The sequence below is a fragment of the Salvelinus fontinalis genome, chromosome 1 (genome assembly GCF_029448725.1).
Source record: "Salvelinus fontinalis isolate EN_2023a chromosome 1, ASM2944872v1, whole genome shotgun sequence".
NCBI lineage: Eukaryota > Metazoa > Chordata > Actinopteri > Salmoniformes > Salmonidae > Salvelinus > Salvelinus fontinalis.
This window is the reverse complement of record NC_074665.1, coordinates 33,436,575-33,505,945: the sequence shown is the minus strand read 5'-3', so window position 1 is coordinate 33,505,945 and position 69,371 is coordinate 33,436,575. Positions and strand designations below refer to the sequence as shown.

Sequence of the window (69,371 nt, the reverse complement as noted above, 5' to 3'; positions counted from 1 at the left end):
AATTGATTGATTGATTTTCTGTAGCCTTGTAATGCTGGGTCATTGTCTACATATTAAAAACCAATTTGATTTAAGTCCAAATGGGTGTAAACATGGGCGCTTGGCAAAAATGTAATTCCATATTTCAGTCATAGACCATTGACCTAAACAGTTATACATATTCAGTCATTGCTGTTCTATTACTAAAATAATACATATTATTGGTTGATGTTGATGCATTCTTTTAGCAATAGAACAGCAATGACTGAATATGTGTAACTGTTTCAGGTCAATGGTCTATGACTGAAATGTGGAATAAAATTTTTGGCAAGCGCCCATGTTTACACTCCTTTGTACTTAAATCAAATTGGTTAAAGTGTACTGTTAGCTAGCTAGCTAACGTTAGCTGGTTGGCTCGCTAGCTAAGCATGATCTTATTATTCGTATCTCAGAGCCATTTGCTTGGCTAGTTACAGCCTAATGTTAGCTAGCTAACATTGAACCTGGTTATTTAGCTACCTGCAGATTCATGCAGGGTAGTAACGTCATGAGTTGGGATTACGGTTCATTTTTTATCTGGTTAACTAGCTACATGTCTCAACAAAAGACTCCACTAAGTAACCATTTTGCGTGTGTTCGTAAATTCAATCTGGCCATCTACTCCGATTTCAGAGCACTCTCGTCTGACTGTGCAAGAGCGCAGAATAACTGATGAATTTACAAACGCTCAACATCTGTTGAATATGGCCGGTGTCAGTAAACGTTGGCAAAAAAGCGGAATTAAATTGTTGCCAGCAGCGTAGTTAGTCACCAACTCTCTGGATAACATGAAAACAGCCTAACAAGCTTTGCTAAAGCGAGAAAAAAGTCAGAGTTTGGGTGGGGCTAAAGCTTAAGAGGTTGTGATTGATGCTGAATGGGTGTAGACAAAGAAGAACTCTCCAGTAGGTACCAAAATATTCAAAGGCCATTTTTTCAAAAGTGAGATTATCAACTTTCAAAGCAGAATTACGTATCAATTGTTCCTCAAATGCAGTGTATGATATACCATTTTGTAGCTCTCGGTCTCTGCTTTTATCCAATGTAAAAAAAATATATATAATTTTATGTTGCTACATAAGACTGAATCAATTCTGTCGGTCACATATGGTTGGATTTTTTGCTAATAAATTAGTTTTTAACATTGCTTATGTACATTTGCATTATTCTTTGAAGCGCTATGCTTCAGTTGCATAATCCAGGTTAGGTTGAACACCCACTAGAAGCTTTAATTAGCAGTATGTTTAGTGGAAGACTCCACAGCTGAATTAGTGATGGGAATGAACAGGAGAAACTTAATGAGGTGACTCAACACATTTCTCCAGCAGGTAGACCTTTGTTTGCGTAGGTAGGCTCCTTACTTTTCTTTCGTGAGTTCTAACTACTCATGAATTCTTCATCTGTATGTACTGTATGTTTCCTAGTCTCTGACAGCTTCACCGAGCGTGACATTGGTATATGATGATTTTCAGTAATATTCAGCCTTGGGGAATCTGAACATTAACCATCATGCTCATACAGCGTCATGATGGCGCCTTAGAGGCTGGTTTGGGGAAATAATGTGTGTGAAAAGCTCCATATTAGAAGCATTATAAAAGTGGAGATTTTTCACCCCCCACCTCCTTCATGAAAAATGTACAGAGGCATATTTATGACTTCATTGAACTAACTGAGTGTGACAAGTACAGAGCAGGAGCGACTGAGGGCAGGGAAGCAGTAGCACAATAAAGCCCTTGGCCACTCTCAGAGGACATGACTGCCCCTGGTGCTCATGGGAGTTTTCATCTAAGCATTCTGTTAGAATTTGTTCTCTCCAGTGGTTGGAGGTACAACATGAGACAGAATCTACTCCATCCACTTTGCCCTGAGTCAACTCTTATGCATGGCCAGTGATCAATTCACTGCCTCTTTACAATATGATGCATACATCCCAAGTGCCATGACCTACAGCACGAGGCTATAAATATATGGCCATACATTTTCATGAGTTTAGATAGACATATGGACATACTGTTCTCCAAGTAACCAGTACAAAAAAACACCATGTATGGACAGTGTTTGATTCTCCTTATTTCTAGCTTATATGTAAGTGCACATTCCTCATGTATAAGGATCCCTATAGATCCTTATACAGATTTCTCTCAGGCCATCACAAGACCCAAGAGCTTCTTCTGGAATTCTCCACTATTTCCTTTTTCCTTGTGGTGATCAGCTTTTCTGGCTAACTTACCACTACAGTATGTATTTATGTGTTACATTGAGACTTTGGAATTCCATTAATGATTAAAACAATATCCAATGAGTTATTGCTGGATCAGTTTTATTTCTAGGTATGCTATGTACTCTTGAACCTAAGACCCCACAGATCCATGCCCTCCTAACAGTAGCTGTCTCTCTTTCTCCCATCAAGATTGCCTGATCCGTAGGTGTCATTCTGGGTCACCATCAGTCTTCAGCCGGTTGTCTGATTGCTTAAAATAATCCCTGCCCAGGAGGAGAATCAACCCCACACACATTGCCTAAGCCAACAACACTGAAATCATGACTTTGCTTTTAATGACCCCCTGCATCACAACAGCTCCAAATTCCAAAGCTGCATTTTCTTACAGAGGAAGTGAGCCAGTTCAGATCTGTCGCTGCAGCGCGGTAGTGTTAGGCCCGGCACGACGAGATAGATGTGAGATTCAAATCATTTCCGAGACCGCAGAGGAGGAGGAGAAAGAGGCAGACAAGCTGACTAATAGTAGAGAATTCTGTAACAAGGACTGCTTCAACGGAAATTTCTCACTCCAGAAATACCCACGTCCCTGCCAAAAATACTTTCATCCTGGGGCAAGGGGAGAGTTTTAATTCATTAATATCTTTTCCTGCTACATAACTGGAATTTTAAAAAACACATTAATTGAAATAAATGATGGGATATCATGTAGAATATATTTTGAATGGGAGTGTAATAAATAGGGAAATGGGTGGAATTCATTATTTGACCTCGGGAGTAATGGACATTGAACTTTTCAATATTATTCTATGCCAGGGCAAATATACTGTACTTGACACATACTACCTGACACATTCTACAAAAGGTATATTGACTTGGTAAATGGTTGCATTATTAATAAGGTAGGCCTATTCAGTTTTGTGAAAAGCCAGTGTCATTCGAGACACCCTTGAGTGGAGCACACTGTGAGAGACAGTGTGATTTTCCCAGCACATAGTTATCAGAATAACGAATTAGGTTATTTTTAACCCAGCACTTTTTAACATGTACAGCTCTTGAGATGTTTATGTTCGCTAAAGACAGCCTGACTAAAGATCATCCATCAACAGACGTCACCGTCATCACTCTGACAGCCTAGATTAGAATGAATTATCGCTCAAGATCAGAGCATAAATAGGCCTTCATTTAGCCACAGTGAACAATTGAGATTGTAATGACCATATAATTGTAAGATAGTATTTAATACGGAAGAGTTTCAATTTATTTGCACAAACATTTACTTTTCAAATTGCAATTTTAGCAACCCAAGCATCTTCTAATGTATGGGCACTGAAGCAGATTGCATGTGATGTATTTTGCTCCACTGCACATAACAAAACAGCCCTTTGCAGTCAGAACAGCAATATCACCAGATCAAGCAATTTACAAATGAACAATCCTTGTGTATCCAATGTACATACTGTATTTGACTTTCTTCAAATGGAAAGTCAGCTATTCCTTATGGTCATGACTGTCAGCACTATCTTAGTTTGAATTTTCAATGTGCAACTTTAATTTCCACACTGGATAGTTTACATGCAACAACTTAAAACGTATTATATTATTATCCCTTTACTGGTTTTGTCCAAGAAAAACTATTTGGTAGTCTCACATATCCACTAGGCCTAAATTGTAGGTCTACAATTACTATTAGGATAATGAATTGTCATATAGTGGATCTGTGCCTCCATCTAGTGACCATTTACAGGTATTGCTGAAAATAATACACATTAAATAAAACCAAAGATGAGGCCCGCTCTGCAGTGCATACTTTTAAGTGGGTAAATGTATTTCTTATTATTTTGAATTTCCTCCAAATTACAGGGGAGCTCCATTCTGCAAATTCTCCTTGTAATATCCTCCCCTGTGTTAGATAATTTTTGCTCCACCCCCACTCAAACCACCACCACAAATGCACATAAAGTGTTTTATAGCTAAACGATATTACAATCTAAATACATGTAATCTTATTCTTGTTTTCTCTCTCTGATTAAATCATTGATTTGCTTAAATCCTTGAAAGGGTGATCCTCTTTCCAAATCAGTAATTTGACCCAGCAGCCAACATAGCAGTCTCCAGGCAACAAGATACTCAGAAAGTCATGCCTGCCTTGACTTCGTCATAGTTATCCAACAAAGGCTCTGTGACTCAAGCAATCGTGGGTTTAATTATTATTTTTTTTGGTCTGTCACTCGGTGTCCGATTAAACGATGGCTGGAGTGTGCGTTCCATCTGAGCCATCCTCTACGAATTTGCACCGGGTCAGACTTCTGCAATCAAATGTAAACCGAGTTAGGCAAATGAACTTGCCCCGCGAGAGAGGTCCGGAGGGAAGATATTACTTTAACAGTTTACTAGAACAACAGAGGAGTGCATTCTCGAAATTCAACCTACTGGCCCATCCACCTGCGGACAACGCGCCCTTGGCGCCTTTACGAGATGAGGTCTTGTTGATTGATCCGTGCTCTGGGCATCTAAGTGCGGGGGCTGAGGTGGATTTGGCAACTAAAGGAAGACCTCAATTTATAGATATCCCTTATATTCCATCTGGATTATGGGTCGCCCCCGGTTCCAGAGAAAGGCCCCAGACTCCTTCAATCAGGCCATCAGCAGGGACATGCGACCTGTCAGAAAACAAGGCATGGAACTCAAGGTCAATGTCAGACGCAGCTCTTCGGGCCAGTCTTGGAGGTAAACATTTAAACTAACCTAGGCCTAATTATAAAGTCAAATGTGAAGTACATTTATAAGGCTAACAGCATAATACACATAAACCGACCCAATTCTTTAGGCGAATTTATTTATTTTTGTTATAAAGACTATGTATATAAATCCAACATTTCATTGTAGCCTACTATGCCAAATAGGCCTGCAGATTCCCGCACTTTACTAGCTTGGTATGTCGTCAACAGGTTGGACAAGTCATTCGAAGGTGAAACCAGGGCCTCCCAAAATGCCATGTACCGTGAAATCCTTCAGTTTTTTCCCTGAAAGAGAGAACCTGGTATAACCCTATACGTTTACGTAATGTTATATTTTCAACGGTGAAGTGAAATCTTGTTGAATGTGTATGTGTTTGATTTCGAAGGATATCAGCCCCTCTGGCTCCAGTCAGTGGATAGAGAAGGCAGCACAACGTTACATCTACACTTCAGTGGCTCAGAGGTCAGGCGCCAACCAGGACCTTCGTATTTTCTCTCAAACACATTGCGCAGCATAATATAGTCACTGTGTTCAATTCTGATATGTATCATATGGTTTCTTTGACCTTGTGCATGATCAAGACATTGCAACAATAGCATCCAGTTATATTCTAATTTGTGTACGCTTTTTTAATAAATCACAAATAGTGCAGGCCTAAGTGTGTCACCCTGCTTTGTAATATATTAACTTGTAGGGGCTATGAGGACGTCGGTTGGGACGTAAAATTACCGCGGCGCATGAAGCCCCCAGCAACCACCCTTGAGAAAATGGCGGACCCTGTGAATCAACATTTCACCCAGAAGTGTTACCACAGCAAACCAGAGCTGTGGCAGGTGAGTGCATGTGTCTGGAAAATACACACAACACTGAAGTTCATTTAAATACTGTCCATCCCAGTTGAAATGAGAGGATTTGGTTTTAATGGGATACCCTAAACGAACAAATAATGCATAAATAGTGCTGCCTCTAACTCTTCTCTAAGGCGATTGGAGCCCATTGGAACAGGCACCAGCTTCGTGCTAGGAATGAAGTGCGGAAACCTATAACATTGTGAGTGTTTTGGTCTGGCCTTATTTCATGATGTAATAACAAGAACTAATTTTGCTAGATTGTCTTGTTGGAAAAATAAGCCTGTTTCTTTGTTCTAAGATTGTTTCGTTTTATTTCACAGCACCAGTCCCTGCCCAAACACCTGTCAAATTCCATTGTATGGGTAAGAAGTTCTAGCCTCTGTTTGTGCTCTTGCCAACATTTTGTATTTTTCGATTTTTGTTATCTTTATTCCACATCAATTTGTTTGTTTGTAGGTTCCATGTGTAGGCTAGAGCAGTGCCTCTAAGGAAGAGTGAAAATGTGTCTCTGAGTGTGACTGGACTTGCTTTTTTGTGTGTCCTCTTTATGTTATTGGAGTGGTGTGGTGGGGTCCATGAACATGGACAACATAGATAAGACAGGATATGACTTCTACCCCTTGACTATGCAGCGGACCACTTTGCCCCCATACACTCCCACGGCACAGTATGTATCTTCATGATGTACCTCCGCTGATCATTATACCACACTGCCCAATATAAGGGAAAGGGGGATACCTAGTCAGTTGTACTGAATGCATTCAACTGAATGCATTCAACTGAAATGTGTCTTCTGCATTTAACCCAACCCCTCTGAATCAGAGAGGTGCGGCGGGCTGCCATAATCGACATCTAATTCTTTGGCATCCAGGGGTTAACTGCCTTGCTCAGGAGCAGAACAACAGATTTTTACATTGTCAGCTCGGCGATTCAATCCAGCAACCTTTCGAGCCCATAAATGCTGATGCTCCAGATACTCAACTAGTCTGAAGAAGGCCGGCTTTATTGCTTCTTTAATCAGAGTAACAGTTTGCAGCTGTGCTAACATAATTGCAAAAGGGTTTTCTAATGATCAATTAGCCTTTTAAAATGATACACTTGGATTAGCTAGCACAACGTGCCGTTGGAACGCAGGAGTGATGGTTGCTGATAATGGGCCTCTGTACGCCTATGTAGATATTCCATAAAAAATCTGCCGTTTAGTCATTTACAACATAAACAATGTCTACACTGTATTTCTGATCTATTTTATTTTATTTGAATGGACAAAACAATATGCTTTTCTTTCAAAAACAAGGACATTTCTAAGTGACCCCAAACTTTTGAACGGTAGTGTACATCAATATTTTCCATTGTACAGTGGACTATATGCAATTTATGAATAATGTACAAATGTACAATATTTTTGTCCCAGCCGCCCCACCATCCCTGGCTATACCGGCAAGGCTCACTATGATGGTGCTCGGTCCTCTGGGTTCAGTCTGCCTCTTCTACCCAGCTCTGCACCATGGTGAGTCCCTAGTACCCTACATGTAGTCATAAACAATGATTCATTACCATATTACATATATGTCAACCTCATTCAGCTGTGTGGGACATACAGTATGTGAAACAAGTGTATTTTTTCCCATTCACATTAGACAAGGATTACCACTATAATCCATTAGAGGGCATCCTAAACTCTCTAACAACATCTGCCTCAGGCTATGTCGATGACTGTGAACCCCAAGGCATCCATGGGCTTGCCAGTGATTAGACTGACAATTCCTTGATAACAAAATTAATGTTTCTAGTAGTGTACACCCGGCTTGTGTGGGCCCTATGGTACCTTTATTTCACAAAGGAATGTTCTGTTTTATCCTTGAGCGATGCTATATATACAAAAGTATGTGGACACCCCTTCAACTTAGTCAATTTGTCTCTTTCAGCCACACCTGTTGCTGACAGGTATATAAAATCGAGCACACAACCATGCAATCTCCATAGACAAACATTGGCAGTAGAATGGCCTTACTGAAGAGCTCAGTGACTTTCAATGTAGCACCATCATAGGATGCCCCCTTTCCATCAAGTCAGTTAATCAAGTTTGTGCCCTGCTAGAGAGCTGCCCCGGTCAACTGTAAGTGCTGTTATTGTGAAGTGGAAATCTCTAGGAGCAACAATGGCTCAGCTGTGAAGTGTTAGGCCACACAAGCTCACAGAATGGGACCGCTGTGTGCTGAAGCGCGCAGCACGTAAAAATCGTCTGTCCTCAGTTGCAACACTTACTAGAGAATTCCAAACTGCCTCTGGAAGCAACATCAGCACAAGAACTATTCGTCGGGAGCTTCATGAAATGGGTTTCCATGGCCGAGTAGCCACACACAAGCCTAAGATCATCATGCATTGGCTGGAGTGGTGTAAAGCTCTCCGCCATTGGACTCTGGAGCAGTGGAAACCCTTTCTCTGGAGTGATGAAATCACACTTCACCATTTGGCAGTCCAACTGACGAATCTGGGTTTGGCAGATGCCAGGAGAAAGCTACCTGCCTGGATGCATAGTGCCAACTGTAAAGTTTGGTGAAGGAGGAATAATGGTCTGGGGTTGTTTTTCATGGTTCGGTCTTGGCCCCTTAGTTCAAGTGAAGGAAAATCTACAGTATACAATAACATTCTAGGCGATTCTGTGCTTTCAACTTTGTGGCAACAGTTTGGGGAAGGCCCTTTCCTGTTTCAGCATGACAATGCCCCGGTGAACAAAGCGAGGTCCATAAAAGAATGGTTTGTCGAGATTGGTGTGGAAGAACTTGACTGGCCTGCACAGTGCCCTAACCTCAACCCCATCGAAAACCTTTGGGATGAATTGGAATTCCGGCTGCGAGCCAGGCCTAATCGCCCGACCTCACTAATGCTCTTGTGGCTAAATGGAAGCAAGTCCCTGCAGCAATGTTCCAACATCTAGTGGAAATATTTCCCAGAAGAGGGAATACTAACCGCTCTGCTATACATTGTAGCTGAAGATTAGATATTCACCTATTACTAAAATGAAAAGAAAGAACTGATTGTAGTTTCAAATTAAAAGTATTTATGTGGTTACATATAACTTAACCAAGAAATCTTAATTCCATGGTATCTGTGCGACACCCATTTAAAATGTGGGGAATACCTTTAGTTATTAAATGAACCAAGGCCGGGTTCAAATCCAATCAGCAGTAGATCCACGTTACAGCGCACTTTACATTTATAGGTCATTTTCGATTGAGCAGAGGTATGCATCTTTTATTGTGAATGCGGTCTCTGTGAACGTGGGAACATTGTCTTTAAAAGGTGCTATTGCCGTCAATGCGCAATAAGATTGAATCCCGGTCATAAATGTTTCTGTTAAAAAGGACACTAAAATGAGGGCAAATTGCAATCTTATAAGTACTGTATCCAGGCCCGGCTTCAGGATATGTCTGAGGAGGTATTTTAAATCCTTGGGCGGCACAACTAGTATCTCTTTAGAGCCCTAATATAACAAGGCAGATTGGTCCTACTGTAACGAGTGCGCTGAGAGTCGGGAAGCAAGTTCAGGGAGTGAGTGTTTAATAAGTAAATGAAACAATAAACACGTAACACAAGCTACGCACCAACATTAAGTCAATAACACCTGAGGAAAGAACCAAGGGGAGTGACAGGTATAGGGAAGATAATCAAGGAGATGATGGAGTCCAGGTGAGTGTCATGAGGCGCAGGTGCGCGAGACCATGGTGACAGGTGTGCGGGATAATCAGCAGCCTGATGACCTAGAGGCCGGAGAGGGAGTATACATGACACCTACTGCTGTTTAAATGTACAAAACTGTATCTGAAATGTAACCGTACACATCAACAACTGTTGTTTTTTTTAGAACTGTTGTTTTATATAATTGCGTTATATAAATACAAGAAAGATATGCGCCCCCGCTACGACATAAAAGTGTGTCTAAAATGCAGCCGTAGCTGCCATAGGCCTTCGCATAATTTGCTCCTACAGATCCGCTCGACAGAATAAGCACCACTAGGCTATCAAAGATTCTTACAGGCTTCATAGCTTCAACTTGAATCATTACAACTGTATGCTACATTTCTGTCGAATTTGTGACACTACGCAATGAGCGTAACATACAGTAAGCCAAGCCGCCACTTCTCCAGGTGTGCAATATTTTCCGTGGGAGAGTTTCAGAAAAGCAAACTAAATTAAACTGAGTGCATATGTAACCGCAGTCTAGCTCTTCCTCCTCCTCAGATGAGGAGAGGCGAGAAGGATCGGAGGACCAATGTACAGCGTGGTAAGTTTCCATGATTTAATAACATGAAAACTAGACAAAATACAAAACAACAAAACGTACTAACCGTCACAGTCCCGTGTGGCACAAACACTGACACAGAAAACAACCACCCACAAATCCCCAACACAAAACAAGCCACCTATATACGATTCTCAATCAGGGACAACGATTGACAGCTGCCTCTGATTGAGAACCATATTAGGCTGAACACAGAAACAAACAAACTAGACACACAACATAGAATGCCCACCCAGCTCACGTCCTGACCAACACTAAAACAAGCACAACACATAAGAACTCTGGTCAGGACGTTACAGCATATTCTATATTCATAGCCAATTTGTCATTTCCTACATGACAGTAGCCTATTTGAATATGCTGTGAATAACAGTAAATGCCCATTCACATTCAGAAAGCAACACACACACACACACACTAAAGCAAGAGAGCAGGGAGGTTTAGAAAAAGTAGGCTGTGTGTTGTTTTCATAGTATTGACATCACTTTTACAGTAGCCTATCACACAATGACTGTGTAATGAAAATGAATGACGACTGAGTGAACGTTGGCCTACTTCTTTGAGTAGGCTAGACAGAGTAATGGTCCTGTACTACTGCGACATACAAAATGTACAAAAATGTAGGCCTATCTGAAATGCAGCCATATACGCAAACATGTTCATTTTGCCGCAAGAAAGCACACAGTGTTGAAGAGAAGCCCCACGAAGACTGGTAGGCCAAGATGCGCTCATTAAACAGCACACACCATAACCATCGATTCAGGACCATGGACAGAAGGCCACCTACCGCCAGTCAGCGCGATGAAAAGATGCGCTGCCAATTTCAGCACCACCACAGTGGACAGCCAGGACAGTAGGAGGACCGCGCCAGGGCTTACCTCAGAGCACAACAAGAGGGTACATTGGTCATTGTCCCTATACCCATAAAATAACGCAAAGTTGAGAATGTTAAAGCTCACTGAACCCTACAATGAAGCAAATAGGGTTGCAAAACGTTGGTAATTTACCAAAGTTACCAAATATACACATTAAGAACACCTGCTGTTTCCATGACATAGACTGACCAGGTGAATACAGGTGAAAGCTATGATCACTTATTGATGTCACTTGTTAAATCCACTTCGATCAGGGTAGGTGAAGGGGAGAAGACAGGTTAAAGGATTTTAAGTCGTGAGACATGGATTGTGTATGTGTGCCATTCAGCCCTACGGGGTATGGTAGTAGGCTCCAGGTGCAGCAGTTTGAGTGTGTCAAGAATTTCACGCTCAACAATTTCCTGTATTTATCAAGAATGGTCCACTACAGGGCCTCCCGGGTAGCGCAGTGTTCTAAGGCACTGCATCGCTACCAGATATTCTGGGTTCGAGCCCAGCCGGCCGCAACTGGGAGGTCCATGGGGCGACGCACAATTGGCCCAGCGTCGTCCAGGTTACGGAGGGTTTGGCCGGCAGGGATATCCTTGTCTCATCGCGCACTAGTGCCTCCTGTGGTGGGCCTGGCGCAGTGCACACTGACCAGGTCGCCAGGTGTACGGTGTTTCCTCTAACACATTGGTGCGGCTGACTTCCGGGTTGGATGTGCATTGTGTCAAGAAGCAGTTGGGTTGTGTTTCGGAGGACGCATGGCTCTCGACCTTCGCCTCTCCTGAGTCCGTACGGGAGTTGCAGCGATGAGACAAGACTGTAACTACTACCAATTGGATACCATGAAATTGGGGAGAAATGAAGAAAAAAAAAGAAAGGTCCACTACCCAAAGGACTTCCAGCCAACTGTGGGAAGCATTGGAATCTACATCGGTCAGCATCCGTTTGAAACTCTTTCGACACCTTGTAGAGTCCATGCCCCAACAAATTGAGGCTGTTCTGAAAGCAAAAGGGGGTGCAACTCAATATTAAGAAGGTGTTCCTAATGTTTTGTACACTCAGTGTATATAAATTCCTGTAGATTTCTATAGTAACCTGTTAATTACCAGTGTTTTCAATTAATGGGAGTTTTGCAACCCTACGATTGAAACATTTCCAAAATCTAAGTGGGTCCCACAGACAGGCGGCAGACAGACATCTCTCTCTCCCTCCTTCTCTTTCCCCCTGTCTCTCTCTACCTCTTCTTTATTCCCCCTTCTCTTCTTTCGCCCTTCTTTCACCTCCTCCACTCTCTCTTTCTCTCTTCCTCTCTTCATCTCTCTCCCCTCCCTACAGCTCTCTCCCCCTCACCCCTTTACCTCTCTCATCTCTCCCCCTCCCTCCTTTAACCTATTCTCTCTCTCCCCTCCCTTAATATGTCCCCCCCTCGTTCCTTTACTCTCTCCATATCTCTCTCTCTCTCTCTCTCTCTTTCTCTCTCTCTGTCTGAGTCTCACCAACTTGTTTGCCTTAAATGCAGTGTATTGACTTATGTGTCAACTACCTTGATGCATATCTATGTATCAATATGCTTGACACATATCTTTTTGCATTGAACGCAATGTATTAACTAATGCGTTATGACTCATGATACATCTATTTTTGTCAATGCGGCACAGACTGACGCTTATCAATGACATTGTGTGTCGCAGACCAGTGTCGGTGAAGTAAGGACTGTAAACTTCAGGCAAACTCCATGTGAAGTTTTGTTTCCCATGTTCCTGTTAGATCCGCATCATCCTAATGCTTGTCAGCTTTTGTGTCGCTTTTGGGGAAAAAACGGTTGGTGGCTAGCACATGACAGTGTCACCTAAAAGACTTCACAGCGACAGTTGTGACACAGGAACAACAATGGTTGACATTGGCACAGAGGGAGCAGAACCACACCATGAAAAGAAAAATCAGGCAGAAAGAACCATTCATCATACTGCCAATCTTATAATGATAATAATACATGCCATTTAGCAGATGTGTTTATCCAAAGCGACTTAGTCTTTTAAATATTTAAGTGTTTTTCATACTTTCTTATACAAACTTTCATGCTTATTTCATAATGACCAAAAACAGTACGCACTGCTACTTCTTTGTTGAAGTCAATATGAAACAATAGAATCATTTTAAACCGTACTCAAATTACAAAAGAAGAAGACCACAAATAATGATTAGAATTGGAATCTATGTAGCAGTATCAAATGGAACATGTATTGCATACTATAGTCTACAATAACAAATAAGCAGAGGAAAACCATCCCCCAAAGTCAGGGAGTCTTGTGTGTCTGTTGTTCAGGATGTAAAAACCTGTTTCCTAGTTGGGCCCCAGTTGAGCGAATTGTACTGGCTTTTGGAGCAGCTCTCTCCAGATGGTAGAATCCAAAGCAGCTCGTGGTAATGGTGGTTTTTCACAACCCAGATCCATTTTCCTGGTGCCCAACACCCTGTGATATCTGTTTCCTCTACTGATTAAGCTGGCCTCCCATCTTTTTTTTCCAAAAAACGAAACAAAAGACATGTTCTCGGATTGATTGATTATCACCGCCAACATTCAGAGGCCTCTGGACTCTGGCTTATACTGTCGTTCTAATGTGCCTTTTCCCTCCAATTATTGTTACAATCGCTTACAAGCATTTTTTTTGGGGAACAGTGTTGTCAATTTTCAAAACAGTGTACTTAAGACACAGAACTCTGTGGTCGTTTGCAAAACAGTAAATGCATTTTCAAAATGTATTTGCCTTCTCAAAGCATAAATACATTAATCAAAACTATATGATAAAGCGTAAAGAGTAGAACTAAAAAGTAGAACCACCTCACCTGCTTTTACACTATGATTTGACTATTTTAAAACAGGAGTTCATTTCACATAACAGGGTTGACCTTAAACCTGAGGGACAAATGTAAATAAATCACATTAAATAAGTTGAAATCTTTAGAAATACTTTCCCAAAGGAACAAAATAACTAGAACTTTACTGAGAAAACTAATAATTTATTTGAAGGAAAACACAATGCTAATGGACATTTTTAACACAGATCCAACTGTTAAATGTAGTGTTTTATAAAAATGCACAGACATAATGTTTGAAGGACATAAAAGGCACTCTATTCGAAAGCTTCGTGATCAAGCTTTCTGATCCCTACAATGACTGGGAATGCAATTTCATCTTTGTAGACTGCAACCATCACATAATTGTTCACCCCCCCCCCCCCTCCCCCCACAAAGCACAAATTCATACTGCTAATAAGCTAATTACAACTTCCTCGTCTTCAATTACGTTTGCCTCCACAGTTCATCACACACAAAAACTTTAGAACAAACTGACCAGGCCCTGTCAAACTCCCAGTGGTTGTGGTGTTGCGCCTTGTGGAGGGTTTGTGGCCGATCGTCTGCTTCTATCCATCTGCTTCTATTCGTCTACTTCTAATTTGATATTTCTTCATTGCTGGTTCTGTTGTGTTTGGTGGCCAGCTGGCTGTGGCTATCGTGGTGGCATTCGGTTTTGATGTGGCACTGTTGGCGCGTAAAGTTGGAGCTTGGGTTGGGCTCCCGCAAGTGCGGGAGGAGAGAGAGACAAAAGTGGGTCCATGCCTCATTATAAAGGGAGCCAGGCAGGTGCACCCGTGAGGCCAATCAGAGACAACCAAACCGGGGTTGAGTTCGGTATCACAGAATGGTGTGCAACGTTGAATTTAACGGAAACGGTACTGTACTGAATGACTAGTTGAAAAATGTTGTGATTATGGTGACCCAGAGGGCAGCTACCATACAGTGTGCTGCACAAGTTTTGCGATTTCAGATGGTCACACCCATATTGATCAGGTCAGACCTCGCCACAAGCACCAAACATGAGCAAACGTACCTCAAAGGCTGTTGAGGAACGGTGCACACTGTTCTGGAGAAACGCCTTGTTTCGTACAAGCTATCACGCAACATAGCAAACATTGAAGCGAACTGAACACACCCCAGAGTTGGCCTCACACACACAAGGGTTGGGTTAACAGCATGAACTTGACACATTGTATACAAATCATAATAGCCCCTTTTCCCACATATGACATGAAATCCTTGAAAGTTTCCAAGGTTCCGGTAGTTTACTGGTACATTTCTAAAGTTACTGTTAATATTCCCTCCCTTTGCAGCCCTAAGAGCAATCAAATGGAACCTAATGTAACTATCACTCCTCCTTTCTCCTTCACTCTGCCAATTGGCAGCCATGATTAAAGTTCAAGTTGAAGTTGTTGGACATAAGGAGGCTTTTATAAGAGGGACCTTGTAGCAGTCAACGTAGATATACTAAATATACACAAACAACAGCCCAAAAGAAATACCCTCTGTATCAGGCTTAGCCTGTCCTATCTACACAGAAATAGGTAGAGGGCAAGACTGCGCATACTGTGTAGTCTTGATTCAGAATCTGCCTAACAGGACCTCACAAGCCTTGTTCACACTGTAGGCCTTAATGCTCAAATCGGTTTTGTTTTTTAAAAATCCAGTTTTGCAATTCTGACTGTCCAAACAGCAAGTTACGAGTGATCAAATCGTATTTGTGTGTTTAGACTGTAGTCATTTTCTGACATGGCTATGCTAGTTGTCATGGTCATGGCCGGTGGGTGTCCAGTTGCATAGGCTGATTGGTGGTGGTGCTTGTGCTTCCTCCGACTCAGAAGTGGCTGTGTAGCAAGCTTTGGTTACAACAATGCCTGCCATGGAAGTCTCCCAGTTGCTTTGAATGTTCGAAATCATAGTGTAAGAACACTTTTAAAGCCTTAAAGGATAAGTCCTTTTTGGCTAGCCACAGCAGTCAACTAGCTAGATAGGTAGCTGTTTAGCTTGCTAGCACATTCCCTAATTTGTTTGTAAACAGTTAGCAAGGTAGTTAGCTACCACATGTTCTTCTCAAACTGTCAACAGACTACAGGTAAATGCCAACATATTGTCTTAATAGGGCATTGGGCCACCACAAGCCGCCAGAACAGCTTCATTGAGCATTGGCATAGATTCTACTGTCTGGAACTCAATCGGAGAAATGTGACACCATTCTTCCCAGGAAATTCCATAATTTGGTGTTTTGTTAATGTTGGTGGAAACGATATCTAAGGCACCACTCCGCAATCTCCCATAAGCATTTAATTGGGTTGAATCTGGTGACTTAGACGGCCATGGCATATAGTGAAACATCAGTAAGTTGAGCAGTCTCCGCCACTGAAGCTCCTGCCAAATGTCCCCCAACAATCACACCATTCACTGAGATCTCTTCTTCTAGCCATGGTAGCCAAAATGATGGGAAACTAGGCCTGCCCAGCATTTTTATTCATAACCCTAAGCATGCTTTCAATATACTTTGTATCCCTCATTTACTCAAGTGTTTCCTTTATTTTGGCAGTTAGCTGTTGCTAACAAGATATGTCAAATAACAGTCTAAAAACCACTTGAGGGCCAAAAAGAAATCAGATTTGACTATGCAGACAAGTCGCATGGCCGGTATTCAGATTTGTATCTAATTTCACCTACGAAGGTGGTTTGAAATGTGGCTTGAAATATCTGATTCCATGTGCTTTTTGGCTGAAATATCTGGTTAGAATCGGATATACAAAAAATTGGATTTGAGTCACTTCAAACTGCTAGTGTGAACAAGGCCAGTACATCCTGTATACTCACTTGGCACCTACCAGGACCATACAATTACGCAATTGGCAATTGAAGTTTATTTACAAAATGCTATATACACCAAATTTTCACATTTGTGTTTTTTCATCAGAAATAATTGCTTATGGGTACCTTCATGTGTGTATAAAATATTACTGTTCTCAGATTTTTTATTCATAGATGTTAGATGTGTATAAAAAAATATTGCTAAATTTTATATGTCCATTGTTTAGCTGGAATTGAATGTTCGTATGCTGTATATTTTACTGTGTTATGTGGTTGTCTCACCTAGCTGTCTAAAGAAGAATGCACTTACTGTGTGTCACTCTAGATAACAGCATCTGCTAAATTACCAAAATGTGAAATGTACATGTTTTACATATACAGTGCATTCGGAAAGTATTCAGACCCTTCACTTTTTCCACGTTTTGTTACGTTACAGCCTTATTTAAAAATGTATTAAATCGATTTTTTCCCTCATCAATCTACAGACAATACCCCATAATGACAAAGCGAAAACAGGTTTTTAGAAATACCTTATTTACATAACTATTCAGACCCTTTTTGCTATGAGACTCGAAATTGACCTCAGGTGCATTCTGTTTCCATTGATCATCCTTGAGATGTTTCTACAACTTGATTGGAGTCCACCATTGGTAAATTCAATTGATTGGACATGCATGTCAGAGCAAAAACCAAGCCATGAGGTCGAAGGAATTGTCCGTAGAGCTCCGAGACAGGATTGTGGCATTCTTAAATGGAAGAAGTTTGGAACCACCAAGACTCTTCCTAGAGCTGGCCGCCCAGCCAAACTGAGCAATCGGGGGAGAAGGGCCTTGGTCAGGGAGGTGACCAAGAACCCGATGGTCACTCTGACAGAGCTTCAGAGTTCCTCTGTGGAGATGGGAGAACCTTCCAGAAGGACAACCATCTCTGCAGCACTCCACCAATCAGGCCTTTATGGTAGAGTGGCCAGGAGGAAGCCACTCCTCAGTAAAAGGCACATGTCAGCCCTCTTAGAGTTTGCCAAAAGGCACTTAAAGGACTCTCAGAACATGAGAAACAAGATTCTCTGTTCTGATAAAACCAAGATTGAACTCTTTGGCCTGAATGCCAAGCGTCATGTCTGGAGGAAACCATGCACCGCTCATCACCTGGCCAATACCATCCCTTCGGTGAAGCATGGTGGTGGCAGAATCATACTGAGGGGATGTTTTTCAGTGGCAGGGACTGGGAGACTAGTCAGGATCAACGGAAAGATGAATGGACCAAAGTACAGAGAGATCCTTGATGAACCATGCTCCAGGGCGCTCAGGACCTCAGACTGGGCAAAGGTTCACCTTCCAACAGTACAACGACCCTAAGCACACAGCCAAGACAACACGGGAATGTTCTCTGAAAGTCTCTGAATGTCATAGAGTAGCCAAGCCAGAGCCCGGACTTGAATCCGATCGAACATCTCTGGAGAGACCTGAAAATATCTGTGCAGCGATGCTCCCCATCCAACCTGACAGCGCTTGAGAGGATCTGCAGAGAAGAATGGGAGAAACTCCCCAAATACAGGTGTGCAAGCTGGTAGCGTCGTACCCAAGAAGACTCTAGGCTGCCAAAGGTGCTTCTACAAAGTCCCGAGTAAAGGGTCTGAATACTTATCTAAATGTGATATTTCCGTTTTCTATTTTAAATACATTTGCAAAAATTCTAAAAACCTGTGTTTGCTTTGTCATTATTATTTTCAAAATAAACTGTTAATTACCATCGTTTCTGAAAATTACCAGGAGTTTTGCAACCCTACCATTGAAACCCTATCGTAACCGCCATCGATAGGAAACAATACTGTGCAGCCGTATTCATTGACCTGGCCAAGGCTTTTGACTCTGTCAATCACCACATCCTCATTGGCAGACTCGACAGCCTTGGTTTCTCTAATGATTGCCTCGCCTGGTTCACCAACTACTTCTCTGATAGAGTTCAGTGTGTCAAATCGGAGGGTCTGTTGTCCGGGCCTCTGGCAGTCTCTATGGGGGTGCCACAGGGTTCAATTCTTGGACCGACTCTCTTCTCTGTTTACATCAATGATGTCGCTCTTGCTGCTGGTGATTCTCTGATCCACCTCTACGCAGACGACACTATTCTGTATACTTCTGGCCCTTCTTTTGACACTGTGTTAACAACCCTCCAGGCGAGCTTCAATGCCATACAACTCTCCTTCCGTGGCCTCCAACTGCTCTTAAATACAAGTAAAACCAAATGCATGCTCTTCAACCGATCGCTGCCTGCTCCGGCCCGCCTGTCCAACATCACTACTTTGGACGGCTCTGACTTAGAATATGTGGACAACTACAAATACCTAGGTGTCTGGTTAGACTGTAAACTCTCCTTCCAGACCCACATCAAACATCTCCAATCCAAAGTCAAATCTAGAATTGGCTTCCTATTCCGCAACAAAGCATCCTTTACTCATGCTGCCAAACATACCCTTGTAAAACTGACCATCCTACCAATCCTCGACTTCGGTGATGTCATTTACAAAATAGCCTCCAAAACCCTACTCAATAAATTGGATGCAGTCTATCACAGTGCCATCCGTTTTGTCACCAAAGCCCCATATACTACCCACCACTGCGACCTGTACACTCTCGTTGGCTGGCCCTCGCTTCATACTCGTCGCCAAACCCATTGGTTCCAGGTCATCTACAAGACCCTGCTAGGTAAAGTCCCCCCTTATCTCAGCTCGCTGGTCACCATAGCAGCACCTACCCGTAGCACGCGCTCCAGCAGGTATATCTCTCTAGTCACCCCCAAAACCAATTCTTCCTTTGGACGCCTCTCCTTCCAGTTCTCTGCTGCCAATGACTGGAACGAACTACAAAAATCTCTGAAACTGGAAACACCTATCTCCCTCACTAGCTTTAAGCACCAGCTGTCAGAGCAGCTCATAGATTACTGCACCTGTACATAACCCATCTACAATTTAGCCCAAACAACTACCTCTTTACCTACTGTATTTATTTATTAATTTATTTTGCTCCTTTGCACCCCATTATTTCTGTCTCTACTTTGCACTTTCTTCCAATGCAAACCAACCATTCCAGTGTTTTTTTTAGTTTTTATTTTACTTGCTGTGTTGTACTCACTTCGCCTCCATGGCCTTTTTATATTTTTATTTATTTATACATATATCTGTTTGCCTTCACCCCCCTTATCTCACCTCACTTGCTCACATTGTATATACTGTAGACTTATTTTTTTCACTGTATTATTGACTATATGTTTGTTTTTACTCCATGTGTAACTATGTGTTGTTGTATGTGTCGAACTGCTTTGCTTTATCTTGGCCAGGTCGCAATTGTAAATGAGAACGTGTTCTCAATTTGCCTACCTGGTTAAATAAAGGTTAAATAAATAAATAAATAAAAAAACATTTCCAAAATTAAAGTGGGTAAGTTAAATGCCGGGCCAATGTTTGTAAAGTCAGGACTGTAACTTTAGGTGAGCTCCATATAAAAAAAAAAAATCCAATTCATCGTAACTTATTAATTGTGCAAATGTTTTCATTATTTTTTTGCATGGTCAGAGAGAGTTATGTTCACAGTTAAGTATGTGTTAGAATTCTGCTTTTAATATTATTTATGCTCCAACTAACTAACCTCTGTGTTGATGTGTTTCACAGGACCAATCAGGGTTTATGGAATCCTCCCGCTTATGCTCGTACTGCACCTCTGTCCAGAATGGTGACCACTGTGCCTCCACAAAACCCATTCCTACACTCCAAGCGACCAGTTTTTCCTATTTAATGCCTCTTCAAGAACACATGAGAAATATTAAACAAAACGTATGAGAAACTTTGGAAGGTGTAGTCGTCCATTTTATGCCATCCAATCTGTGTGTGTGAATAGATCTATAATGATGTGATGTCAATGACTGATTCTGGCTGAGTTGGAGAATAATGAAAGACCTCATTAGCATAATTCCCCTGATTTAGATGAGTGGTTTTGTGACTTCAGGGCTGTGAGCTTTTTGTTATCATTGTCCTCTCCAGCCTGCGTGTGTGTGCGTGCATGTGTGTGTGAAGGTACAGTTGTTTAGCTGTCGAGAAGAGGCGTCCAGAGAATCCGGCCACGCAGCCACCGAATAAGAAAACAGTGAGAGCACTAACCAAGACCCAGTTCTTTACGAAGGCTGCAATGAATAAGAAATGTGTATGTGTGTGTAGTCAATGTAAATATCCCCATAGGGGATCTATTTTACTGTAGGTATATCATGCAGGTATAACACTTGTTGAGTAATACAAATCTAGACGGGTAATTCTTTAAGTGAATGCTTAGATCTGCAGTAAGGTGAATAAAAGACAGAGTGCTGTTACAGGTTCATCTGTTGACAGGAAACGGGTGTGCTGCTTTCCTGTCTCTTGTCCATCATCTAACATGTGTTTCTGCATTGAAAATTGTCTTTCCAGGAATTAGCTTGGTGAGATTGACTCGAATGTGTTGTCAATGCCCAAAGTTGTAAAATTTCTCCAAAAGTAATATGTTGCGCAGGGGTGGAAGGAATTGTAGAATGGGTTGGAAGAAATTCACAGTGAACTCAATCAAATAAAACTAGAATTTACCTTAAAAAAACAACAGACTGAGTTCCCACATGTTCCTCTTCAATACCACCCCTAGTTATGCACCATTAGAAATCAATATATTTCAATTCAATAATAAAACACAGTTCACAAGGATACAATAATCGCTTAGCTAGTTGTTTAAGACCTTTTCAATTCACATTAGCTTTCACTACCTGTAGGGCCTCTGGACCGATTTAGGGATTTCCTCCCTAATGGTTCAACAGCCTGACTGCTGACACATCTGGTGTCAAACCTCATTTGTGTGAAACAGTTGGGGCTGAAATCTAAATGTTTTCACTCTCTCCTTCCACAGAGAGAGGTAGTTGAAAAGGTTCTTATGTGAATAGTGTCTTCAGTTTTTGTTTGCTTTCCTTTACATGCACCTGTCGTGCAGCTCCTAGAGTCCTACATACTTGGATCATATAATATATCTGTATATGCTTGATCATCGTTAGTTTTTTTCTTATATTTGAAGTATTTTTTCCAGTTTTATTGACTAGTAAAGGCATGGAATGAAGATGACAGATAGATGGAACATATAACGTTTACTTTAGTTTATTAGGATCCCCATTAGCTATTGCACATGCCGCAGCATGGAGTCAACACCAAACATAAAATACAGTGCATTTGGAAAGTGTTCCTTTTTCCACATTTTGTTACATTACAGCCTTATTCTAAAATTGATTACATTGTTTATTTCCCCTCATCAATCTACACACAATACCCCATAATGACAAAGCAAAAACAAGTTATTAGAAATGTTTGCAAATGTTTAAAAAATAGAAAAACTGAAATATCACATTTACATAAGTATTCAGAACCTTTACTCTTTGTTGAAGCACATTTGGCAGCGATTACAGCCTCGAGTCTTCTTGGGTATGACGCTACAAGCTTGGCACACCTGTACAGTATTTGGGGAATTTCCCCCATTCTTCTCTGCAGATCCTCTCAAGCTCTGTCAGTTTGGATGGGGCACGCTGCACAGCTATTTTCAGGTCTCTCCAGAGATGTTTGATCGGGTTCAAGTCCGGGCTCTGGCTTGGCCGCTCAAGGACATTCAGAGACTTGTCCCGAAGCCACTCCTGCATTGTCTTGACATCTTTCTCTCGATCCTGACGCTAACTTATTCCAGAGGCTGCTCCAAAACATCGCCTGCGGAGAAGAGATATTCAGAGTGGACTTCTAGTGTGACTCAGGACGCATGCACACCACCCACCGCTTCCAAGTATATTACTTGCTAATGTTCAGTCTCTGGATAATAACATAGATGAGCTCAGGGCGAGGATCTCCTTCCAGAGAGACATCAGGGATTGTAACATACTCTGTTTCCCAGGCTCTCTCGGGATATAGTGTCCCCTTCCATACAGCCAGCTGGGTTCTCAGTACATAGCGCAGACAGGAATAAAGAACTCTCCGGGAAGAAGAAAGGCGGGGGTGTATGTTTCATGATTAACTACTCATGGTATGATTGTGATAACATACCGAAACTCAAGTCCTTTTGTTCACCTGACCTAGAATACCTCACAATCAAAGGCCAACCATATTACCTCCCAAAGAGAATTCTCTTCGGTTATAGTTACAGCCATGTATATTCCCCCTCAAGCCAAAACCACAATGACCCTCAAAGAACTACACTGGACTTTATGCAAACTGGAAACCAGTTTGCATAAAAACAAAGCAAATCTGAGGAAAACGCTACCAACACATTGACTGTAGTACTGTCACGCCCTGACCTTAGTTATCTTTGTTTTCTTTATTATTTTGGTTAGGTCAGGGTGTGACATGGGGGATGTATGTGTTTTCACTTGTCTAGGGGTTTTGTATGTTTATGGGGTGTTTACTTGTCTAGGTGTTTGTATGTCTATGGTTGCCTAGATTGGTTCTCAATTAGAGGCAGCTGTTTATTGTTGTCTCTGATTGGGAACCATATTTAGGCAGCCATATTCCGTTGGGTATTTCGTGGGTTATTGTCTATGTGTAAGTTGCCTGTGTCTGCACTTATTGATTATATAGCGTTACGTTCATTGGTTATTTTGATAGTGTGTTTAGTGTTCTTCATTTCGGTAAATAAATAAGAAGGATGTATTTATATCACGCTGCGCCTTGGTCCTCCTCTCTTCCACATTACGACAAACGTAACAAGTACTCGCGTTGGGAAAACATTGGACCACTGCTACTCAACTTTTCGAAATGCCTACAAGGCCCTCCCCTGCCCTCCCTCCCTTCGGCAAATCTAATTCTCCTCCCTTCCTATAGACAAAAACTCAAACAGGAAGTACCTGCGCTAAGGTCTATTCAATGCTAGTCTGAACAATCAGAATCCATGCTTCAAGATTGTCATGACTCTCCTGTGAGGATCCAAAGATCAGGTTACAGTGGATCAGTGTCTACAGAACCCTCTCACCTGCAGATGGGAGGGATTGATGTGGGGGTTTTATGACTCCTCGCATTGATCGTAAATTGTAGGCAGCAGACTCCTCCTTTTGGTCTCTAGAATGGGTGAATGGAATGTCTCTTTTTTTTTTTTTTTTTTTTTTTGGGGGGGGGTGGATCAGCTTAATATTGCGGAAAGAATGTTGCTTCCAATGTAATTGTCTGCATCATTTCCAATCCCCCATATTTTTTGGGGTAAATATATATATCCATTCACGTATGCATACATATACACATATATACATACACATACCTACATAGACATACATACTTTTTTTAAAGAGTATACCTTTATTATTATTCCCCGCAAACCCTACCACCGATCCCCCAATTGGAGTAAACTGATAAACATTTCTGTTTTTACCTTCAATTTATACATCTTATACACATTTTACAGACACAGTCTACTTTATAATAGTTCTCTCTTGTTTGTTCTTAGTCCTTCCTCTATTTCTGTTGTCCATCCAGTTTGATTTCCACTTGTAACTGTGCTATTTCACAATAGCTCCGCACCTATACACATTTCACAGATCCCGTATGCCCTACATTGTTTATCTTGTTATTAGTCCCACCCTTCAGCTCCACTCAACCCTTCCCATCTATCTTCCAACATCATCCATTTCGGATTTTTATTTGCCATATATTTTTCAACTGTGCTGTGATGCTTCACAAAAGATTTGAATCTTCCTATTCTCATAGCTTCCACGGATTGTAAATTAAAAATAAACATTTTTGCTAAAATAATTATTATATTATTGATTGACTATGGCTTTTCAGATCCCCCAGTATTGCTATCTGTAGCTTTAGTTCTACGCAAATGTTGCAATTCTTCAACCATTCCTGGACCTGTGACCAAAAACGAGCTACATGCGGACAATACCAAAATAAATGGTCTAATGACTCTGCCTCCTCACAGCAGAATCTACAGAGCTGGGAAGATTGTATCCCCCATATATATAACATTCTATTAGTTGCAAGAATTTTGTACAATAATTTAAATTGAAAAATTAGAAGTTTTGAATCCGGCGTTGTTTTGCGTATCAATTCATAAACCATGTGCCATGGAATGGGTACATCGAAAATCTCTTCCCAACTATTTTGCAATTTATATGGCACAGCTGTAAGTTTTTTGGTCCTTAAATGAAATTGGTATATGTTTTTATTTATCACACTTTTCTTTAACCATTTATGTTCTTTAATATAAGGCCGACATACAAGTTCCTTACTTTTATCCCCTTCCACCTGCCTCTTCCATTTTTGTGGTAAAGCTGCAATTAATTGGTTGTAATTTTGGGTAGAGCAGACATTTCCATATGTCTGTGTTAGCTGCATGTGTGACATTACTCCACCAGTCCTATTTATGATATCATTCACAAAAATTATACCTTTTTTTTTTAATTTCTTCGATAAATACAGTTTTTTTATCAATTACTATATTTGAATTTAACCACAAGATTTGTTGTACTATTTGTTCCGTCCTTTCAGGTGGATTAAACTGAAATTGCAACCAACTTTCTAAGGCTTGTTTAAAAAATAAAGATATTTTGGAGATTATTTCCTTTTCAAGCAACCGAAAGTGAGCAGGTGTAATCTGAATAAAGGGAAAAAGGCCCTTCTTGAACATAGGATGAGACATTCGTACCAATCTACTAGAGAACCAGTTTGGATTTAAGTATAACTTTTGTATGACTGATGCCTTTAGTGAGAGGTCTAATGCTTTAATATTTAATAATTTCTGCCCTCCGAATTCATATTCGTTATATAAATAGGCCCTTTTAATTTTATCTGGCTTGCCGTTCCAAATAAAATGGAATATTTTTTGTTCATATAATTTAAAAAGCAGGTCACTAGGTGTAGGCAAAACCATAAGCAAATAGGTAAACTGTGATATGATTAAAGAGTTAATCAGGGTGATTTTCCCACAAATAGACAGGTATTTTCCTTTCCATGGTAGCAAGATCTTATCTATTTTTGCTAACTTTCTATAAAAATGTATTGGAGTGAGATCATTTCTTTCTTTTGGGATTTGTATACCGAGTATGTCCACATCACCGTCAGACCATTTAATTGGTAAACTACATGGCAATGTAAAATTTGTATTTTTTAGTGATCCAATACGTAATATGGTACATTTATCATAATTTGGTTTTAATCCAGAGAGGATAGCAAATGTATCTAGATCCTCTAAGAGGCCGTGGAGAGATTCTAGTTGTGGTTTTAAAAGAAAACATGAATCATCAGCGTACAATGACACCTTAGTTTTTAGGCCCTGGATTTCTAATCCCTTAATATTAATGTTTGATCTAATTTTAACAGCTAACATTTCGATGGCAATAATAAATAGATATGCCGATAGTGGACAACCTTGTTTTACTCCTCTAGATAGTTTAAAACTTTCTGAGATGTAGCCATTATTTACTATTTTACACCTAGGGTTACTATACATAATTTTTACCCATTTTATAAGAGATTCCCCAAAATTTAAATATTCTAGGCATTTATATATAAACTCCAGTCGTACTTTATCAAAAGCCTTTTCAAAATCAGCTATGAAAACCAGGCCTGGTGTCCCCGATATTTCATAGTGTTCCATTGTTTCCAGTACTTGCCTTATATTATCTCCAATGTATCGTCCATGTAAAAACCTGTCTGATTAGGATGAATAATATCTGACAAAACTTTTTTTATTCTATGCGCCAAGCATTTTGCTAGGATTTTTGCATCACAACACTGAAGTGTAAGAGGTCTCCAATTTTTTAAATGGACTGGATCTTTATATATACCACTTGGGTCCTGTTTCAGTAATAATGATATCACACCTTCTTGTTGCGTGTCTGATAATCTATCATTTATATAGGAGTGGTTAAAACAAGCTAATAATGGTCCTTTGAGTATATCAAAAAAATGTTTGTATACTTCCACTGGTATGCCATCCAGTCCTGGAGTTTTCCCATCCTTAAAGGCCCCAATTGCATCAAGTAGTTCCTCCTCTGTAATTAGGCCTTCACATGAGTCTTTCTGTCCAGATGTTAATTTTACATTATTATTAGGGAAAAAATCCATAAAATTAGTTTCAGTTAGTGGAGATGGAGGAGCCTGAAACAAAAATATATTCTTAAAGTACTTTACTTCCTCTTTCAAAATATCATTTGGTGAATCATGCGTGACTCCATCATTTGTAACAAGTTTTAATACGTTTTTTTTGGTAGCATTTCTATATTGAAGATTGAAAAAGAATTTGGTGCATTTTTCCCCATATTCCATCCAGTTCGCTTTATTTTTGTAATATATTACACTGGATCTTTCTTGAATAAGTTCCTCCATTTCTTTTTGTTTTTCCTCTAACTTATTCTGTGCCTCTATGGTACCGTTTTTATTGTTATCTAACTGTACTGTTAGTCCTTCAATTTCCTTTGTTAATATGGACTCTTTTGATCGAAATTGCTTTTGTTTTATAGATGAGTACTGAATTGCATGGCCTCTAAAGGCACACTTAAAAGTGTCCCATACAATATGGGGATCTGCTGTACCTATGTTATGTCTAAAAAAGTCAGTTATAAATTCTTCTGTCCTAGTTCTAAACAATGTATCATCTAGTAGGCTTTGATTAAATTTCCAATATCCTCGCCCACGTGGAAATTCTGTAAGAGTAATATATATGCCAATTATGTGATGGTCCGACCGCATTCTGTCCCCTATCAAACACTTTTTAACTTTTGGTGCCAGAGAGAATGATATAAGAAAGTAGTCAAGGCGACTAGCTTGATTAAGCCTTCGCCATGTATATCTCACTAGGTCAGGGTATTTAAGTCTCCATATATCCACTAATTCCAATATATCCATGACATTCCTGATTTCCTTAAGTGCCTGAGGGTGATAGTTTGTAGTGTGATTTCCTTTCCGGTCCATAGAGGTATTTAAGACCGTATTAAAATCTCCCACTATAATAATAGAGTCTAGTGTTGCTTGTAGAGTTGATACATTCTTATATATATTGTCAAAGAAGCTTGGATCATCATTATTCGGACCGTATAGGTTAATAAGCCGTAAATGTTTATTGTCCAATAACATATTTAAAATAATCCATCTACCTTGAGGATCTGTTTGGACAAGTTTCACATTTGGATCAAAGTTATTATTAATTAAAACCATCACCCCTTTTGAATTTCTTTGCCCATGGGAGAAATATATTTTGCCCCCCCAGTTCTTTTTCCACAAAACTTCATCTAAAACTGTCGAATGGGTTTCCTGTAAACAGTAGATATTATAATCCTTCTCTTTTAGCCAGGTAAATACTGATCGTCTTTTCTTATTATCTGCTAAGCCATTACAATTGTAACTGGCTATACTTGTTTCACCACTTACCATAATGAGACACACCTTTCAATTATTTTTATCAAAATATATGTTTGTAAACGTCCTATTAAAAAGTAACATAATGATTGAGTGTCTATATAGTTGTACCATGACATTTGCATCTCCACTAAGCAAACCTCCAATTGGTCCCCACTATTCCACCCGCCAAAAGCCCCCATCTCGAGTTGGGTTGTCATCCCAATGCCCGGCAGACCACCCCCGACCCCCCGCATCGCACAGCCCCGGACCGACTGGGATCCATCCTTCGAAAAGTGCACACAGCACCATCCACCGAACCGAAGCAGATCCATTGCCAAATGCATTTCCATCGCCCTCACCTCGATTTTTATTACATATTGCTGTGAATCATCCTCTATAGTCCCTAACATCTTTTACTTCTTCCTTCGCAACAGTTGTGGGATACACACATACACCCACACACATTCAGCCCTTACCCCCACACAACCATAAGCTCACCCTCTCAACAATTGCACCGTCCCAGAGCCCAACTCAAGATGGGTCATGATTTACAAATGTACTTGCAGTTGCAGCTGCATGAGAAGGCCTGCAAGACCGCGCAAAAAATGAGCATAAATGTAGAGATTTATTTACCATTGTCACATCCTAGATGATGGAGGTCAAATGTACACCTTCTTCCTGAAACACCCACAATACGGTCATCCATTTTGACCATGTTCCCAAGCATCTCCATGCAGTCCGATTGGTTTCGTGCCACCAGGGCCACAATAATATACCCCCTCTCTGAATGTCTGAGTGTGACCCCCTCCCCATGGGTTAATGCAGCTAGTGTTGCCAGCACTGCCACTGCCTGGGTGGGGGCACCCCACCGGAATCCCCACCGGCTAGGTACAAGGTCGTCAAGGTTCTCATTAGCAGCTTTGAGAATTTCCTTGTTTATTATGCTCTCCCTTTAGGGGGCTTTGGCTTTGCAGGACCAACCCTGCAAAGCAGGCTCAGAATCTTGAGGGGGCAGTGCTGCTCATGGTCCCTGTCCTCATTTTGGCTGCATACAGACCGTTTACAGCATGCACATAAAACAGTTAGGGACTTCTCCTTAGTATCTGGGCCATTCATGTGGGTGTCTAGGGTATAGGGCCATGGACCGTACCATTAAAATAGGATAATAAATAATTAGATATAATTTATTTTTAAAATGTAGTTCCCCATGATAGGACAATAAATAAATAAGACGTATAATTCATTATAAAAGTATATCCATCATTTGAACAACATTGAAAGACCTCTCATACCCGGCCCACAGCAATACACTGGCTCTGGGATATGCAACTATTTCATTACTCACTCACTCAACTTTCCAAACATAACAAATAAAAATAAACACACACCACACCATCCACACATACTGTGCCTTCTGTTTACTTAGTTTTTATCTTCACTATGTAGAAATAGTGCTTGTGTTCAATTAGTTATATAATGTCTCTTTGTTACAGAAGATTTTTCCGCCCAAAAACTCTTAACATCCAACAATGAACACTGGGACACTATATTTCAACATCCGAATGTTGGGAATGATGAGAGATGGAATATGGGAAATTAATGTCTATTTTGTTATGTCATAAAAAATGGTATTGAGACGTTATAACGAAAACATTGTAACTTGAAGAGCTTTTACACTGTGTATATCAGGTTTACATCCTTTACATTGTGTAGAAAATGGATGAAGATAATATTTTTGTGACAATAGGATTGTGATTTTAGTTCTCTAACGAGATCATAGAAGTGATGATACTTTGCCTCGTAACTAGCCATGCCCGAGGTAGCTCAGAGTGTGTCAGTATGATGGAAATGCCTATTTTTACCCAAGGGTATAAAAGATTGAGTTAAGAATTAACATACCAGACTAGAAGGACCACCATCTCCAGCTAGGTCTACATTGGTCATGACCCTAAAAATCAACACGAGGTTGAAGAAGACAAAGGAGCCTCTAACAATCAAGGTTACAGTTGAGTAACTGTATCTAAGAAAGTGAATTTAAGTAGGACCATCCAGTTATTCTCTTCAAATCATCGTCGCCTACACGATATTTGTGATGGCCACTCCAATACCTTGACTTTGTTGTATTTAAGCCATTTTGCCACAACTTTGGAAGTATGCTTGGGAGTATGCTTCCTTGCTGAGTGGCCTTTCAGGCTATGTTGATAAAGGACTCGTTTTACTGTGGGTATAGATACTTTTGTTCCTGTTTCCTACAGCATCTTCACAAGGTATTTGCTGTTGTTCTGGGATTGATTTGCACTTTTCGCACCAAAGCACGTTCATCTCTAGGAGACAGAACGCGTCTTCTTCCTGAGTGGTATGAGGGCTGCGTGGTCCCATGGTGTTTATACTTGCATACTATTGTTTGTACAGATGAACGTGGTAACTTCAGGCGTTTGGAAATTGCTCCCAAGGATGAGCCAGACTTGTGGAGGTCTACAATTTTCTTTCTGAGGTGTTGGCTGATTTCTTTTGATTTTCCCATGATGGCAAGCAAAGATGCACTGAGTTTGAAGGTAGGCCTTGAAATACATCCACAGGTACACCTCCAATTGACTCAAATAATGTCAAATAGCGTATCAGAAGCTTCTAAAGCCATGACATCATTTTCTGGAATTTTCCAAGCAGTTTAAAGGCACAGTCAACTTAGTGTATGTAAACTTCCCACTGGAATTATGATACAGTAAATTATAAGTGAAATAATCTGTCTGTAAACAATTGTTGGAAAAATGACTTGTGTCATGCACAAAGTAGATGTCCTAACCGACTTGCCAAAACTATAGTTTGTTTACAAGAAATTTGTGGAGTGGTTGAAACACAAGTTTTAATGACTCCAACCTAAGTGTATGTAAACTTACGACTTCAACTGTAGTTGCATTTAAAAGGTTTTTAAAGCTTACCTTTTTATGTGTCTGTAGGCCTACTCTGTCTGGGGTGGAAATGTTGGCCTAAATTGTGAAAATACCATGCTCAGATTCCTGATGACTTCTCAGATAGTTTTATTGCAAACAAGACACACTGATTTGGCATTGCATAAATAAGAAAAGATTAACCTATCTGTTAAGGCAGTCAATGTCGTTCTCCTCCTCAGACGAGGAGGAGCATGGATCAGACCAAGATGCGGAGAGGTAAGTGTTCATGATTTAATGAAAATAACAGGAAAACACTACAAACTACAAAACAACAAACGTGACATACCTCAAAACAGTCCTGTGTGGTCCAACCACTGGCACAGGAAACACTACAAACTACAAAACAACAAACGTGACATACCTCAAAACAGTCCTGTGTGGTCCAACCACTGGCACAGGAAACAAACACCCACAAAACACCAGTGAAACCCTGGCTGCCTTTGTATGACTCTCAATTAGAGACAAACAATACACACCTGTCTCTAATTGAGAATCATACCAGGCCGAACACAAAACCCCACATAGAAATACAAAACATAGACAAACCCACCCAACTCACGCCCTGACCAACTAAAATGAATACAAAACAAAGGAAAACAGGTCAGGAACGTGACACTATCTCTGTCCCATCTTAGCCTGTAATTTCGGTAATTTGAGTGGTATTAAAAAATATATTATTCTAATATGTACAATGTCATAGAATTTCATTAAATGTTTATAAAAAGCAATATTTTCACGGATCTGCAAATACGATGATAGATTCATGCAATACTTTTACTATAAAGGACATTTGTCCACCCCTACTCTTGTCAACGGTGGTCTGCAAACCCACAACCTTTTGGCCTGCAGCCTTGTGCCCTATCAACATTTCTGCGTTGCCATGTAATGCTTACAGGACAAAGAACAGTTTCTAAAACTGCATATCTAAGGCTCTGGTCTGTCCAAGAAGTGAGGGTAAATGGTTCAGCGAGGGTTTAGGTTAAATATATTTTGCTGAATGGAGGAATATCCATTTTCTTTTCAGAGAGGTCCGATTTTTTCCATGTAGCCCTTATTATAAATAACATTCACTCCCTAATGAATTGTACTTTAAAGGAGTACAGATGTTTGTCACTGTAGTGATACCCTGAAAGGTGCGTCCATTGTACCATTAGTTATAGGTACATAATCGTACCCTTGCAGTTCGTACTTTAAAATAGCCAAAAGGTAAAAATGTGCTCTTTTAGGGTACAGTGACAAAGCCATTCGTTTTTTTAAAGTGGCAGAAATGTACCTCTTCTCTACGCCAAGTCCTTCACGTGTACACGTCTTTCCGCCATTCCACTTCTGACGCCAATTTAGCAAATTCAGCGGGTAACCTCGACTGGGACTCGAACCTGGGTCCAGTGACCTTCAAGCCAACACCGTACCTCTTGACTAGGTCGCTCAGTGTTGGTTAAGGTCACTACAATATTTATTATAGCTCTTCATTGTCACATGCTCTTATGTAAGCCTTTATAAAGGCTTCAGAACTGGCTGTGACATGTTCAAACTGTAATTAACATAACCATAGATCACTTAAACTGGTTAAACACTTCCACTCACGGGTGGCCAAAAATAACTAACTTAAAGCCACACCCCCACTAAGCCATACCTCCAATTATTATATATTTATTTCCATAATATTGGGTGTAAAAATGTACCATTATACTAGATTATCTGCACATGTTCCCCAAAAGGTACCAAACAGTGCCATGTGAGATTATATGTGTACCTCTGAAGGTACATTATGTGTATTTTCATCTTTTTTTACCCCAGGGAACAATACTGTATGCTAACCTTGCCCTTTTTTCTGAGAGTGTGGGTGTGGGCGACTGCTCGACATTCAGTGATTGGCATGTGCTAACGACCATCCATCTGCATGGTTCTGCTCTGTTCCTGTCTCTGACTGAGGAAACAAGACGTCTCTGACTAGCCTGGTCCCAGATCTGTGTCTTTGCCAACTCCTATCGTCATTGTCACAAAAAGGCGTCTCTATCTATTAGCTCAATGTCACAGGTATCAGAAACTTTCTTACTTGTCTTTAATAGAACTGCTTGACAATCACAATTTCACACCTAGAAATTAAACGTTTTTTAATTAAAAGTCAGTTTAGACTCTGTTTTCATCCTGTTTTTTACTGTGTAGTTTGTTACTAACTGCCGGAGTAGCAGTTTAGCAGCAGATTCTCTATAACTTTCCTAAGGCTTCAGATACATAGGCATACTGCAGACATACAGGTATGCTTCGGGGGCTGTGCACATTGTTTACTGAGATAAGAAAACCCCCCAAAACTGAGATTTTTGTATTTATTATCATCATGCCTCTTCATTGCCAAGGAGCGTATTGATAGTTTTGCTTTAGCTACCTCCCCCTAAAAACACCCTCCCTTTCCTACAAGGTTGCCAATGGACTGAATCTCATTATTGGTCCCCTTTTCAAAGCAGAGTTGACTAACACAATGACTAAATCACCCACTATCCTTCAGGATCTTCCAATGCCTGCCTAGCCAGTAGATTAATTTCTCTTCCTCATCTTATTTTTTTGTCTTCATTTCTCCATACAGAGGCTAAATGTCAAGCATGCCTGACTCCTTCTAGTAACACATTCATTCCAGCAGATAATTACCATAAGGAAATTGATGCTTTAGTGTGCAGAGGGGAATTTAATTTACTCTGACATTCCACAGTATAATACATTCCAAAAGAAGTGTTTTTCACTTTCCAATTGACTTTTTAGATAAATTTGACTATTTAACGTGATTACCGGTCTTGAACGTCTTTGACTTATAAAGGTGTTGAAACCAATTAAGGGCTACATGCTGTTCGTGCTTCCAGATTTGAAGCTGTGAATACTGCTTAAAGATCCATGAAATAAGAAACAGGTTGGATATTTTGTTCAGTGGTCTGTGTTTGTGTTTGGTGTGTGTGGTCTGGTCTATATGATGATCATTCCATAGCAAGTCATTACTGTATGTTTATGAAAGTCACTGTGTGAAATAAAACATTGCGATGGATCATTTGGTAACACTTAAAGCCTGCCAGTATAATGCTTCATAACTTGTTATAAGCATATATGATTATGTATCATGTCTTATAATAAGGCTTATAAATATAATATGCTATGTCTCTCAACGTAGGACATTTTTAACTAAGGGCTTTTATCCAGTCAGTATCAATATAAGATGATATCAAGACATACCCAAGCTCATTATAATTCTTACAATGCATTATAACCTCATCATAAGCCATTATACCTGTACACGTTATTAATGTCACTAAAAGTTTCAAAAGTAGTGCTCAGGAAACAAAACTGTGCCACCTGCTGAGAGAAATATAAGTACTGTAAACCTGATGGATTAAACCTCTCTTTAAACTAGACTGTGTCCCCGTGTCCTGGTGTGGCCCCACACGCGAGAAGATCTGATGTGTCACCGGAATAGGGTGGTATCTCTACAGCTGGGAAAACCCTGCTCCTCTGCTGGTCATGATTGGAATGTGCATTGTGCTGATTCAGCTTCTGCTCCGAGATTCCCTCTGCCTGGCCTCTGGTCAAGAGTTGGGCTACAGGGCCCTTAATTCTGCTATGACACAACTCTTTCTATTGGCCTCGCACTCCCAGTATGTTCCTTACCGGACCTGTACTGTAGCTAAAAGGTACCTTAGCCTTCATAGAGACTGAATCAAAATAACTCTTTGGAGACTGTTGTAATCCATAGCAGCATGTGGAAACAACCGACCAAAAACACACTCCTGCAAAAAGTTCCTCTTTTGCGCCATGACCAGCCCCAACTGCCTGTGAATGTTGTGCTACTTTTGAGATAAGGGCTGCCGTCCACTGTGTACAGTTAGGGGATTTAGCTATCTAGAACATGCAGCATCTCCACAGATAACACCACTCAGAAAGGTTAGAAAAGAATGGGATAATGGGAGAAACAGTCACTTTTCTCATAGTATATTGCAGCAAAGATTCACTGTACCAGAAACTTCATTTAAGGTATAATGACTAAACATGGCAGAGAAATGAGACGATTTGTTTGAAAAAAAATAAGAGGTATATTACTCATTATTTATTGACTATTTCTATAAATATTAATCCACAAATTATATCGCTTTGAATAATTTGAGGCAATATCCCATTTGTGCATGCAATACTGTAATAGACCAATATCCTTAACAAGTTCGTTTTTGAAATATGCATTTACAAACTACTATGATTTTTCTGAAGAAAAAAAAACGAAAGTTAATGTGCCCTAAAATATGTTGGCTAAAATGCTGCTACTATGTTGGCAGAACTTTAATTCAGTGCACTAAACAAAAATGCAATTATATAGTAGTGACATGAGTAAAAAGGTGGGGGGGTTTGGCGAAGAGAGGCAGCACTTCTTCGTGCAATCCATCCACACTGCCCAGTCTGCCAATGGGGGGACATGCTGAGGTACTCCTAAACAAGGAAGCAGCTGATACAAATCAGTATGTATACAGTATCAATGAGACAGTAGCAATGAGTCAATTGGTTGCTTGTCTTTAGGAGTCCCTTTAAAGTGTAATTAGGTGTTTAATACATTTGACTTCTCTTTCACATTTTTTCAATCGCAGAGCTGCTTGGAATAAATGATTTCAAATGAGACTTCTAGACCAGAGCATTATCCTCAGTTAGCATCACCTGATCTAGAGACGTATCTATTTTTCTCGTTTTTCAGCAAACCACTGCCACCTCAAAGGTCTCTGTCCTACTGGGATAACAATGGAAAACCTTGGATGATTAAGCGCACAGGCCTACTAGCCTACATTTCTATAATGTCACTGAATTATTCATGATTCAATAATGAAATGTGTTCGAATGGTATGAAAGTGTAGGGGAGCATATGAGATCATATTCATTTGTTGTTACAAAAGCACATGGAAAGATGCAACTGTCCACAATGGTTGTGGTGTACCTGTCACAATATTTGTTTAAACATAATTGGAAACCAACACAGTTGTCGTTTTAATTGCGCTGTGACTTTTATAGGATGCCAGAACAGGTGACCGAAGGGGAGCTGCCCATATGCAAGTGAGGAGTCCCCATCCTTCTCTACGAAATAAATAAATAAACAATGAACCGTCCAGTCTCCTGTGCGCCTCATCCCATCTCATGCATGGCTGCCAGTAATGGTCTACTGGGTGTCAGCTTTTATTGGCACGATACAAAGCAAGTGCCAAGGGCTGCTGCCTCCACTCCCCAAGCAGACTCGACCTCTGGATAAAAGCAAGCAAAATGCCTCAGTCGAGCACAGAAACATTGAAATGTTAGGCTGGAAAGAGGAAGTACAGTGGAGAGGGGAGGGACCGAGGGCAGAGTTCCATGGGGCTGCCGCGGCGCTTCGAACTTCTGCACATGGAGCGGGGGAGAGTTGGAAGAACTTCATATTGCAAACTCAAGGAATAGCAGGTAGAGTAACTTTCACGATGCTTGTTCACTTCGAACTAATTTAAAGCGTTTATTCGTATTTCTAAATAGTAAGAAAGGGCCTTACTCTTAAAAAATGAACTATGTAGCGGATTGGAAAACATTGTCCTGAAGTCTGGTGCAGGTGCGCGAGCGTCTGAAATCCTGTGATGCGAGTATTTGTATAGTGGCGCATGTGACGGATTTGACCAAAAAGTCAAGGGCAATTGTCATGTTTAATGAATGTTATACAATTTTGATCAGCATTGTAGTTAATATCAAACGCACTTAGGAAAATAATGGAATAATGGAAAATGTTCCTCTTTTCCCATACTCCTTTTTGGAGATTGCAGGAATTGCTCACAATTATCTTGACCATATAGAAGCATTAGGATATACTTCTTGCCATTGACGATTATGCCTAAAATAATTATGGTTCATATTAAAACAAAAATACGTTTTTGTGGTTTGCAAGTTTTACATAGACTCCTTTCACTTTTCGTACCAGATCAACACCTGTTGCAACTGTGCGCATCCAGAATGAATATCTAATTATAACTATTTTACTTCATGTCATTCAAGCTGGAGTTCTTATTTCATAAATACACTTCATATTATGACAAATCAAACGAAGTAGGCCTGAGTTAAAATAAACGCATAAACATTATATTAACACTCCTCAATGAAACCGCGGAAACTAATTAGCTATAACTAACTACGTAGCCTACAGTATAAAACACGTCATATGTTTCTCTTCTTTCTCAAAGTTACATGAAAAAGACACAAACACACTTCGAAATTCTGTTTCAAGGTGCCTCGGTGCCCAAGACGTTCGCAATCATTGGTTCGTCTGAGCCGAATATAACATGTGTGTTGATAGTATTGGTGGGCAGGACTCAAGTAACGGTTAACATGTTGTGAAACTGACATTCAACAAAAACACCAATGGAAGATTCATTTTGAGAGAAAAATTGGGGAAACAAGTCCACAAAACTTCTCACACTTCTGTGCATTGGGACATATAATTCTACAAACTTTAACTCGTAGGTTATTATATTCCTATAACGTAGAACGATATAAATAAACAATGCAAAATCCAACTCAAGTCTAATTAATTTGGTTAAAAATAATAAGGTATATCATTGCTGCATTGTCCATTTTGTACTCACAAAGCATCAAAAGCAATGTGGATATGGTTTTAACTTGATTTAATGTGTTGATAACAATATTATCAATTTTGTTAACATAGCCTCCCACTGGGCAAAAACTGACTGACGCTTTCATTTGGTTTGACCTTGTCAGTCTGTCATGGAAAGAGCAGGTGTTCTTAAAAAGTACTCACTTTTTTTAGGGCAGCTAAACACTTGCATTTCAATTTGATGGTAGTAGCCTACATACTTTTTCAAAGTTGACTTTAAAAACGAATCCAAAATGAAAAACACAACAACTAGTCAAATGTACTTGCCCTCATATGAAATCAATTTAGTATATTGAAATGACTATTAGTAAATCAAGCAATGACTTGCACCCCACCCCCATAGCACAATTAGGACATTGTATGTATCTGCTTCTTCGGATTGAGGAGGGTTGAAATGCGGCAAACACATGCTTGTGGACACATCCACTTCCGTATTACTAGCAGACTGAGGAAGGGGTAAGCGAAAGAAAGACAGTTATTAAAATGATCGTCACTGAATACTAGTGTAATGAAGTGTGTCAGATGCAATTGAAGACCCTATAAGGAAACTCCTTTCGCCCCTGTAATGTAGCCATTCTAACCCTTACAATAGGTGCCCAAACATCTGCTCAGTAAGATTATCATCTTTCAATTCATGGAGACACATTTCCTTAATTGCCAATGAGAAATCGCTCTAAAATGTTAAAAGATTACTGTTTTGACTGTTCATTATATTACGTGGTATAGTGTAGTAGGGCATGGTTCCCCAAATTGTGGGTTTGGAACCACAGGTGGGTCGCTGGTAAGGCATGAGCGAGTTATGGCACAAATATTGTTTTATTTAACACCGCAATGGATGAGGTGGGACTCAGTACACAAAATGTCATATCCATTTTTTAAATCTCAGTATCAAAATATATTAATCAAACTGATAACGTTGTATTTTAGGGGAAAAAATGCCACAAAAGCCACTGTTCTTAATTTCTTGTCCAAATGAGTGATTGTTTTTTGTATGCCATATGTCAAAAGGAATTCTCTGGAGAAACAAATTAGTATTTTCAAGTACAGTCTTGAATCACACTTCTCACAGAAGCAGCATATACTAATAATAGTTTGGGAACAAAAACATTTCAGTAAGAATACTTGATATGATACATTTCTTGTTTTAGTTTTCACCAACAACAAAAACGTATGAAAAACTTAGCCTGATGTTCTATATCACCACCTAGATTGTATTGATTTTCATATATGACTGTTTTATTCATTCGTTTTAGCCCCCATGTTATTTGCATATGTTTTTTGTTGATATTCCAACATTTAAGGATGAATATGAGTTGCTAGATTATAGTTTATGTTCTAAAACCCTGTCTGTCCATTTTTACTTCCTCCCATTATCCAAAGTGTGCTGGTGTAGTCCACTTTGGCTGTTTAACGGTTTGGCTGTTTCAGTCTCCACCCTGCTCCCTTTCATGTGTTCGCACCCTGCTCTGCACAGCCCCTCCACCTCCACTCCACCCCTCCATCCATCCATCCACCCCCCCCCCCCCCCACACACACACACACACACCACACACGCACGCACGCACGCACACACACACACACACACACACACACACACACACACACACACACACACACACACACACACACACACACACACACACACACACACACACACACACACACACACACACACACACACACACACACACACACACACACACACACACAATCCCTTGAGTTAGGACTGAGGGTGTTGTGTACCCACAGCCCTCTTCCTGTCTCTCCTCCCCTTAGTTAGTGCACTCAAACCCACTGCCCTGGTTCTTCCTGCCCTTTATGAGGCACTTTCAGAAAGCAGCTGTTGCCGTTAGGGCCTTGTTTTGTCATACTGGACTTTAGAAGGTGGTGTCATTCTGGAATATTGTCTGAATGAAACCATCCACAAAATTTACAATATATTGAGAATCATCAACATGGAAAAAAAACATTACAGCAAGAAATTCAACTAATTATCTTTTTTCACAAACGCCTGTGGTTTAAAATGAAACGTTACCGTGAACCTTAGACAGGGAATAAAAGTATGATGTGAAAAATGCTCCCCGTCCCCCAAAAAATGACTTGAATCTAGCATCAGCATACTAAAAGTAAGAACAGTGTCACTTCGGGTGAAAATACAACTTCCTGAATGTTCTCATGCACCTTGCTCTCCACATGCCTACACAACTCGCTTGTGGTTTAACATGGGAATGCATTTCTCACTTCTGTCAAAGTCCCCCACCAACACCATCAGTATTTCCCTTCGCACCATCTGCCCAGAAAAAAAGGGCACATGAGAATACCACCCCCTCTCGACCTCCAAACTCCAGATGCTAAAGAATGATGACGCAGGCATGGCCTCCTAGTCTTATATCGACACACACCAGCACGCAACACCCACTGCGCTTTCTGCGCCACATCTCCTGCACTAATGACCTCTGCCCTTCCCACCCCCTCGGCAACCCCCCACCACCTCCCCCACGTGGGTCCTGGGTGTCTGTGGGTTGTGGAACCTCAGCCTCGACTCGCCTGTCCGCTGAACATTGTGCGTTGCGACAGCGGCGGGGGCTGCTTGGTGGCTTCCCACTATTTGTTCCAAATGTGTGGAGCCATCTGTCAGTAAAACAGGAAGGCCTAGGTTCCCCTTCTCCCTTGGGCTTGCTTCGCTATTTTAGGGAGCTTCACTTCTCCCTGTGTGGCTGGCTGGGCCGGGCAAGCGGCTCCACCAAGGGCCTTCTTGAAGTGGCGGTGCCGAGGCTGAGGCTGTTGTGCCCATCTGCTGCAGGCTTGAGGGGGATGCATTATTAATGGGGCCACGCGCACTGGTGACTCCTCAGATATGCAGCCGGCTCTGGCCAGGGGATGTGCTCTTCTTCACTAAACTGCCTCCTCTTGTGCGAGAGAAACTTACTTCGGGGCCCCTCGGCCTTCCTCTATCGATCTCTCTGTCCCTGGTTCTCTCTCTCCACTTTCGCTCTCTGGCACACTCCCTGTCTGTCTTGGTTCCCTCCCCTCTCTATCTCTGTATCGTCCCCCTCTCTATCTTTCTCTGTCTCGCTCTCTCTTTCCGGGTCCCGCTCTGCATCTCTCTCGGACTGTCTGTCTCCCTCTTCCTCTCTCTCTCTTTCATCCTCTCCTCTCTCTTTGTTTCTGATTGTGGCTCCTCTCGCACATGTCTGTGCTCGGGTAGTGGCGCGCTCAGCGATGCATGCTCAGTAAATTAGAGCGAACACGAGCGACGATAAGCTTGGCACGGGCAAACAGCCGCATCCTCAGTGACCTAGGGCCAGTTAATTTTCTGCTTAATTTTGCGGCAGTCAGTTTGCATTTGTGGATGATTACGTGGCAGGAAATTAACAATAAATAACAAATGTGGTCTGAAAGCCCCTTCCCAGCACCCCTATCACCATAGCCCATCATGCGGGGCCAAGCCACTCTCCCAGCCCGCCCTCTCTGTCAGACTTGTAATGAAAATGTCTGTAATTCTTTGTAATGTAATGTGGGGGACAGTGGTGTGTCTTTCGGTGTGACAAGAGTGATCTTGCCGGGGTGACGGAGTTGTACAGAGAGAGGTCACCCCTTTAGTCAGCTGTGGCTTTTTATAATGTTGTGTTTTTTCAGCCCTGCGGAGCCGTTGATTACATTTAAACACATCTACATCTGTGTCTCTCTATCCCATTAGAGTACCTGCACCGAATGGAGACGGAGGAGGCACAGGAGATGTCTCAGATGCCAGGTAAGAGCTTCTGTTTTCAGAACTGGTACTGTCTGGTAGAACAGAGAAGCACAGCGTGAGTTGCACAGAGCCCAAGCTGAGTGGCACAGTCATACCACATGTAATGGATTATAGATAATTCTGGTTCTATCTTATGAGCAATAATGAACCATGTTCTGGTGACTAATGGGTTTGCTGGCGTTTCCCCATGTAGGCAGGGACAGCCCCCCTCCCAATGATGTGTCTGAGGAGAACGACGAGGCCATGCCCATCCCAGAGGACCTGTCTGCTAGCTCCAATCTGCAACACAACAACAGGGGTGACAAAGAAGGCATGGGTGAGTGACAGATCACATGAGTTTCACCGTGCTTCACCACTCCTACATCAGTAGGCCTATGAACCAGTTAAGTTGCTACACCTAGACCAGTATATCCATCAAGCCTTTACCTGTGTACCTCAAAACCTAGCCGTTTCCAGAGCACCTTCAGAAATATGTAAACCCTCAGGACAAAAGTAGTAGAAGTTGTTGCTAATAATAATGAAAATAATGATGATTTTTAAAATGATGTGGAAATACATGACGAATACATGAATAATTAACAATACATGTGTTTGTTACACCCGCCTACACTTAAAATAAATTTCAGCACTTTTTGTACATAGTCCTCCCCTTTTAGGGCACCAAAGGTATTGGGACAAATTCACTTATATGTGTATTAAAGTAGTCAAAAGTTTAGTATTTGGTCCCATATTCCTAGAACGCAATGACAACATCAAGCTTTGACTCTATACATTTGTTGGATGCATTTGCTGTTTTGTTTGGGTTGTGTTTCAGATAATTTTGTGCCCAATAGAAATGAATGGTAAATAATGTTTTGTGTCATTTTGGAATAACTTTTATTGTAAATAAGTATAAATATGTTTCTAAACACTTCTACATTCATGTGGATGCCACCATGATTACGGATACTCCTGAATGAATCGTGAATAATGAAAAGTAAGAAAATTACAGAGGCGTAAATATTACACCCCCCCCCCCCCCCCCCCCCCCCCCCCCCCCCAATGCTAACCTCTCACCATTACAATAACAGGGGAGGTTAGCATTTTTGGGGGGGGGGTATGATATTTTTGCCTCTGTAACGTTCTCACTCTTGCCATGACAGACTGACCAGGTAAATCCTCGTAAAACCTATGATCCCTCATGTCACTTGTTAAATCCACCTTAAATCAGTGTAGATGAAGGGGATGAGACAGGTCAAAAAGATATTTTTAAGCCTTGAGACAATTGAGATATGGATTGTGTATGTATGTCACTCAGAGGGTGAATGGGCAAGACAAAATATTTAAGTCCCTTTGAACAGGGTATGGTAGTAGGTGCCAGGCGCACCGGTTTGAGTGTGTCAAGAACTGCAACGCTGCTGTTTTTTTTTGCGCTCAACAGTTTCACTTGTGTGTCAGAATGGTCCACTACACAAAGGACATCCAGCCAACATGACACAACTGTGGGAAGCATTGGCGTCAACGTGGGCCAGCATCCCTGTGGAATTGTCTTGACACCTTGTAGAGTCCATGCCCCGACAAATTGAAGCTGTTCTGAGGGCAAAAGGGGGTGCAACTCAATATTAGGAATGAGTTCTTAATGTTTTGTACACTCAGCATAAGTGAATATGTCCCAATACTTTTAGGTCTCTTAAAATGGGGACTATGTACAAAATGTGCTGTAATTTCTAAACAGTCCACCTACTATGGATTAAAATACCCCCAAAATAAAGCTGACAGACTCGACAAAAAAAATCTGCACTTTAAACCTCGTAGTCATTGTATCATTTCAAATCCAACGTGCTGAAGTACAGAGCCAAAACTACAACATTGTCACTGTCCCAACACTTTTGGAGCTCACTGCACATATCATAAAAAGACATTTCTCAGTAACATAACTATTTTGTAAGTAACCTAACATGTTGTAATGGCATCCCAACAAGCGGTTGCCACATGTAACAACAATCCCTTAGATCCACTCATTACTTGCAATCTGGCACTTAACCAAACATAGTTCTTTGGAACGTGCAATCTAAAAGTTACCGATGCATTTAGGTCATTGGCAGGAAAGGTTGCACATTTCTCCGATCCGTCTCAATATGTGCAAAACCTTAAGGAATGGCTAATGTGCCCTTGATATGAGGATGTTACTAAATCAAGCCAGGGAATATCATGGACATAATATTAACATTAGTTGATGTACACGTTTATTTCAACTTGGGACATGACTGGGATGTCAGGGGACACCAGGCAGCATTTACCACATGGAGTTTTGGAATTTGAATTGTTGCTTCATGAGAACATTTGTGAAAAGCACCCCTAGTGCTGCCCTACCTGCATGCATATCCTATTCTATGCCTAAAAGTACAGTAGCTCATGCAACCAACAGCTACGGTATCTTTGTGGGATGTGTCGGTGATCCATTGTGATAACGACAATACATAGTAAGTGTTACTATAAATTGTGGTGTAAAATTAGAATGGTGTTCCTTCTGTATTAGCTCCAGATAGATGTGTGGTGTAGTGTACCATTGCACTTTGGAGGCGGCGCATGTCAAGCAACATGTCACAGCAGAGGAAACTGAAATAGGGTGTGCAAGAGTTTCCTGAGAAGAACTTGCCGTCAGTCAGTTTCAACACTCCAGGAGATAAAGACTTCAGGAGCAGAGTCAAGTTCAGAGTTCAGCACGGCACATCCCAGCGCATCGCACCACCGCACTGCAAACGCACCTGCAAACACACACACGCTTTCACTTCAACTGTCAAGCTTTTAACTCAGCTGCACGCATAAGGAACTCCAGCCCTTGCCAGCATGTCATAGTTTACGACAAGGATACCCATCGTCATGCACCAGGAATTTATTGTAACTGCCTTACCTATCATGAGGTACACATGTATCTTTATCAAGATTCACTTAGTTGATGTGAACACGTCTGTCAGCATTTGTCGCGGAGCAATCATCATAAGACATGATGAGGCTTTCACGTCCAGCAGCTGCAATTCCAAGGTTTATTCATGATCCACCAACTGATTACATTTCTGAAAGCATTACATGGACTGGCCCCTACTACTTCCTGATATTTTGGTCATAAATGCTCATTTGGGGGGGGGGGGGGGGGGGGGGGGGCTCTGTGCAAGTGTGCAGTTGAGCTAGAGATAGAAGAGTAGGCCATGGAAAACACAGGCCGATGCTGCTGTGGTTCGCCCTAGTCAGCCATGGCTTTCTCCATATGACTGTCTTTGTGGCTGAGCCTATGATTAGTCATTTCACTTGCCAGATTTGACATATTAGGAAAAACAGCTCAAATGACTCAAATCTTCACTGATGCACAATGGGGACTATGACTTAGAGATCACAGTCAGACAGTTTAGAATTTTTACGCGCGTTTCCTAAGTGAATTGAATGATATTTGTTGATCAATTTGGGAATGTCGTTACAGACATTATTCCATGGTACTTTCAACATGTTTTTGTAAATTCACTGAGGTCATGAGAGGTCATCAGTGACAAAAGTTACTGTGTTGTGTTCTTTGTTGAGTTTGTTTTTTAAGGACGGGTTGAATGATTCTTCATCTCTATCTCTGGTCTTACAGTATTTTGAAGAGGTCCTGAATCAGGAGAGAGGTCAGACTAAAGATAGACAATAGTGTGTGTGTTTGTTGTATGTGTCGGTCTTTGAGTGTGAGTGTACGTGTGTGTGTGTGTATGTGTTGCTATGCACTCCCTGAAGATCTAATCACCAGTGTGAGAGGAAGTGACTGTTATATCTATGCAGTGTATCGTTGGCTCGCTGATAAACCCCAAATGCATCAGGGAGTTATTATTATCTGTCAGGATCATGTGGTACAAAGGCTATGGGCCTGAATTGCAGATCGCACACAGTGTAACTGAGACAGGGAGGCTGAAAGTATAACGGAAGCTCAAGACCTCAAAGCCAGGTTGCTTTTTGCAGTTTTCCATTCACTTTCCAAAGCTAGCATAGGTTCGTCCTACAAAGCATCTCTAGGTTCATCCTACATTGCCCCATACAATTCAACAAGCACAACAAGTATTCCCCTTGTGTGGGGAGTACAAGACATATCATCTCACAAGTATGCTTTACAAGTTGCCTTATTGAATTAAATTGTTAAAATATATATTTGGTCATTACAGTCACACAGACAGTAAAATGACATGTCACAGTAGGTCTTTCTGGTGACACAATTTCTCTTTCGCTATGAATCATTAGAGTTTTTAAGTCTTCACGACAACCGTGTTAATTTCATCCCAGAGTGCTAAGCTTTTGAGTGCTCGAAAATTCAAGGCTAGTAGAAAAGTACACTTTGTTTTTGGTGCTCCTAATCAACACTGACACACTCAAAGGAGTCATGTTCAGTGTGGCATTTCGGTGGTTTTACACACATGTGGTTGGTTCCACAGTGAAGCAAGCACACACTGGCCTATTTTCATCAGGCAGTGAGAAAAGAAGCCCCGTTACAGGAACCTCCAACAGGCTATTTCTACTTCCACACTAGATATCTAAGCCAACACCAATGGCTTGTTATTAGTTACCTGTGTTTCCTGTGTATTCTTTTTTTATACTGAACAAAAATTGATTTTACTGAGTTACAGTTCATAAAAGGAAATCAGTCAATTGCAATAAATTCATTAGGCCCGAATCTATAGATTTCATATGACTGGGCAGGGGTGAAGCCCTCCCAGGCCAATCAGATTTAGTTTTTCTCCACAAAAGGGCTTTATTACAGATACATAGTCCTCAGCACCCCTCTCCACCCCCACTCAGACGATCTCGTAGGTGAAGAAGCCGGATGGGGAGGTCCTGGGCTGGCGTGGTCACACGCCATTGGAGGCTGTTTGAATGTTAATTTCTACCGTTAATTCTCTGGCAACAGCTCTGGTGGACATTCCTGCAGTCAGCATGCCAATTGCATGATCCCTCAAAACTTGAGACATCTGTGGCATTGTGTTGTGTGACAAAATGTTTTTATTGTCCCCAACACAAGGTGCACCTGTGTAACGATCATGCTGTTTAATCAGAATATTGATATGCCACACCTGTCAGGTGGATGGACTATCTTGGCAAAGGAGAAATAGGGATGTAAACAAATTTGTGCACAACAATTGAGAGAAATACGCTTTTTGTGCGTATAGAAAATGTCTGGGATTTTTTATTTCAGCTCATGAAATATGGGACCAACACTTTGAATTTATATTTTTGTTCAGTATAGCTTGTGAATTTAGAAATGTAGCGTCTCTTTTCTACCAATGTATAAAATCAATGAAGCTGGAGCTGTTACTAAGTAATCTCAGCAAAAAAAGAAACGTCCCTTTTCAGGACCCTTTTTGAGATAATTTGTAAAAATCCAAATAACTTCACAGATCTTCATTGTAAAGGGTTTAAACACTGTTTCCCATGCTTGTTCAATGAACCATAAACAATTAATGAACATGCACCTGTGGAATGGTCGTTAAGACACTAACAGCTTACAGACGTTAGGCAATTAAGGTCACAGTTATGAAAACTTAGGACACTAAAAAGGCCTTTCTACTGACTCTGAAAAACACCAAAAGAAAGATGCCCAGGGATCCTTCTCATCTGCGTGAGTGTGCCTTAGGCATGCTGCAAGGAGGCATGAGGACTGCAGATGTGGCTAGGGCAATAAATTGCAATGTCTGTACTGTGAGATGCCTAAGACAGCGCTACAGGGAGACAGGACTGACAGCTGATCGTCCTCGCAGTGGAAGACCACGTGTAACAACACTTGCACAGGATCGGTACATCTGAACATCACACCTGCGGGACAGGTACAGAATGGCAACAACAACTGCTCGAGTTACACCCGGACGCACACCCGGACGCACAATCCCTCCATCAGTGCTCAGACTGTCCACAATAGGCTGAGAGAGGCTGGACTGAGGGCTTGTAGGCCTGTTGTAAGACAGGTCCTCACCAGACATCACCGACAACAACGTCGCCTTTGGGCACAAACCCACCGTCACTGGACCAGACAGGACTGGCAAAAAATGCCCTTCACTGACGAGTTGCGTTTTTGTCTCACCAGGGGTGATAGTCGGATTCGAGCTTTTTGTCGAAGGAATGAGCATTACACTGAGGCCTGTACTCTGGAGCGGGATCGATTTGGAGATGGAGGGTCCATCATGGTCTGGGGCGGTGTGTCACAACATCATCGGACTGAGCTTGTTGTCATTGGCAATCTCAACGTTGTGCGTTACAGGGAAGACATCCTCCTCCCTCATGTGGTACCCTTCCTGCAGGCTCATCCTGACATGACCCTCCAGCATGACAATGCCACCAGCCATACTGCTCCTTCTGTGCATGATTTCCTGCAAGACAGGAATGTCAGTGTTCTGCCATGGCCCGCGAAGAGCCCGGATCTCAATCCCATTGAGCACGTCTGGGACCTGTTGGCTCGGAGGGTGAGGGCTAGGGCCATTCTCCCCAGAAATGTCCGGGAACTTGCAGGTGCCTTTGTGGAAGTGTGGGGTAACATCTCACAGCAAGAACTGGCAAATCTGGTGAAGTCCATGAGGAGGAGATGCACTGCAGTACTTAATGCAGCTGGTGGCCACACCAGATACTGACTGTTACTTTTGATTTTGACCACCGCTTTGTTCAGGAACACATTATTCCATTTCTGTTAGTCACATGTCTGTGGAACTTGTTCAGTTTATGTCTCAGTTGTTGAATCTTGTTATGTTCATGCAAATATTTACACATGTTAAGTTTGCTGAAAATAAACGCAGTTGACAGTAAGAGGACATTTCTTTTTTTGCTGATTTTATATGATAGCCTACAGTGTTGAAAAGTATGTGTTTAGTTCTTTAACTTCCAAGCAAAGTGAATAAGCCCAGGGTTTTGTTATGGAAAGTCTCTGGAAAGATACCTGAGCTTCGGTGCTCTACACCAACCCTCATGTTGTCGCTCTGGCCACTCTCTTACTCACTATCACATAGCTGAGGTAGACAGCACTGAACCTAGCAAGGAAGAGGGAACTTCTACTGCTGTGCTGCAGCTTCTCAGAGATATACAGTATGGGGAAATTGCGACAAAATTGGGGATGGGAAGAAGGGGGGCTCCCGAGTGGCGCAGAGGCCTAAGCCACTACATTTCAGTGCTAGAGGCGTCACTACATACACCCTGGTTCAAATCCAGGCTGTATCACAACCGGCAGTGATTGGGAGTCCCATAGGATGGCATACAATTGGCCCGTCGTCTGGGTTTGGATGGTGTAGACCATCATTGTAAATAAGAATTTGTTCTTAACTGACATGCCTGGTAAAAAAATAAAGGGTTTTTACTTTATATCGTGTTTGTCACACAGTCACACATCCTGATTTACTTGTTTTGGGAAGCAAGTGTCAAATCACACAGAGAAGGACAAACAATGAGAGCAATAAAACAACTACAATTAATCTCTAAATCTGCCTCTCAATGTCAACGCCAGACATTTAAGTCAAATTAACAATAATTATAAACCTGGTAGTTTGTGTTCTCGATGCTGATTGGCTGAAACAGCATCTCAGCTGTGTGTATATCAGACAATATGACACGGGATGATGCAAAAATACTTGTTTAGTGTTCTATTTACATTGGTAACCAGTTAATAATAGCAATAAGCCACCTCAGAGTTTGTGGTACATGGTCAATATACCACGGCTAAGGGCTGTATCCAGGACACACCTGGGGTTTTTCCTTCAAGGGGTTTTCTTTATTTTACTATTTTCTACATTGTAAAATAATAGTGAAGACATCAAAACTATGAAATAACACATATGAAATCATGTAGTAGCCAAAAAAGTGTTAAACAAACCAAATATATTTTATATTTGAGATTCTTTAAAATAACCATGCTTTGCCTTGATGACAGCTTTGCACACTCTTGGCATTATCTTTACCAGCTTCATGACGAATGCTTTTCCAACAGTCTTGAAGTAGTTCCCACATATGCTGAGCACTTGTTGGCTGCTTTTCCTACACTCTGCAGTCCAACTCATCCCAAGCCATCTCAATTGGGTTGAGGTCGGGTGATCATCTGATGCAGCACCATCACTCTCCTTCTTGGTCAAGTTGCCCTTACACAGCCTGAAGGTGTTGTTTGGGTCATTGTCCTGTTGAAAAACAAATTATAGTCTCACTAAGCGCAAACCAGACAGGATGGCATATCGCTGCATAATGCTGTGGTAGTCATGCTGGTTAAGTGTGCCTTGAATTCTAAATAAATCACCAGCAAAGCACCCCCACACCTCTTCCTCCAGGCTTCACGGTGGGAACCACACATGTGGAGATCATCCGTTCACCTACTCTGCGTCTCAAAAAGACACGGCGATTGGAACCGGAAATCTCAAATCATTCAAATCAGACCAAAGGACAGATTTCCACCAGTTTAATGTCCATTACTCATGTTTCTTGGCCCAAGCAAATCTCTTCTTCTTATTGGTGTCCTTAACTAGTGGTTTCTTTGCAGAAATTCGACCATAAAGGCCTGATTCACGCAGTCTCCTCTGAACAGTTGATGTTGAGATGTGTCTGTTACTTGACCTCTGTGAAGAGTTTATTTGGGCTGCAATCTGAGGTGCAGTTAACTCTAATGAACTTATTCTCTGCAGCAGAGGTAACTCGGTCTTCCTTTCCTGTGGCGGTCCTCATGAGAGCCAGTTTCATCATAGCACTTGATGGTTTTTGCGACTGCACATGAAGAATCTTTCAAAGTTCTTGGAATTTTCCAGATTGACTGACCTTCATGTCTTAAAGTAATGATGGGCTGTTGTTTCTCTTTGCTTATTTGAGCTATTCTTGCCATAACATGGACTTGGTCATTTACGAAATAGGGCTATCTGCTGTATAACACCCCTACCTTGTCACAACACAACTGATTGGCTCAAACGCATTAAGAAGGAAAGAAATTCGACAAATTAACTTTTCACAAGGCACACCTGTTAATTGAAATGCATTCCAGGTGACTACCTCGTGAAGCTGGTTGAGAGAATGCCAAGAGTGTACAAGGCTTTCATCAAAGCAAAGGGTGCCTACTTTGAAGAATCTCAAATATATATTTGATTTGTTTAACACTTTTTTGGTTACTGCATGATTCATTGTGTGTTATCTCATAGATTTGATGTCTTCACTATTATTCTACAATGTAGAAAACAGTAAAAATTAATTGATGAGTAGGTGTGTCCAAACTTTTGACTGGTACTGTAACTCTCTCTCACACACACACACACACACACACGCCCGCACGCACGCACACATGCACACACACGCACACTTTAACAAAGCACATTTTTTGTGTGTGTGACTACTGATCAATTAATTTATACATTCATAATTAGTAGGTTTTGTTATCGGTTTTAAAAATCTTTCTTATTTTTGTACTTATTGTATTGGATATTGTTTTCATATAAGCCCTTGGGCTTCCAACCACACCTGCACACCGTTAAATGTTTTATTACATTTTTTCTGTATTGTTGTCTATCACTTCTTTTCTTTGATGCAAATAAATAAGTGAAATCCCAAACGAGCCCCCAAATATGTTACAAGTTTTATGCATTACATTAACCGAACAACAAACCCATAGAAGGTACTAACATATTTTTCTCTCATTACTGTAATCATGTAGAAGTTGGAAAATGGTTGTATTCATGGTGTAGCCAACCACCCAGTCATCTTCACGTCTATTGTTCTGCCTGACCTGTAGGCCTAACATGTTTGGAGACATGCAGGCCTTAATTGTGCTCCAAGGTGGCTTAGCAGTTCAGACGTCTTTTCCGTATTGTCTTGTCGTGTCCTGTATATATATATTTACACCTTTTCTTCACATATCTTTTATTTATTTTATTATCCAAGAACTCAACTACAAAAGCTTTCCTGCAAAAGCTTTCCTGCAACCCGCTTCACCAATTACATTAAGTATTATTTACCTCAATCTGAAAATCCATCGTGGAAGATAGCCAGGGGCTAATTCAGAAGCTAGCCTGATAGCTAACCAGAAGCTACTCCGATAGCTAGCCAGAAGCTAATCTGTAGCTGCCCCGAAATTAGCCGGTTTGCTAGCTAGCGTTGGTGTTTCAGCTGCCCACGTTTTGCGGTCATCAGCTATTCCTTTAGCTCGATAATCTACCGGCACTTTTGTGCAACGCGACTCGGACCGGAGCATTCCGGGACTTTTTTTCTCTCAGTTTCCCCGGATTCCAACCGCAGGCTCTGGACACTTGCACCTTGATTTCGCAGCTAGCTAGCTGCATACCGTGTGACTATTGGCTTACGTCGACCCCGGAGCAAACTCAAATCATGCTGGAGCTAGCCAGCTGAGGAGTTCCATCACCATCCGGACCCGTTTCTTTTGTTGCTGCTGCAGATACGGAACCCCACCGGGCCTTCACGACTGACTGCCGACGTTATCTGCCCGAGGGATTTATCCAACCGGCAAATCCGTCCCGACGTTACCTGAACGCTCACCTGAGGCCCGCTAATCGTTAGCTGTCCTATCGGCTGCTATCTGAACAAAACCCCACTACACGGAACCTACCGACGGAAACGCACGAGGTATCTACAAACAGACCTCCATCCTATGCTGCTACCGATAGCCATATACCCGGCCAGCTGTCTGGATCGCCACGACCCCAACCAACCTCTACTCACTGGACCCTTACTGATCACTCGATTAAGCATGCCTCTCCTTAATGTAAATATGCCTTGTCCATTGCTGTTCTGGTTAGTGTTTATTGGCTTATTTCACTGTAGAGATTCTAGCCCTGCTCTCTATACCATATCCAACCTATCAGTTCCACCACCCACATATGCGATGACATCACCTGGTTTCAATGATGTTTCTAGAGACAAGATCTCTCTCATCATCACTCAATACCTAGGTTTACCTCCACTGTATTCACATCCTACCATACCTTTGTCTGTACATTATTCCTTTAAACTATTTTATCGCCCCCAGAAACTTCCTTTTACTCTCTGCTCTAGTAGCTCTAGGCGACCAATTCTCATAGCTTTTAGCCGTATCATTATCCTACTTCTCCTCTGTTCCTCTGGTGATGTAGAGGTGAATCCAGGCCCTGCAGTACCTGGCTCCACTCCTATTCCCCAGGCGCTCTCTTTTGATGACTTCTGTAACCGTAATAGCCTTGGCTTCATGCATGTTAACATTAGAAGCCTCCTCCCTAAGTTTGTTTTGTTCACTGCTTTAGCACACTCTACCAACCCGGATGTTTTAGCCGTGTCTGAATCCTGGCTTAGAAAGACCACCAAAAATTCAGACATTTTTATCCCCAATTACAATATTTTCAGACAAGATAGAACGGCCAAAGGGGGCGGTGTTGCAATCTACTGCAAAGACTGCCTGCAGAGTTCTGTTATACTATCCAGGTCTGTTCCCAAACAATTTGAACTTCTACTTTTAAAAATCCACCTCTCTAAAAACAAGTCTCTCACCGTTGCCGCCTGCTATAGACCACCCTCTGCCCCCAGCTGTGCTCTGGACACTATATGTGAACTGATTGCCCCCCATCTATCTTCAGAGCTCGTGCTGCTAGGCGACCTAAATTTGAACATGCTCAACACCCCAGCCACCCTACAATCTAAGCTTGATGCCCTCAATCTCACACAAATTATCAATGAACCTACCAGGTACCACCCCAATTCCGTAAACACGGGTACCCTCATAGATATCATCCTAACAAACTTGCCCTCCAAATACACCTCTGCTGTTTTCAACCAAGATCTCAGCGATCACTGCCTCATTGCCTGCATCCGTAATGGGTCAGCGGTCAAACGACCTCCACTCATCACTGTCAAACGCTCCCTGAAACACTTCAGCGAGCAGGCCTTCCTAATCGACCTGGCCGGGATATCCTGGAAGGATATTGATCTCATCCCGTCAGTAGAGGATGCCTGGTCATTTTTTAAAAATGCCTTCCTCACCATCTTGAATAAGCATGCCCCATTCAAGAAATTTAGAACCAGGAACAGATATAGCCCTTGGTTCTCTCCTGACCTGACTGCCCTTAACCATCAGAAAAACATCCTATGGCGTTCTGCATTAGCATCGAACAGCCCCCGTGATATGCAACTTTTCAGGGAAGCCAGAAACCAATATACACAGGCAGTTAGAACAGCCAAGGCTAGCTTTTTCAAGCAGAAATTTGCTTCCTGCAACACAAATTCAAAAAAGTTCTGGGACACCGTAAAGTCCATGGAGAATAAGAACACCTCCTCCCAGCTTCCAACCGCTCTGAAGATAGGAAACACTGTCACCACCGACAAATCCACTATAATTGAGAATTTCAATAAGCATTTTTCTACGGCTGGCCATGCTTTCCACCTGGCTACCCCTACCCCGGACAACAGCACTGCCCTCCCCTCTGCTACTCGCCCAAGCCTTCCCCATTTCTCTTTCTCCCAAATACAGTCAGCTGATGTTCTTAATGAGCTGCAAAATCTGGACCCTTACAAATCAGCCGGGCTAGATAATCTGGACCCTTTCTTTCTAAAACTATCTGCTGAAATTGTTGCCACCCCTATTACTAGCCTCTTCAACCTCTCTTTCCTGTCGTCTGAGATCCCCAAAGATTGGAAAGCAGCTGCGGTTATCCCCCTCTTCAAAGGGGGGGACACCCTTGACCCTAACTGCTACAGACCTATATCTATCCTACCCTGCCTTTCTAAGGTCTTCGAAAGCCAAGTCAACAAACAGATTACCGACCATTTCGAATCACACCACACCTTCTCCGCTATGCAATCTGGTTTCAGAGCTGGTCATGGGTGCACCTCAGCCACGCTCAAGGTCATAAACGATATCTTAACCGCCATCGATAGGAAACAGTACTGTGCAGCCGTATTCATTGACCTGGCCAAGGCTTTTGACTCTGTCAATCACCACATCCTCATTGGCAGACTCGACAGCCTTGGTTTCTCTAATGATTGCCTCGCCTGGTTCACCAACTACTTCTCTGATAGAGTTCAGTGTGTCAAATCGGAGGGTCTGTTGTCCGGGCCTCTGGCAGTCTCTATGGGGGTGCCACAGGGTTCAATTCTTGGACCGACTCTCTTCTCTGTTTACATCAATGATGTCGCTCTTGCTGCTGGTGATTCTCTGATCCACCTCTACGCAGACGACACTATTCTGTATACTTCTGGCCCTTCTTTTGACACTGTGTTAACAACCCTCCAGGCGAGCTTCAATGCCATACAACTCTCCTTCCGTGGCCTCCAACTGCTCTTAAATACAAGTAAAACCAAATGCATGCTCTTCAACCGATCGCTGCCTGCTCCTGCCCGCCTGTCCAACATCACTACTTTGGACGGCTCTGACTTAGAATATGTGGACAACTACAAATACCTAGGTGTCTGGTTAGACTGTAAACTCTCCTTCCAGACCCACATCAAACATCTCCAATCCAAAGTCAAATCTAGAATTGGCTTCCTATTCCGCAACAAAGCATCCTTTACTCATGCTGCCAAACATACCCTTGTAAAACTGACCATCCTACCAATCCTCGACTTCGGTGATGTCATTTACAAAATAGCCTCCAAAACCCTACTCAATAAATTGGATGCAGTCTATCACAGTGCCATCCGTTTTGTCACCAAAGCCCCATATACTACCCACCACTGCGACCTGTACACTCTCGTTGGCTGGCCCTCGCTTCATACTCGTCGCCAAACCCACTGGTTCCAGGTCATCTACAAGACCCTGCTAGGTAAAGTCCTCCCTTATCTCAGCTCGCTGGTCACCATAGCAGCACCTACCTGTAGCACGCGCTCCAGCAGGTATATCTCTCTAGTCACCCCCAAAACCAATTCTTCCTTTGGACGCCTCTCCTTCCAGTTCTCTGCTGCCAATGACTGGAACGAACTACAAAAATCTCTGAAACTGGAAACACCTATCTCCCTCGCTAGCTTTAAGCACCAGCTGTCAGAGCAGCTCATAGATTACTGCACCTGTACATAACCCATCTACAATTTAGCCCAAACAACTACCTCTTTACCTACTGTATTTATTTATTAATTTATTTTGCTCCTTTGCACCCCATTATTTCTGTCTCTACTTTGCACTTTCTTCCAATGCAAACCAACCATTCCAGTGTTTTTTAGTTTTTATTTTACTTGCTGTGTTGTACTCACTTCGCCTCCATGGCCTTTTTATATTTTATTTATTTATACATATATCTGTTTGCCTTCACCTCCCTTATCTCACCTCACTTGCTCACATTGTATATAGACTTATTTTTTTTCACTGTATTATTGACTATATGTTTGTTTTTACTCCATGTGTAACTATGTGTTGTTGTATGTGTCGAACTGCTTTGCTTTATCTTGGCCAGGTCGCAATTGTAAATGAGAACGTGTTCTCAATTTGCCTACCTGGTTAAATAAAGGTTAAATAAAATAAATAAAAATAAATAATTCAGCATCTGTGGTTATTGAAAATATGCTCTTCACAGTTATCATTGCCTCTCTGCCTGGGGGTGCTCTCTCTCTCTTTCTGTTCTATTTCGTGCCTTTCTGCTTTCATCTAGCTAGCTTCCTTTGTATTCTATGGGCGTGTGGTTTGTGTTCTCTTCACCTCGCCTGCTCAGTGGAAAGACATGTAGGCTATGTGTCCAATTGCAAAGTGACAACAGGGCAACAGCCAAAATGGTGTACGGCGAGGGAGGAGCATTATGCTGCCCTGGACTTACAGTATTTCAGCAGTTAGCATAATATAACAAATTCTAACATGAATTGTTCTTTGGTCAATCCACTGTCACCAATGTGATGTTTAATTTGATTATTTGAACAGTTAACATAGTACTGTATACCAAATGCTGATTTTATCCAGTATCACCAAGATGGTGGTGTTAGGTGGATAATGAAGTTGTGTTTGAGAGCAACAGAAAGTCACTGTGTTCACTCCAGTTGCCTTTCCGCTTTCACTGGATGAATCATGCGTTATGGGAGCTTGTTCCCTCCATGTGTCAGTGAAAACAAGCGTCCTACAAAAAGACTCAAGTTTCAGTTACACCGTTTTACAATTCCTTGTCTGTGCTTCCCTTTCTGTCACTTCTCCATAATTCTTGGTATTTTGGTTAGGCAGGCCTTGTTTCTGAAGCTTCCCCTTTTTCCGCTATAGATTCCTATAATTCATTATTTCCACTTGTTCCTCTTTGGGTGTACCAACAAGGTAGACACATGAGGAAATCAGCCACCATGAAATGCAAATGAGGTTGAGGGGTTTGCAAGGTTTCAAATGTTTACTCCCTCCCATATTTAATCAGGCACTTGTCGTCACATTTCCTTTTACACTCGCTCCTTTAAAACGTGTGCTTATTGAGACGATAAATGTTGATTACAATTATTTCCATGCCATAGTCTGGTTACAAAGCCATTGAAAAAAATGACAACAATTATGCAAACCCGGCGCCAGGATGAAGTGACTATGGGGGCAGTTGAAATCGATATTAGTTCCAACGTCTAGTTTTGATATACATTTGGTTGAGTTGTCAACTAATGTGATTTCGACATGAAATGTACAAAACATTTCACCATGTCATTGGATTTAGCTTAAAAGTTGGGTGAAAAAAATACAATATTTCCTTACTTTGATGACTTAAAAAAAAATCCAATCAGTTTTCGACATTGATTCAACATCTTCACATAGATTTTTTGTTGTTGAAATGACGTGGAAACAACGTTGATTCAATCAGTTTTAGTCTGTGTTCAGATAGTGTTTTTAAGTTATCGTTTTATGTGTGTATGTGTGTGTGTGTTTGTATGTGCATGCGTGTTTGTGTGTGCGTTTATCATAGTTTGTTGGTCTGGTTGACACCGCTGCCATCCTTAGTTTCACACGGCTTCCTGTGTCTCTGTTTCCTGTTTATCTTGCTGTCATTTTTCACAGAAGAGTGATGATGAGAGATGCAGTATATAGTTTCCCCATCTTCATAAGCAAAAGTATAAAAAAAAATACATATTATTCATCTGTTATGTTTGATCTGGAACACTGATCACAAGAACCTACTGCATGAGTTCAGCAAATTTGTTTCAAAGTTTTTTCCTAGTGTACTCAGCCATTAAAGTTGAATTGAGGATTGCTGCACAGAAAGTGCTGATTTAAATGCTCGCACGCCGCAATTAACTATTCCTATCAGTAAGTTAATTGGAGGTGAGGCATGCTCTCACAGGTGTTCATAGACCTCATAGACTAAAACAACCAGTCAAGTAGAAGGAGACATAGACACATGCCCTTAAACTAAAAAGTCACATATTGTCCCATAGAAAGTCAAAGATTTACATCTAGTCAAATAGTAATATAGTAATGTACTTATATTTCTACACAGTTAGGTAGGCTATAGCCCCCCAGAAACATGTTCCTATTCTAAACAGTGGCCCACTGCCCTCTTTTCCAGCCTGTAACATTAAAGTTGAGGCTCGCAGTGACGAGGAGAATGGGCTCGCCATTGACATGATGATGAATGGCGAGGAGGAGGAGGAGTGTGCGGAAGACTTGCGCGTGCTCGATGCCTCGGGGGCCAAAGTGAACGGCTCCCATGCAGGCGGCCCCGACAGCAAGGGCCCCTACTCCTCGGCTGGGGGTATCCGCCTGCCCAACGGGAAGCTCAAGTGTGATATCTGTGGGATAGTTTGCATTGGCCCCAATGTGCTGATGGTGCACAAGCGAAGCCACACTGGTAAGCCATCCGCGATACTCATCGCCCTTACTTTGCACCCACGCTCACTGGTAGCCTTACAGAGAGATTATGTGTATGTGGGGTAGAGAAGAGGAGATGGATTCTGTCAGTGTCTTTATCTTTACTTGAGACACTGAGAGCAGTAGACAGAGCACTGTTAGGGTTAGACTGTGTTCTTATGTCTTGTTCCAAAGTTGCCTACAGCGCATGAGTTATAGGCTTCAACACAAGTAATTGGAGTTTCACACTATTTTAGAGTCCGCCATTTACTTGGAAATCTAAAATGGTAATTACATGCTTATCACCCAATAAATATGTTTTTGAATATTTGACCACTAAGTACCACTAAGTAGGCTACCATGCTAACGTGCTAGGCATCCACCGATTGTGTTTAATTCAATGAGATAAGCACCAGGAGCCGCTAACTGTTACCATGCCATTTCTCCGTAATTGAGGTGCAATGAAGCAGTTGAATACTTGTTTTGTAAAAGTTATTAATTAAACAATTGGAGCTATTTGATGATGGCAGAGCTTAACGTGAGTGGATAATGTGTTATTAAACATTCTGTTGAGTTTTTTATGTGGATAATATATAGCTTTCATTGGTTTGGATTAGTTTCAGAGGCATATTTTCCCATAGTTACTGTGCTATAGTCATTATATTGGTTTATAATGCTGTAAAGGGATGTTTTAGACTGAAATATTGAAATATAGTCAAGTATGTCGTCTGTCATTTGTAGTATCTACACTATATTCTGTATGGGTGACTGAGGAAGCCACGGTACAATTATCATTCTCTGAGTGTTCTTTTAAATGATCACGTGAGAGAAGTGGCTCGTGATCTATTTGTTGTGTGATAAGATTGAAAAAGTATGATGAATATAATCCCTAAACATGCCCTTATATCACAGTTGAAAAACAGGATATCTGCAGCAATTAAATGGAATCTCCACAAAATGGCAATTATCTGAGTATTACAAGTTTTTCAAAATTCAGAATTGATATTCTATTGTAATGAACCCAAACCAGTGGCGGGGAACATTTTTCAAAAAGGCACTTAACTGTCAAGCTTTAGAAACTAATGAAACCCAAAATGGAAGAAAGGAACACTAGACTAATGTAAATGCAAAATAACATATAATAAAAGATATAATGAAGTGCCTCCTATTTAAATAGAAAATATTCTGTGGTGTCTCTGCTCCTGAAATGCATTTTTAATGAGTTTCCTTTTTTCTATCTTTTTGCTGCTTCACTGGTAACTCTTATTTTATGGGGCCTTTTGAGAGAAAAAAAGCCATATTAAAACCTTCTCACAGAATGCCACAACACTCAGAGAGGCTAGATATTGGTTTATTCCAGAACCACTGATCAGGAAGACTGGCTCTCAACACAAAGTGTTTCCTTCACTTTATTCAAATGAGCTTGAATTTGCATTGTGATGGGCTGCTCTTATTTTAGAGACGAAGAAGAGAAGAAAAAAATAAGAGATTTTCTGATCAAATTGACCCAGGCACTGGTGCATTACGGAACTGGCAGCCTGAGTCTGAAAGGCTCTTGTTCGATCAGAGCGCCATTCGGCTCCGAGGTTCAGGGCCAGGGAGTGCATGGAGAAATGGAGTGTCACTCCGCTCTCAAACCCTCCTAGTCTGGTTGATTGGGCTGTGCTCAGAGTTCCTCCATCATTCACTGTGTTCTAGTGCTTGGGAGTCTTGTAGTACAGTGACCCCACATCCACATCCACAGTGGTGCTATTGGTGGAGATGGTTTAGTTCTTGCATCCAGATAGCAAAATTCAGACAATGGCTTTATACCTGGCCCATTATTTTCTGAAGAGAGGCTGTTCTCGTTGAGCCGAGCCAACATTGTTGCGGCTCAAAGCAAAATGACAAACTCAGAATGGTTTATAAACCGATACAAATGACAAAATCGGTCCATCTCATACTGTACGATGACAAAAGAGAAAGCACGTTCATACATTCCCCACACACTGTCAACACTTTGCATTAACCCTCGATTATATAAAAGATAGAATTCCATTCATATAGGCCTACTCTTACAAATAGAATACTAATCTACTGTAATGTACATTATTGTCATTTTGTGTCTGAGCTCATAAAACAAGATTCTGCTGAAAATATTCCTATTTTCTACATGATAATATTTACATACCTCACAAAGACACCTACACTGGAGTCATGTATTTGTGAGATTACAAAAGTGTGCTTGTTAGCGAAAAATAGGCAAACACTAATTTGCAATGAGCCAATGACATTTAAAGTGTTGATACATACTGTAGATGAGTGGCAGCTGCTCCTGTGTGCTGGCCCTAACAACCTGCTGTGGGGTGTTTCTTGTCCTCAGGAGAGCGTCCATTCCAGTGCACCCAGTGTGGCGCTTCCTTCACCCAGAAAGGCAACCTGCTACGTCACATCAAGCTCCACTCGGGAGAGAAGCCCTTCAAGTGTCACCTGTGCAACTATGCCTGTCGCAGGAGAGACGCCCTCAGCGGTCACCTGCGTACCCACTCTGGTGAGTTAGGAGGATAGGATTAGTGGTCAGTGTGTTGTGGACATTAGGGCATACAACATTTTAAAAGGATTTGAAACGGAAAATCTCAAAAATGGACCATGTAGTCCATGAAGTCCCTCCCTGTTTCAGTCCAATTTCCTAATCAACTTTCCAGGTGGTGGTACTTACCCAGTGGAATTGTGAGGGAACACCTGCCCTGTACTCTGTGGTCTTAGTGTGGAGCTGGGCACACACTGGTTGAATCAACATTGTTTCCACGTCATTTCAATGAAATTAAGTTGAATCAATGAGGAATAGACGTTGAATTGATGTCTTTGCCCAGTGGGATATCTGTCATCTGCAAAGAAATTATTATAAAACCATTACATTTATTATGTCAATGGGACTGGGTCTTTTGGAGAATGAAAAAGAATGCCATTGTTATAACTCAAAATACAACATATACATACATGTACACCACTCACAATATGGAGAGTACAATGGACATCTCACATACTTGAAAATTGCACTCAATTAAAAGCTGTCAATACTCACTGCTGTCACTTCTTGCAGTTGGAAAACCCCACAAGTGTGCCTACTGTGGGCGGAGCTACAAGCAGCGTAGCTCTCTGGAGGAACACAAGGAGCGGTGTCACAACTACCTCCAGTGCATGGGGCTGCAGAACAGCATCTATACAGGTTAGTTGGTGTCAGTCTCTCACCTCCACCCACACTGTTGACCTACTTTGAACTTGACTACTCGTCACCACTCAGGACTCTCTCTGGTAGCAACATTAATGCACCAACAATGTTGAAATTGCAACAATACTTCAACAGGTCAGACTCGATTTAATGACATTTATCTGTAGAATAAATGTTTCTCTTCAGATGCAAGACTTCCATAATATATTGGAGTGCTCATATCCAGTTATTCTAAAGGGGAAAACACTTTATTCAGTAAGGAAAATGTGGTAAAAAAGTGGCAGCTTATTTTCTTGGATGGCGGACAGGTCTTCAAGTTTTACTACTTCATTCTGTGAATCCATGAACCATAAATAAGAGCGTGTCATTTTTTCCTGTAATCTTTTCAGTTCATGTTTTGTTAAAAATGTATTGACAGTTCTGCTAAAATCTTATAATAATTTTCTGAATGTGGAACATGGCTTAAAGTGAAATAAATATAGTAAGATAATGTAGCTTTTTCTCACATAAAAATACCTCTTCATACAAAGGAAATATCAATTGTGGGCGGATGTACATGTAGCCTACTGAACTGACAACCTTAGGAAGTGGGGCAAGAGTGCAGAGGTTAAGAAGAGGAAATTAGAAGAGGAAATTATGAGAAGGGTTGATCACTCTGCTTTGCTTAGTCAGTAAGGCCAATGTATACCAACTGCAGCACGTCTGTCAATAAAGGCCTCCTCATCATTGTGCCATGTATCTACAGTCAGGGAGGGATGCTTCAGCAAATTGTAGAAAGATCCTGTTGTACAGTAATTCTACTTTTTATCAGGTCAGATTTGACTACTTTGATTCTGAAACCTACTTTTCTGTCTTGCTTTCCAGTAGTAAAGGAAGAAAGCAACCAGAATGAGCAGAGGGAAGACTTAAGCCAGATGGGATCTAAGAGAGCCTTGGTGCTAGACAGACTAGCTAATAACGTAGCCAAACGTAAGAGCACTATGCCACAGAAGTTTGTAGGTAAGGGATAAAGTCTTCTACCTTCGCATACCAACAAACATGTAAAGCACAGGACTTAGGTTCCAATTGTCAGAATTGTGTATTTCAGTTCGATGGATTCTGATTTGCTTCCTTTTGCTTCCTTTAAGCTATTTTTTTAAAAACAGTGCATATTCAGCAGTGCCTGGAATCTGCATATCATTATAACTATGTTTGAGCTTTATTTAAGTTGAGCAAAGCGAATATTTTCATTGATTTCAACTTGAGCCTTACCCTTGGTGTATTATACATTTATCTGAAGATGACCCTTTCTTAAATTAACAATGAAAATATATTTACAAAACATGTCAGAAATAACAACTAAAACTAAGTAATCAGCCATGAGAAAAATTGCAAAGAATGGAATATTCTAAATAAGTAGAATCACTTTTCAATATGTCAAACGGGACCAATAAATTGACCACTAGAACCATAATTAAACATACGTCTTTGTAATGTTTGATATCAGGAAACTGAGTTTTTAAAATTTGAATTGCAGTCTAACATTGGTATTCATCTGTTTTCTCTTTCTAACCCTCAGGTGAGAAACGCCTCTCCGACATCTCCTTCGAGGGTGGCCCGGGAGAACTGATGCAGCCTCATGTCATCGACCAGGCCATCAACAGTGCCATCAACTACCTGGGTGCCGAGTCACTCCGACCGCTCATCCAGACCTCCCCAACCTCCTCTGACATGGGGGTCATGGGCTCCATGTACCCCCTCCACAAGCCCCCTGCAGAGGGCCACGGTCTGTCAGCCAAGGACAGTGCAGCCGAAAATCTTCTGTTGCTCGCGAAGTCCAAGTCAGCCTCCAGCGAGAAGGACGGCTCCCCCAGCCACAGTGGCCAGGATTCCACCGACACGGAGAGCAACAATGAAGAGAGGACAGGTGTCGGGGCCTCGGGCCTCATCTACCTGACCAACCACATCACGTCCGGGGTACGTAATGGCGTGCTGCCCCTTGGGAAGGAGGAGCAGCAGCGGCAGTACGAGGCCATGCGGGCCAGTATCGAGATTGCCTCGGAGGGGTTCAAGGTGCTGAGTGGAGAGGGGGAGCAGGTGAGGGCATATCGCTGTGAACACTGCCGCATCCTCTTCCTAGACCATGTGATGTACACCATCCACATGGGCTGCCATGGCTTCCGAGACCCCTTCGAGTGCAACCTCTGTGGCCACCGCAGTCAGGACCGTTACGAGTTTTCGTCACACATGACCCGGGGGGAGCATCGCTACTGAGTTGCCAACTGAACACACACTTACTCATGAACATACACATGTAGTGAACACACACACACACAATTTTTATACATTGTCAAGAAATTGCATGTTGAAGAACAAGTCTAATTAATGTGTATTTCACATGTTCAGGAGGAAAAATAAACTATTCCTCGATCTGCTTTTTAAGAAAACAAAAAGGTGTTCAAATAACTGAACAAACAACTTAAAAAATGATTGTGCCTCAGCAGTAAGTATCATGCGTCACATACTGTATAGTTTGAAGTCATTGATCTACCCTTTGATGTCTGTGTACATTAAATACATGTCTGTTTTCTGATAGCCTACCTGGACAGGAATATCTGTATATTTTATTCTAAAGAATACAATCATGCAAGAAATGTGTCTTTTAAATGGCAAGGTATTGCTTGACATTTAAGTTATAACTTTACAATGTTATTCTTCACTATAATAACCTATTTGAATCCCACCGTTTATTTTAGTTTATTTTAAACTTCTTTTTTTTATATGAACTTTTTATATATTATTTATGCTGTGTACACATGCATGTGTTTCTTTTGGTAATTTATTACAGTTGGTGTTAGGGTTTCCTGTTTGATTCGTTTAGTTCAAACATTCCCTACCATTAATCAAATGTGATACATTAATTTGAGTTGAATAAATGACCGAACCATGTGTTTTTACTGAAAGATGTTTGTTTGATATCAAGTACGGATGGGATTCGGTTTTGTCCCAGCTTTTTACCTCAGTGGCAAAGAAAGTGTTACTCTCAATTTGGACTAAACTTTTAAAAAGTATTTTCACTCATATATCATGCTTGCAAAAATATCAATAAAGGATATTTTACATACACAAAAATAACACTGATATGTTATTCTTTCATAGTAAGCTTCACCAGGATTACATTATATACCTGTTCAAATACTTTCAAGGATACTTCAAAAGAAGGCTGCACTGTATTTTCCTACTGGAGGAAATGGACAACGTGTCACACTATTCCATTTCTACCCCTGGATATTTGAATGACAATCCATAGTAGTTATTCAAAGCAATTCATAAATCATTAGGTTGCAACATCTGGCACATTAGACTTTTAATGTAAATGATCTAACAATATCCCATGGAATAGATAACGGTGTTTGCGCTGTACATTTCAGCCATTGAGAATATAGCCTAGGCAAAGCTACAAGTATAGTACATGACCCCAAACATGAGTGAGCAACCTTCTCAATTCTTTCATTACCAAACCATGCTGCCATGATAACCAAATGGCTAAATAAATTGATAGAAATACAGAAATGCAATTGCGCTTTCTCGAACTTTCCTAAATCGTTAAGTCCACAATACGCCAGTCATTCAAAATGTAGCTGCTAATGGTCAAGGAAAAACTGAGTAAATGATTGACATGTATATTCCTGGTAAATATTTATATATTTTTTTAAAAGTAAAAACATTGTTGCCAATTTAATTCATGATGAATAAATGAATACTTTGTGTATTTAAAGTGCACATTAGACACTTTACATGGTTTTTAACTCCAATATGGGTTTGCTAAAGTGTCCTTACTATCAAATTTGCATCAAACTAAGCATTTGCATATGTGCCAAACCTACCTGCTATTTTCAGAAAGGAATATTAGGGTAGTTTAGAGATTGAAATATAAAAGTATTAATGATATAATGAAACCACATGATCACCAAGCAGTGGTACACCAAGGCTTAAAGGACAGAGAAGTTGATTAAGCAATTCACTATAGTTTAAAAGATCTAGCAATAGGGCAGTAGGGCTCAAATAATTCAGGTAAAGAACCGCAGGGCAGGGCACTGAACACCAGATAGCAGAAGTCTAGACCAAGTGTGTAATTATTAGTCCAAACCGTTAGAAATTCAGGACGGTCCCTCCCTGTTCCGCTTTGTTTGCTTACGTTTGGATGTGTTTGGTCCCGAGTGAATACACCCCAGAACACAGATAACTTGAGAGAAAAGAGTGCTTACACACAAAGAACCAGACTGCCAGGACAAAGAAAACCAGGGAGAAAATATCCACTGTCGCACACAGAGAACAGTGGGTGAATGCTAACACACAGAAGACCAGAGAGAGGATTGCCAGGCCACAGAGAAGATGTGGGTGAATGCTTCATGTCACACACAGAGATAACCTAGAAGAGTGAATTGCCAGGAAAACACAGAGAACAAGAGAGTGGACAACTAGCTAGCTAGGACACCGAGGATGAGGCAGTGGAACATGAGGCTGAGGCCAGGGCTCAGAGGACCAGGCCTAGCTGCCTGGAGAGAGAGGCGAGGCCCGGCAGATGAGTTCATCAGGGCTGTGCAGTGACAGGGGCATCCGTCCAGATGGCTGCAATGTGATCTGGCTAACAAAGGCTCCCCCTGCCAGAATCCCAAATCTCACCTCCACTTTCGGACAGTTTGCTAAAATAGGGCTACTCAACCACTTAAGAATCAGAGTGAACCATTCCATTAGAGAGGATCCTATTTGACAGATTATGTTCAGAGTAAAAGATTGGGCCTGTAACCCGAAAGGAATCCGCGAGCCGACTACATGAAATCTGTCGATCTGCCCTTGAGCAAGGCACTTCACCCTAATTGCTCCAGGGTCACAACCAATAATGGCTGATCCCTGGCCGTGACCCCACTCTCCGAGGGTGTCTCGGGGGGAGTTGGATATGCAAAAAATCACGTCCATTTCACACCACACACATGTATGAAACAGGACAAATATAAGCACCTCCTATTTGACCTTTGAGATCAAGGGGAAAAAAAAAAAAAAGTTTAACATGCCCACAAGTCATATCTGTTAATCTTATGGACGGAAAGGGGTCCATCCATGGACTGCAAATGTTAGACTGGTGTTCACAGGTTTAGATTACCTTCATGGACGGTGGGCGGCTGTGATAGCTCAAACTGGGATGAGTGTAAGGACAAAAATACTGTGAAAGGTGGATGTATGAGATTATTTGGCAGTCAACAACTCAAATAAATCTTAGAAAACATTTATTTAAAATTAGCCATACCTCAACAGGCAGACCGCAGTCTGTCAATTTTTCAATTTACTGCTATTGAGATTTGTAAATGTAGAACGCACAAGGTGACATTTTGAAATTTGGAAATGCCTGGGCAGTTTTCATCTAGTTATGTCATTTACTGACAGACGTTAGAGAGCTATTTATAACCTGTCAGAAATGTCCAGTTGACTACTAGCTAGATAAGTAAATTAGGCTAACCAGCTACCTAAATCTTGTATCATGGCCAGATTACATGACAAGGGGCTTTTACCCCAAATATGCCCCGTCACTCAGGTATCACATGAACACACATAAGACATGGCAAAATGGCAGGAAATTAGCTTTAACTGCAAAATAATTATCTCAGACCCATGGCAAAATGTGTAAAATTGCAGGAAATTAGCTTTAAAATGGCAAAATGCTCTCCGCCAACAAAAAGGGTGTGAGGTGGGCCCATTACTACGCCGTTAAATGACAATATACATCCGGACCTTTGCCACCTAGGACATTTGTGTGACCGGACTTTCTCAAATAGCAGTCGAGTACTCCTGACCTATGTCATCTTCAATAAACTTGACAGGGGTCCTTTTCCTTTGTAATGTAGCCTAGTACTGTTTAACTTCAATTCAAAGCCAAAACTCAACCCAACATTCCTAGAATTAGAAGTTGTTAAAGCTACAGTGGCAAGAAAAGGTATGTGAACCATTTGGAATTACCTGGATTTCTGCATAAATTGGTTATCAAATTTGATCTGATTTTCATCTAAGTCACAACAATAGACAAACATAGTGTGCTTAAATTAATAACACACAAATTGTACTTTTGTCTACATTGAATACATAATTCAAACATTGACATTGTAGGTTAGAAAAAGTATGTGAACCCCTAGGGTAATGACTTCTCCAAAAGCTAATTGGAGTCAGGAGTCAGCTAACCTGGAGTCCAATCAAAGAGAAGAGATTGGCGACATTGGTTTAGAGCTGTCTTGCCCTATAAAAAAACGCTCACAAAATGTGAGTTTGCTATTCACAAGAAGCATTGCCTGATGTGAACCATGCCTCGAATAAAATAGATCTCAGAAGACCTAAGATTAAGAATTGTTGACTGGCATGAAGCCGGAATGAGTTACAAAAGTATCTCTAAAAGCTTTGATGTTTGTCCTCAGTAAGACAAATTGTCTATAAATGGAGAAAGTTCAGCACTGTTGCTACTCTACCTAGGAGTGTCCGTCCTGCAAAGATGACTGCAAGAGCACAGCGCAGAATGCTCAATGAGGTTAAGAAGAATCCCAGAGTGTCAGCTAAAGACTTATAGAAATCTCTGGAACATGCTAACATCTCTGTTGACGAGTCCACGATACGTAAAACACTAAACAAGAATGGTGTTCATGGGAGGACACCACAGAAGAAGCCACTGCTGTCCAAAAAAGAACATTGCTGCCAGTCTGAAGTTTGCAAAAGTGCACTTGGATGTTCCACAGTGCTACTGCCAAAATATTCTGCGGACAGATGAAACTACAGTTGAGTTGTTTGGAAGGAACACACAACACTATGTGTGGAGAACAAAAAAGGCACAGCACAGCACACCAACATCAAAACCTCATCCCAACTGTAAAGTATGGTGGAGGGAGCATCATAGTTTGGGGCTGCCTCAGGGCCTGGACAGCTTGCAATCATCAATGGAAAAAAATGAATTCTGAAGTTTATCAAGACATTTTGCAAGAATCTGTCTGCCAACGAAGCTCAACAGAAGTTGGCTGATGCAACAGGATAACTACCCAAAACACAGAAGTAAATCAACAACAGAATGGCTTCAACAGAAGAAAATATGCCTTTTGGAGTGGCCCAGTCAGAATCCTGACCTCAACTCGACTGAGATTACCTCAAAAGAGAAGTTCACACCAGATATCCCAATAATATTGCTGAACTTAAACAGTTTTGTAAAGAGGAATGGTCCAAAATTCCTCCTGACTGTTGTGCAGGTCTGATCCGCAACTACAGAAAATGTTTGGTTGAGGTTATTGCTGCCAAGGGAGGGTCAACCAGTTATTAAATCCAAGGGTTCACATACTTTTCCCACCCTGCACTGTGAAGGTTTACACAGTGTGTTCAATAAAGACATGAAAACATATAATTGTATGTGTTTTATTAGTTTAAGAAGACTGTATTTGTCTATTGTTGTGACCTAGATGAAGATCAGATCAAATTATATGACCAATTAATGCAGAAATCCAGGTATTTCCAAAGGGTTCACATACTGATTCTTGCCACTGTACATGATGGTAGAATATGACATTATTCTGCGTGTCAAGTGTCTGGATTTGCCATCCCAGCACCAGAAGAATTCTGTGTATCTGTCCCGGTCCAGCTGTGGGGAGCCTTGCTGTTCTGACAAGCTTCCACCAACCCTCTGGCATGTGCGCACTACTTGCATTGCTGGCTGATTTTACAAAGTTTCAATACTGCAGCCAACCCCAGAACTCTGAAATATTAATCAGCGACTTGACAAAAATATAATGAAAAATACATGAAACCTTTTCATGGTCTTCCAGTTTTTCAAAGATTGTTTTATGAAAATTGTGTGCACAATCTATAATCGGCTCCTTCTCAACCAGTGACAGTCTATTTACAGAAAGGCATTCGACTTAAAAGGAGATAAACTACATTCAAAATCTCTGTTGACTCCTTGTACATCTGGAGAACTAAGACTTGGCAGAGAGGGCAAGTTTCAGCTTTAAGGGGAGGACAGACAGTCTTG

The 69,371-nt window shown here is 41.3% G+C and overlaps 2 protein-coding genes across 3 annotated transcripts; both read left to right on the top strand.

Moving 5' to 3' along the window:
- The first annotated feature begins 4,373 nt into the window (after positions 1–4,373).
- On the top strand, positions 4,374–20,525 carry LOC129853353 (spermatogenesis-associated protein 48). Its single transcript, XM_055919302.1, has 9 exons — positions 4,374–4,966; positions 5,188–5,279; positions 5,364–5,440; positions 5,673–5,811; positions 5,961–6,028; positions 6,150–6,191; positions 6,389–6,496; positions 7,244–7,339; positions 20,351–20,525. Exons 1-9 carry the CDS (start codon positions 4,486–4,488, stop codon positions 20,472–20,474), a joined length of 1,227 nt encoding a protein of 408 aa, XP_055775277.1. The 5' UTR covers positions 4,374–4,485; the 3' UTR covers positions 20,475–20,525.
- Positions 20,526–36,139: 15,614 nt separating this feature from the next.
- LOC129853339 (DNA-binding protein Ikaros) lies at positions 36,140–64,278 on the top strand. Of its 2 annotated transcripts, XM_055919282.1 has the most exons (8): positions 36,140–36,459; positions 41,355–41,408; positions 41,602–41,724; positions 57,845–58,126; positions 60,488–60,655; positions 61,208–61,333; positions 62,201–62,335; positions 62,895–64,278. In XM_055919282.1, exons 1-8 carry the CDS (start codon positions 36,180–36,182, stop codon positions 63,587–63,589), a joined length of 1,863 nt encoding a protein of 620 aa, XP_055775257.1. In that variant the 5' UTR covers positions 36,140–36,179; the 3' UTR covers positions 63,590–64,278. The 2 variants fall into 2 exon arrangements, with proteins under 2 accessions (XP_055775257.1, XP_055775265.1); XM_055919290.1 differs by lacking the exon at positions 57,845–58,126 and having other exon boundaries at positions 36,144–36,459.
- The last annotated feature ends 5,093 nt before the right edge of the window (positions 64,279–69,371 follow it).

Coding starts and splice junctions, on each gene's coding strand:
- LOC129853353 (XM_055919302.1), top strand. CDS start 4,486: ATGGCTGGAGTGTGCGTTCCATCTGAGCCATCCTCTACGAATTTGCAC. Junction 6,029..6,149: donor GTGCGGAAACCTATAACATT/GTGAGTGTTTTG, acceptor TTTATTTCACAG/CACCAGTCCCTGCCCAAACA. Junction 7,340..20,350: donor CTACCCAGCTCTGCACCATG/GTGAGTCCCTAG, acceptor TGTGTTTCACAG/GACCAATCAGGGTTTATGGA.
- LOC129853339 (XM_055919282.1), top strand. CDS start 36,180: ATGGTCTACTGGGTGTCAGCTTTTATTGGCACGATACAAAGCAAGTGC. Junction 41,725..57,844: donor GGGTGACAAAGAAGGCATGG/GTGAGTGACAGA, acceptor CCTCTTTTCCAG/CCTGTAACATTAAAGTTGAG. Junction 58,127..60,487: donor GCACAAGCGAAGCCACACTG/GTAAGCCATCCG, acceptor TCTTGTCCTCAG/GAGAGCGTCCATTCCAGTGC.